The sequence below is a fragment of the Camelus ferus genome, chromosome 13, assembly GCF_009834535.1.
Source record: "Camelus ferus isolate YT-003-E chromosome 13, BCGSAC_Cfer_1.0, whole genome shotgun sequence".
Taxonomy (NCBI): Eukaryota; Metazoa; Chordata; class Mammalia; order Artiodactyla; family Camelidae; genus Camelus; species Camelus ferus.
Window position 1 is genome coordinate 61,636,343 of NC_045708.1, and position 72,089 is coordinate 61,708,431.

The 72,089-nt window shown below is 36.9% G+C and overlaps 1 long non-coding RNA gene and 1 pseudogene across 1 annotated transcript; one reads left to right on the forward strand and one right to left on the reverse strand.

The window, feature by feature from the left end:
• Positions 1-2,923: 2,923 nt before the first annotated feature.
• On the forward strand, positions 2,924-10,960 carry LOC102516687 (annotated as a pseudogene).
• On the reverse strand, positions 3,716-28,258 carry LOC116668114. Its single transcript, XR_004325186.1, has 4 exons — positions 28,234-28,258; positions 19,226-19,229; positions 14,178-14,189; positions 3,716-3,818 (listed from the first exon to the last, which is right to left on the reverse strand). It is a non-coding gene; the product is annotated as an uncharacterized LOC116668114 (long non-coding RNA).
• Between the last annotated feature and the right edge of the window lie 43,831 nt (positions 28,259-72,089).

The following is a 72,089-nucleotide window of genomic DNA, read 5'->3' on the forward strand; positions in this document are numbered from 1 at the left end:
ATATGGAATAACCGAGTTGTAAGATGGTAAAATATGCAAAGGACTGAAAATAGAAAGACATATGGCCGTGATCAGAGCTTGGGGACTGATAGTGATGAGCCAGAAGGAAGAACATCTTATGTGTAAAGCTTCTTGGTAAGTAGGTTAGAATTTCTTAGTGGTCCCTGGGAAAGGAATGTGGACACAAAGAGATGGAGTCAGCTTCTTTGTTTGAGCTTGTGGGCTAGGGAAGCTATTACTGCACATTCCTGATGGTCACAATGTCTAGATTTTCTTTGGGGTTGTGTGACCTTCATAGACGACAGTTTTCAGGTCATTTTCATCAACTTGGAGGTGCTAACCAAAAATATTTATTTCTTTGAGAAGAAGCAAAACAAGTAAAAACTTACAGATCTTTCTCTTCTACTCTTGCTTAATGATCTTCTAATCTGATGACAGTACTGACTGAAATTGTCAATATCTTTGAAATAAGCAACTTTTACCGTTTGTCAAACTACTGTTAGAGAGAAGGCTAATAATTACTCCTATCCATCTCAGGAAAACAGGGGGAAAGCTACATTCAAAGTGTTTTTAGAGAAACTAAACATATAATCCTAGAAACTGGCATTTGAGCATTCAACAGACAGAATACACTTCTATATATGTCCTTCAAAATTTTTTAAGTCCTCAGAAATATGTTGGTAGCATACTTCAAAAAATTTAGACCATTTTAGTCAATGGACCAAACTTTCACTGATGAACTGAAGAGGTTTTATGCCTGTAGTAAAAATACAGCACTTTGCACTTCTGATAATCTTTTTATCTGAGGAGCTCAAGGCACATTAAAGGAAAAATAGAAATAGAGGGAATGGAAGTAATAATAGCACAGTTAAAGCAAGAGTAGATATATTCTGTATAGATCAAGGTCAAGAATTTCCAAAGTGGTGACAATAATGTTACTGCATAGTTACTGATCTCATACACAAATGTAGCAGCCCCTACACACTGCAACAGAAAACCAAGTGTAGACATTGAAACTACAAACATGTTCCCCCAGAGAACTTCTGACTTGCCACAGCCCTTTAGGGCAGAATGTTATATCTTTGAACTCTAGTACAATATCTTGTCTATTCACTACTGAAGCTTTGGAAATTACTGTCCAAACAGTAACAAGAAAAAGCCTGCACCAAGTTGACATGATTTAACACCAAAGCCTCTATGAGGACAAACCAGAAATGCTGACAAAATTCATCGACAAAGAATAGAGATGATTTCTCAAAGTGCTCTATGAGCTCCTGTAAAATTATAATGGTCACTATAACTAGGATTGTATGTGGCCAAATACTTAGGAAAGACCGTCCACTGTTAAGTTAAGTTCCGCAAGTTCCCCTTATGGAAAATCAAGATATGTTTACTTAAGCTTTAATACCTCCCGCAACCCCAAACACTTAATAACATCTTTTGGGATACCGTGTTTTTTAAGAACATTGTTTAGGAAAAGTGTTGTGGTGGAACTAAAGTTTCTCCAGAGATTAAAAATTCTGGTCTTGATGTCAACCACTAGATATATTTCTATAGATAAAAAATTTAAGTTTTTTAAACCTCAGTTTATTTCCCAATAAAGTGAGGATTTTGTAATAGATAACACAGTCTTTAGTTCTTTTTGACAATAAAATTCAGCGATGCTATTTGCAGCATTCAGTTAGAGCTTAACATCTGGGAATATATAAGATGGACCTTATGCTAAAGTCACACGAATTTATCAGAGAGTTTAATTCATAAGGGTAAAAAAAAGTTTTAGTATAATGATTCAGACTTACCTCACTCTTCTTCAGGTGAAATTCCTTACTTTTGCAAAGGAAGAGTTCATCAGTTTCTTTGTTTCCTCATGAACACCTTATTTAATGTAATTTTTCTAGCAATATAATTATGTAAAAGTTTGGTGAAATGCAATGTCTAGATGATGGTACTTTTCATGGGAGGCCAACACGTTCCAAGAAGTGTCTCCAGCAGTTAGCACTCTCTATTTAATTTCTAGGCACCAGCAGCAAAGCCATTAGCTAATTTATCGGTTTATCAGAGCACACAGTGTTGTCTTTGTTGGAAAAGCTGCCGTAGAGTATGGTAATACTACAAGGTCCCAAATGCCTTCCTTGTCGCTTCGGCTCCCTCAGTCATCCACGGTTAGAAAACATGCTGAGAGTTATAAGATTAAGAAGAAAATTCACTCAAGTGATCTTTTGGAGCCTAAAGAGAAAGCTGTAACAGAAATTTCCAAAAGCATTACTTGGGACATTTTGCTTTTATGAAATAAGGACTCATGGCTGTTAAAAGGTTAAATAGTTAGAAAATTAAACATATTACTTGAAAATTAAAAATATAACAGTGGACATAAAAAAATGGTTTGAAAGCTAAAGCTGAGAAAATCTTCCCTCAAAAAAACAGAAGGAATAATGGGGATGAATTTAGAAAGGCAAAATTAAAAAATAATAATAAAAGGCCAGTTTAGAAAGAGAAAATAAAGAAAACAGGGAAGATAATCATCAAATAAATAATTTTAAAATGTTTCCCAGGACTGATGGACATTTGTTCAGGTTAAGGTGTTCTACTGAGTACCAAGTACTGTGAGTAAAATGAGAGATGTGCTATGATAATTGTCATGCAACCTTAGAACACTGGTGAAGAAAAGGCTATTCAGCAGTCTTCTAAAAGCAAGATTTCGTAATAATGATCCAAAAATAGGAGTGGAATTGAAAATCTCAACATCATCAATAGAATCTTAAAGACAGTAGATATGTTGTCAAAATTTTAAGGGAAGTAAGTTTCAAACAAGGGTTCTATGCCAAATAAATGTGAAGAGAATAATTGTGCTAAGACACAAATAAAAATATTTACCTCTCTTTTTCACAACGGGTTTGCTGCCAGGACACAGGTTTTATGAAAACCTCTGCTAAATGTAAGCCAAAATGGGAAAGGAGAAGACTCACATCAACATCATGGTCATTGGACACATAGATTCGGGCAAGTCTACCACCACCGGCCATCTGATCTACAGATGTTGTGGCATTGACAAGAGAACCATCGAAAAGTTTGAGAAGGAGGCTGCCGAGATGGGAAAGGGCTCCTTCAAGTATGCCTGGGTCTTGGACAAACTGAAGGCAGAACATGAGCGCGGTATCACCGTTGATATCTCCCTGTGGAAATTTGAGCCCAGCAAGTACTACGTGACCATCTTTGATGCCCCCAGGACATAGAGACTTTATCAAAAACATGATTGCAGGCACATCTCAGGCTGACTGTGCTGTCCTGATTGTTGCTGCTGGTGTTGGTCAATTTGAAGCAGGTATCTCCAAGAATGGGCAGACCCATGAGCATGCCCTTCTGGCTTACACTCTGGGTGTGAAACAGCTAATCGTTGGCATTAACAAAATGGATTCCACTGAGCCACCCTACAGCCAGAAGAGAGATGAGGAAATTGTTAAGGAAGTCAGCACCTACATTAAGAAAACTGGCTACAACCGCGACACCATAGCATTTGTGCCAATTTCTGGCTGGAATGGTGACAACATGCTGGAGCCAATCTAACATGCCTTGGTTCAAGGGATGGAAAGTCACCCATAAAGATGGCAATGCCAGTGGAACCACGCTGCTCGAGGCTCTGGATTGCATCCTACTACCAACTCAGCCAACTGACAAGCCCTTGCGTCTGCCCCTCTAGGATGTCTACACGATTGGTGGTACGGGTAGTGTTCCTGTGGGTCGAGTGGAGACTGGTGTTCTCAAACCTGGCATGGTGGTCACCTTTGCTCCAGTCAGCGTTACAACTGAAGTCAAGTCTGCTGAGATGAACCATGAAGCTGTGAGTGAGGCCCTCCCTCGGGACAACGTGGGCTTCAACATCAAGACCGTGTTTGTCCAGGATGTTTGTCGCGGCAATGTGGCCAATGACAGCAAAAATGATCCACCAATGGAATCACAGCTCAGGTGATTATCTTGAATTACCCAGGCCAGATCAGTGCTGAATATGCACCTGTGCTGGATTGTCACACAGCTCACATTGCTTGCAAGTTTGCTGAACTGAGGGAGAAGATTGACCGATGTTCTGGGAAAAAGCTGGAAGATGGCCCCAAGTTCTTGAAATCTGGTGATGCTGCCATTGTTGACATGGTTCCTGGCAAGCCCATGTGTGTTGAGAGATTCTCTGACTATCCTCCTCTGGGCCGTTTTGCTGTCTGTGACACGAGACAGATGGTTGCTTTGGGTGTCATCAAGGCAGTGGACAAGAAGGCAGCTGGAGCTGGCAAGGTCACCAAGTCTGCCCAGAAACCTCAGAAGGCTAAATGAATATTATTCCCAATACCTGCCACCCCAGTCTTAATCAGTGGTAGAAGAATGGTCTCAGAACTGTTCATCTCAATTGGCCATTTAAGTTTAATAGTAAAAGACTGGTTAATGATAACAGTGCATCGTAAAACTTTCAGAAGGAAAGGAGAATGTTTTGTGGACCATTTGTTTTGTGTGTGTGTGTATGTAGCAGTTTTATGTTATTAGTTTTTAAAATCAGTACTTTTTAATGGAAACAACTTGACCAAAAATCTGTCACAGAATTTTGAGACCCATTAAAACAAAGTTTAATGAGAAAAAAAAAAAAAAGAATATTTGCCTCTCAAGCTTACTTTCTTAGAAAGTTACTGAAGTATCAAGTCCAGGAAAATGAATGGATAAAGAAGAAAGAGGAAGACAAGGGGTTCAGTGAACATGGGATTCAACCAAAGAGATGAGGAAGGAGAATCCCTCAAGGAAAGAGACCCTACAATGAGAGCTGTTCTGTACATGAGTCCTTACTGTGAAAAGATGAAGTAGGTAGAACACCAAATGTGGTTTTATTCATAAAAGCAGATTAAGTGATTGACAGAGAGTTTGGATCTAAACTAGTGATAATTACCAAAAAAATTAAGCAAGCTATAAACAAGATAATTATTGACTTCAGGAAAAAAGTTATGCAGGAAATAAGATGATATCATGTATCATATGATTCAGAGGTGAAATGCTTTGCATGATTAAAATAAATATTGGATGTGAATCTACACAAGTTATGATATGTCTATCTTAAAGTGATGGAGTATGGAAACCATAAATACAACGTGATCCAGGGGAGAGGGAGATTAACAGAAAGTAAGATTCTCATGTTCCATAGCTAGAAGTCAGAGGCTAATGCTTAGGTTTGAAATTAAGCAGTAAAGTGGATATCTCTGTGAGCAAGAAGAAAGGATGGTGATGGGGAAGAGGGGAAACTGATCTTTTTCAAAACAAGCCTTGTGGAAACATTTGACACTTAAAAATATGTGATGTGTTAATTTGATAAGAAATCATATTAAATAGAGTCTGTTTTCAAATATTGTATCATTTCCAGCCTGGATACCATTGTGATTTAGAGATCTAGTGACACACTTTGGTATTTGTTATTGATACACATCTACAGAAATGCTATAAATCAGTGTAGTGTTAATGTTTACATTAGCATTTCTATGTAGGAAATTACAGGAAAGAGGCTGTGGATTTCTTAATTCTTCTACTGCAAAATGATTTCACAGATAAAGTAATATGTTTCTGTTTGGTATTGCCAAATATGCAACTCTATTCTTTTAGAGGAAGCGTTTCAAGAAAAACATAGCTTTCACAATGAGGGATCAGTTTCCAAGGATAGTTGGCAAACCATCTTTAGGTCAGTTTTCTTTAAAAGAAGATTCTGTGAGTGCATCTAAGCATGAAAAGTAAAATGTTGACGGCATGGGATAGCTCTTACTAGTAAGAGGAAAAGCACATATATCTTGTTTTATGTGCTGACAATTCTAAAGATCTCATTGAGATTCGGGAAACTGTCCAATAAGACCAACTTTGCAAGCTGTTTAAATTTTTTTTTAAGTGTCCCATTGGATTTTCACACCTTTTCTTCCCACATTCCAGTTACGCAGCAATAGTACTTCTAGACCTTGTAGAAACAGAGTACTAAAGCTTTGTTTCAGGGTTTCCAGACACTAGAATTCTTATTATACCACAGTTTGGTTTTATCAGTTCTAAGACCACAGTCTCTCTTCATTTCCACAGATATTGGGGTCCTTTGAGGGTTGTTGGGAGGGCATCACCATCAATCTTGGTTTCCAAAGCTAGCCCATCTCTGTAGGGTCACTCATTCCATTCTTCTTCCCCTAAACTGCTACCTTTTCCATTTTGACTCTCCAACTTCATCCTATCTTTCAAGGCCAAGCTCAATACTCTTTTCCTTCATAATTATCATTAGTCTTTCCAGACATAAACATCTTACTTCTTGTATTACTTTATAAATTATTTTAAGATTGTTTTGAGACTTCTCATATCATAGCATTAGATGTTAATTACTATTTAATGTAGTATTTAGTTTTCATTTCTATTTACATTTATCTTCTAAGGCAGAAGGTAAGATCTTTGAGGGTAAAGGCTATCTCTGACATATTTTTATATGAACCTATGGTGCTTGCACACAATCAACACTGAATAACTTCTTATTTATTTAGCTTCATCATTTATTAGTCAATGTGCCAGCCACAATCTGGGAACATAGCTATGAATAAAAGAGACATCATAATTACTCTAGTGGATATTGAAATATATTGGGGAAAATAAACATGTATAAAATAATAAAACAAGTACAATTACATGTAATCCAGATGAGGGGTACACAATGGTTTATGAGCATTTAGTATCAGGGGTCAGGGGAAGCTTTCTTAGGCTTGTCCCATTCTGTTAACCAAAGCTAAGCTGTTTCTGGGGTTGGGGAATTTTTCACAAGGCTATGTCATGTGAAAAACTATGAAGCATTCAAGACAATGAGACAAGGCCAGTGTGTCTAGGGTACAGTGAGGCAAAGGTAAGAGAAAAGGATAGAGGGGAATAAATCAAAGATGAATCTGGAAAGATAGAAGAAGACATGACTGTGCAGTGCCTTATAAGTATGTCAAGATGTTAACTTTTTAGGCTAAATACAAGGGGAAACCCATCAAATATTGGGAATATATGATTAGTTTTCCATTTTGAAAAGGTCAGTCTAGTTGCAGTATGGATAATAGATTGGACTGTCTAGAAATGAACTTGGGGGAAGAAAAAGTTAATAGATTATTGCAGTCATGCAGACCAGAGGTAATGTTATCTTAGACTTGGGAGACCAGAGGAGGGAAAGAAGAGAAAGAAGTGGAGGCAATTCAGAGATATATAAGAGAGAATCGACAAGGTGATTCTAGATGTAAGGATGTGATGGAATAGGAAGTGTCAACAGAGGTTCTTAGTATTCTCAATTACACAACTGAAAATACACTCTTAACATTCATTGAGATAGGAAACACAAGATAAGGATCAGGATTTAGAGGACACTGGGGAAGAGGAGGGCTTTGCAGAATACAAGTGAAATGCCATGATTGGGTATGTGCTGTGGAACACAGAGGACAGGTATGTGTGGAAACATTAACCTGTGTGTTATCTCCATATTTGATGGTAGTCAAAGCTAACAAAGGAAATGAATTTAGAAGAGGACTTACTGCAAAGCTGGGAGACCCTCCAACAGTGGGGAGGAAAATGTGGTGCCAAAGAAGCTGAGGGAGGAGACTATTCTCAAAAGAATTGAGGGGTCAACAGTATCACTGCTGTGGAGAGATCAAGTTTGATGAAGATTTTGAATTAATTATTACATTTAGTGGTATAGGAGAGCCACTGGGAACTTAGCAAATGCCAAGATGAGGCCAGACAAGAGTGATGAAATAAAGGAAGCAAACATTGAAAACTTTTTGAAAAATTGGTCTTTAAAGTAGAGGAGAGATAATAAGAATATATCTGGAGGGGAATGTAGAATCAATTAAGGGACTTTATATATATAATAAATAATATTTTGTATGTTAAATATATATGAGTAATATGTAGATTATATATAATAAAACTTTAAATATGTAGTATGTAAGGTAATTCCTAAATCATAAGATGTTCTATCTCAATTGAATTTATAATAAGATTACTAAAGCATTGTTTGAAAAATACAGACGAGTCCAGAAATTCTGTGATTTGCTAAATGGAGAAGATTCTCAAGGGAGGAAGTCTTGGTACATTGTAAGTGGAGATTCAGACAAAAGACATATGTACTCTCATATCTATCATAGACATAATAATTTTATATTTATATAAAGATTTGGTGTCCTTGAATTGGTGTTTAGTCAGTTATTCTGCAAAAAAATATGTATCTACTGAATGCCAATTATTTGATGCACTAGGAAATTAGATGAGCAGGACAGAGCCAGTCCTTATCTTTTTATTATTAAAAAGTAATAATTGGCATGATGTTTTTATGGGTCAACTTAACTGGGCCACGGGGTACCCAGACATTAAATCAAACATTTTCCTGGGTGTGTCTGTGAGTGTGTTTTTGGATGGCATTAGCATTTGGACCCACCAAAAAAGCAAATAGTCAAAGCAATACTGAGAAAGAAAATTAAAACCAGAAGCATCACAATTTCTGATTTCAAACTATACTACAAGTTTATAATAATCACAACAGTATCATACTAGCATAAAAATAGACACAGAGATGAATGGAATAGAGTCAGGAGCCCAGAAATAAGCCCTTGCATATATTGTCAACTAATATTTGACAAGGGAGCATGGATGGATACGAAGTGGAGAAGATATTCTCTTAAACAGAAGAATTAAAACCATAAAACTCCTGGAAGAAAATATAGGGGGAAAGCCCCTTGATGTTGGTCTTGGCAATAATTTTTTGGATATGATACCAAAAGCCCAAGTAACAAAAGCAAAAATAAAGTGAGACCACAACAAACTGAAATGTTTCTGCGTAGCAAAAGAAACAATCAACAAAATGAAAAGAGAGCCTACAGAATGGGAGAAGATATTTACAAACCACATATCTGATAAGGCATAGCCAAAACTTACAAGGAACTTATACAACTCAACTGCAAAAAACAATTTGATTGAAAAATAGACAGAGAACCTGAATAGGTATTTTCTTGAGGAAGATATGCAAATGGACAACAGGCACATGAAAATATGCTCAGCATTACTAATCATCAGGAAACTGCAAAACTAAACTACAATGAGATGTCACCTCATGCTTATTAGAATGACTGTTCTCAAAAGGACAAGAAATAACCAGTGTTGATGAGGGTGTGGAGAAAAGGAAACACTTTCGCACTGTTGGTAAGATTGTAAATTGGTGCAGCCACCATGGAAGACAAATGGAGTTTCCTTAAAAAATTAAAAATAGAATAATCATATGTTCCAGCAGTCCCACTACTGGGTATATACTCAGAGGAAATAAAATCAGGGTCTTGAAGAGCTATCTGAAATCTCATGTTTATTGCAGCATTATTCACAATTGCCAAGATATGGAAATAACCTAGGTGTCCATCAGTGAATGAATGGATGAAAGAAGATGTGAGATATATCTACCTCTATACCTGAACCTGTAACTATATATACATATATATACATATAAGCAGTCACTTTCCTAGGTGAAATAAGTCAAACAGAGCAAGACAAATGTTGTATGATATCACCACATGTGGAATCTAAAAAAAAAAAAAACAAAAAAAAAACCTCACAGAAACAAATAGTAGGATGGTTGTTGCCAGGTGCTGGGGAGAGAGTGAAATGGGAATATGCTAGTCAACATGTACAAATTTCCAGTTAGAAGATGAGTAAGTTATGAGTATCTAATGTATAGCATGGTAACTAGTTAAATGATACTTCGTCATACACTTAAAGATTGCTGAGAGTAGATCTTAAAAGTTCTCACCACACACACAGAATGGTAATTATGTGCAGTCATGGAGGTGTTAATAATACTATTCTGGTAATCATTTTGCAATATATAAATGTATCAAATCATCATGCTGCGTATCTTAAAGTTACACAGTGTTGTATGTCAGTTATATCACAACAATGCTAGAAACAAATAAGGGAACAGATACCCTGTTTTGTGCATACTGGTCAGCCTCTTTCCCTAGCCACCTCTGTCATTGCCAATAGACTCATAAACAAAGTGGCCATACTAAAGGAATGGAGGGCATGCAGTGGCTCGGCACCACTGACTTCCACTCCCCAAGGCTTACCCGGTGATGGCCACTGCTAAGTACTAAATACGATATCATCAGAGACCAACACTGAGTCTTCAGTATGGTATCATTTCTCAGGGTGTCCAGCCTGCTTCCTGGTGGAAGGTTGATTATACTGGACTGCTTCCATGAACAAGGCAGCATCTTGTTCTTACCGTCCGAATTTATCATCTGTGGACCTCATAAGGCATTATCCCCCATCATGATATTCCACACAGCATTGTTTCTGATTAGGGAACTTCACAACAAATTAAGTGCAACAGTGGACCCATGCTCATAGGATTTATAGTTTTACCTTATTCCTCACCATCCTAAAGCAACTGGCTCAACAGAATAATGGAATGGCTTTTGAAGACTCAGTTACAGTGACAGCAAGGTGGCAGTACAGAAGGATGCAGCAAGGTTATCTGTAAGCCTGCATAGGCTGTGAAATAGTGTTCAATATGTTGTGCTGTTTGTTCCATGGCCACGATTCATGGATCCAGAAATCAATGGGTGGAAATGGCAGTAGCACCACTCACTATTACCCCTAATGACCAAGACCACTAGCAAGATTTTTCTTCCTGTTCCTGCAACTGTATGTTATGCTGACCTGGAAGTGTTAGTTCCAAAGGGAAGGTGCTTCCACCAGGAAACAGAACAAAGATTTCACTGAACTAGAAGTTAAGAGTGCCACCCAGCCACTTTGGATTCCTCATGCTTCTGAATCAATAGCCAAAGAAGGGAGTTACTACACTGGCCGAGGTAATTTATCCTGACTACCAAGGGGAAACTGGACTATTACTATACCATGGAGGTAAGGAAGAGTATGTCTGGAGTACAGGCAATCCTTACAGTGTGTTGGTGTACTCCCATGCTCTGTGATTAAGGTCAGTGGAAGACTACAACAAGCCAATCCAGAAGGGACTGCTAATGGCCCAGACCCTTCAAGAATGAAGTTTGGGTCACCATGCCCAGTAAAGAATCAGAACCACCCGAGGGGCTTGCTGAAGGCAAAGGAAATATAGACTGGGTAGTGTGAGAAGGGACATATAAAATCCGACTATGACCAGACAGCCAGGTATGGAAATGAGAACTGTAATTGTCATGAGTATTTTCTGCTTTTTTTGTTACGAATATGTTTGTGTGTGTGATTAGCAATTATCTTTGTTTTCTTTCCTCTCTTATTCCTTTATCATGTATCGTAAGATGCAGTGACTTTATATCATAGTATTTAAGTATTATTAATTCTACATAGTAGTACTTAAGTTATGAGATATCAAGGAGAAGGGCAAACATCCCTCAAGGACTTTACCTCCTGGTTAGTGCATTTTTGGTTACACACAGATATGTTAGTGAAATTCTGACCTTGTTAATGGAGATTGAGTATCGTTTAAGGGCAATATGTATGGATGCCAAGTTGAAAAGAGGTGATCTTTTGATGGTTAACTTTAGGATGAGATTGACATTTGACTCCTAGACTGAGTAAAGCAGTATGCTCTCTCTAATGTGAGTGGTCCTGATTTCAGTCTGAATTAAGTTGAAGGCCTGAGTAGAACAAAACGTCTCACTGCCCCATGAGTAAGAGGGAATTAATTCCTCTTGCCTGACTGCCTTGAGCTGGGACATTGTTTTTTTCTTGCTTTTGGACTCACACTGAAACATGGGTCATTTTGGGTCTTGAGCATGTGGACTCTTAGACTGATACTTACACCATGGGCTTGCCTGCTTCTCCGCTTGTTAGTTCTGGACTCAGACTGGAAGTACACCATCAGCTGTCCCGCATCTCCAGCATGCCGACTGTAATTCTTGGTACCTCTCTGCCTCCATGGCCGTGTGAGCTAGTTTCTTATAATAAATCTCCTACACACACACACACACACACACACACACACACACAGGTTCTTTTCTCTAGAGAATCCTGACTAATACACATAGTTATCAAATAATAGGTATCATTTCTTGTTAAGGCTGAGAAACTATTAGATTGTTAATTGAAATTGTGGTCATCTATCACAATATTTTTTAAAAATAGAACTAAAATAGATTTATTGGAAGAACAAAATTATTTATATGATTTTTTCTAGTTGGTCCTATAAAATTGCCACATTCCTAATCATCATCTTGCCCTTAACTAGAATTTAAGTTCTCTGGGAGCAGAAGTCATGATGCATAGATCTCAGCAGGTGGTAAATAATTACTTTTGGCTAATTAATTAATTGTGCCATTTCAGAGCTTATGTCTAAAGAAAATATGACTTGGGTAACAAATTTATGAAGAATATTTCTCGAGCTGAATTTAAGCAGTATTGGCATAAGTAGGTATATTTGGCACCATAGAAATGCCTGTTTGACATTGTACAACTTAGTGTTCAATGCACCAGGAATTCTTCCCTCAAAGATTTTGTCTGACCACAAAAATAGTTTCTTCAGATTCATCCAAGAAGGAAAAGTCCAATTTTAAAATGCCAAACAGAAATGGTTCTGTAGCTCTTTTGGTTTTTCCATGAGTGGTATGATCTGGTTCCCCCATAGAGGTGGTCAGGCTGTGAAACCTGACTTCCTTCCACTCGCTAGCTTTAGCTGCACTTCCTAAGCTTAAGCGCTAACACCTGCAGAGAGAGACTGGAAAACCTAAATAATGCACCAAGATGTCTGTAGGGAGCCGCACACTCTATGAAGGCCAAGAGAGCTCTCATTTCTCAGAAACTAGTTTCCCCTAACTTCTGTAATCAAAGATGAATGCTTAAAGATTTGCACAGCAGTAGAATGAAATGCAGAACCTACTTTTTGATGCCTTCAGTACGCAAAGGAAAAAGTTTCAGGAGCAGGAGTCTACGGGGTCTGAATCTGCAGCATTCAGAACTTGTGAGACTGTGTCTTTAAATATGTTTCAATTTCTGTTTGGATTGTCTCGCTTTAAGAAAATATATACAACAGTTTTCCTTTCTTGAGGGGTAAATTCAGAATCTGGTGAATGTGGAAAGTAGTGACTGTGTGTCTTTTGTGTCTATATGATGAGGATGTCCAGGCAAAAGAAAGTAGCATTAATGTGCATGGCTGGTTGTGTGGACAATGAGTAGTCATGTAAGTTCTCACTGAGGTCCCCGATTGCTTTTCACATAATTTAGAAAGTGAATCTCTCAGGAGACAGACAAGCAGACATGGAGCAGTGAAAGTCTGAGTGCTGGGCTTTTCCTGTGGGGAAACTGTAAGGAACATTCTACCTTCTTGTGGCCTTGGCATTTACCACTGTTTTATGTTTATTGAGGACTTTTTAAAAAGAATCTACCTCAGTAAGCATATACGTTTAAGAATCGACAGTATAGAATTGAAACATTTTAATCACTGTGGTATGCTCTTAGTAAGTAAACCATGCCATTACAATGCTAATAGCTATAAAGTCATGCACAGTCTTAGTAGTTCCTTTTATTTAGTTTTCAATGGATTTTTCAATTGATATGAATGAATCTACATCCCTGCAGTATTTTTGTAGACTTTGCTTATGAAAATTCAAGATGTTTTGGAAGTGGTTTAGTAATAGAAGTGAATAAAAAAGTTATAAATAATTTGTATTTAATTAAAGCAATTATCAAGTAAAATCTGCAACTAAGCTAATTTTCCTAAGGAGCATTTTTCTCCCCCAACCTTGTGGTTACTTAGTTCTTCTGCCCTAAGTTCTCTCTATCCACATGTCCTAAATGCAAGCCAATAGGGCCTTTACTCAGGGTCAGCTTTGCATGCATGTGGCAGCCTCTTACACTTTTAGTGTCTGTGGGGATATCCAACAACTAGACTGTTTCAGAGAAGATCAATCCTTAGTACTTGGTAGGAATTACAAAACCCTAGAAGCAGCCATCATTGACATGTGCTGGAAATGTTGGAAACTAAGAATGATCCGTACAGCATCATATATTAGTATATACGCTGGACTTTCAGCTTTTATTTCACTTGTGTCCCTGGACCTAGCACACTAGGCCTGGTATAAAGTAAATGCTTAATAAATGTTTTCACAGAAGTATTAAATTTGTATTAAGTCCTTAGAAAATAATTGTAGAAAAAATAGGACAAAGATTGGAAGCTATCCATCAAAGGGGAGGAAATTCATATGTAAAATTTTAGAGTATACTCAGAAACTTGGGAAGTAAACCTCACCATAGAAGTTTCTCAGTGCAAGGGATAATTAAAACAAATGTGGAATCCTAAATAAATAAAATTATAAAAGGAATATTTATGATTTTGTTTTAGCACATTTTTAAAACCAGTTTTCTCCACACAACTCCTAGTACAATGTTATTTTTACCTTTGGTCTCAGCATCCATTACATTACACTAAGGTTAATTATGGGATCTGTGATGTAGTTATTAAACATTTATAGGAAGCATGAAGCCAATCACAGGCAACCTTCACTAAGAGGCATGAGCAATACCACTTTCTATCTCTCTCTCTGGTTATTTGGATGATGAGAAGAGTGAATTAATAATGATCTAATGATAAGATAATTTAAAGTATTAATAATAAATGTAAGATTTGACCCCTTTACTCTCTTGTTCTAGCAGTTTCGAGTAAAAAAATATTTAATAGGAATTTTAAGAATTTGCAAATAAAAGAATGGTTCAAGCATTAGAATCAAGTGACTTCTGAAGATAAATGAAAATAGTTGACTTTTATTTACTTGAATCAGAAGAATGTGAATACTACCATAACTTATTTAAAGTCCAGGTAAATATCATATGGAAATCAAGGATAAGTTTGTAGTTTTCTTAGAGTAACAACAAAGTGATTTAACTAAATAGAAAAATAGGGTTTTGTATTAAGTAGAAAAAGCAAACATCTCTCCATACCCACCAAAACTGGCCAGTGAATTAATTACATATATCTTTAAAACCAAACACCCAATACTCTTTTTGCCTAAATTTAAAGATTTGATTTATTTAAGATTTTATTTTACCTTGAATTGATTGTTTGGGTAAATTAACCAAATAAAACTATTATCCTTTGAATCTTTAAATCAATCCAAGACTTAAATTCTCAACTGAATTTCCCTGAGAGACCTTTAATTTTAATTATTGATGTAATGCTTGAAAAAAATAATTAAGGGATTCAATAGGATGTGCTTTATTTTAGAAAGATGAATTTACAGCCATCCAAAATGATTTAAAAGTCATTCCAGTAAACAGAAAATAACGTATAGAATTTTCTACCAAGCGTATAATTTCTGCAGTCTGAATGTTCTAGATCTTTTTTCTTTATATCAAGATCTCGGAATATACTTTCACTCCCTCCAATACCTGCTACCTTCTCTGTCAATTATGTTCTTATGAGGTAAGCTGCTCAAGTTTTCTATGTGCTTTTGCAATTCCAATATAAAAGTTCATATTGTTAATGGCCTTAGCAATGAAATATAGTAACACATTAATCCAATTATAGGCAAAGCTAGAACCCACGCACCAGTGTGTTTTAATCCAGAATACTTCCCATATGGCTAGGCCATTTTTTGGGTATAGTTACTAATGAAAATAATTTGTCCTGATTAAAATTGGGCAATGAAGGTCATTTTACTTAATGAAGATAGACGGCATTAGTAAATATTTATAAAATGAGATACTTAAGTCTCTCAATGGGAATCAAAGGCAATTAATATCAAGGAATGTCGTTTATTGTTTACTGTGTGATATTTGGCATTTTATGTATGTGATGTGATTGTATTTTTTTCTCCCTTCCACTGCTTTTCCCACTATTCCTTCCAGCCTCTTCTCTATCTCACCCCATTCTCTTTCCCTGCACCATCATGGATACAAACAATCTGATACTAAATTCACAGAGTAGAGACTTAGAAGCTAAGGTTAGAAAAAAGACAAGCACTCCTTTGCCTTGTTAAGAAATAGCTTTTGGAATCTATTAAGTGTTTATTACTTCTCAAAATCTATTTATTGATTATGAAATTGAGAATAAATTATTACCATTTAACAGATGGAGAAATTGAGACTATAAAAGAAAAATATCAGATTTTTCCTCCTTCTGTGTAGGGAAAACCCAGTGATTCTCTCCCATGAGTCTCCTTTAACTTCTCACATAGAACAGTTTACTTCTGACATTTTTGATCACCAAATATGTGGCAATTTTTCCTCACAATAAGTGATTCTCTGTAACACCAGCTGGTGTCCTATAATTTAACTCAATTCTAATACTGTCTACATGGAGATAGTTTCAGATCCCACAGGTTGAAGGTTTAGTCCTACCAGACTGCACCCCTCTGCTGCTTAGCAGCTTCAGATGCTGGTTAAAAGCCCATGTTACGCATAACATCTGTCCAATTTGGCTACAAATCAGAGGTTCCCACGAATGACTCCTCAGGTTCGATTACTTTGCTAAAGCAGCTCACAAGAACTCAGGGAAAATTTACATTTAGCAGTTTATAAACGGATATGATAAAGGATACAGATGAACATCAGGTGGAAGAGATGTACAGGGCTAGGTATGTGGAAAAGGAAGCTTCCATGCTCTCTCTGGGTGCAGCACTCCATGAGTTGACCTCCATAAGTACTTTCATGAGTTTATCAACCCTGAAGCTCTCTAAACCCTCTACTGGTGGGATTTTATGGAGGTTTCTTCACAGGGGATAATCAATTATTAATTTCATTTCCAGCCCCCTCTCCTTTCTCTGGAGAAGTGGGAGGGAGGGCAGGGCTGAAAATTCCAAGCTTCTAATCATGCCTTGATCTTTCTGGTGACCAGCCTCCATTCAGGAGCCATCTGGAACTCCCCCGGAGTCATGTCATCAGAATAAAGGTGCTCCTAGTGCTCTTATTACTTAGGAATTTACAGAGGTTTTAGGAGCTTTTTCAGGGACCCGGTCAAAGACAAATATTAGAGCAAGAGCTGCTTCTAGTGTTCCTATCACTTAGGAAGTTACAAGAGTTTTAGAAACTCTGTGCCAGAAACTGGAGGCAAAGACCAGTAAGTACTTTTTATTATCTCACAGAGTACAAGGTGGTTAATAAGTAGCCCAAATTTATAAAGCTCAAATTTACATACCATTCTATTGTGGGATGAAAGAAATAATGATGGAGATGGACTAAAAGTTTCAAGCTTTGAATTATAATACAAAACCTCTTTCTTTGTTAGCTTTGAGGTGTTGAGACTTCAGAAGGGGTCAGGAAGAGATAAGACAAAGAGGCTATTTTAGAAAGTCCCTGCCTCATTTAACCTTAAACTACCAGTAAAATGTCAGTAATGTTATTTGACAGATAGATGGGTATTCCAGGACTTATAGAAAGTAAATTGTTTCTCCAAGGTCACATACCACAGAAATGGAATTACAGAGATTTGAACCCAGGTTTATGTAATGCTCATACATTTAGCGATGATCTAGTAAAAATTATTTGCAAAAATACAGTCAAAAACTTGGAAGTGGGTGGGAGATATTCCAGGAAGTCCTTTCAGTGGAGTGGTAGGCATTCTCCAGCTGTATTTTCAGTTACTTTATGTAATATCAAGATTACTGCACATCTGAAATAAGACTTGTGCCATCCAATGCCTAAATCAATGCTGGCCATTTATATGATGGTGAAATCCTCAGAGGTCGTTTTAGCAGGAAGTGGGACTTTTGCATTATATTAACCTGATGGCCTTTGAGATCTTAAAAAGTGAAATAGAGTGTTAGATTTTCAGTTGCCCTCCATAATGCTTATGACAAATTCACAAAACCTTGATAAATGACTACCAAATTTACTTAGTTATAAACCTATAATCTGAGTTTTCAAGTTCTTTTTTTCTGATTCTACTGGTGAAATTGGTATAGTATACAATATATAACATATTATCACCAAATCTCAATATCCTATCTAGTATTATCCTCTGCCTTATAAATTATCTTTCATGTAACATATTTGTCTTATAACTCAATTGTTTTATGTAAGCAGAAATTTCTTTCTAGCTCAGATTATATTTTGCCATATATTTTTAATATTGTTTGCATTATGTTGAAGTCAAGGGTGAAATGAAATAGCTTTCCTGAAAACTATCCAAGAATTGAAAATCATAGAAGACAAAAAATTTAGACAGGTTGTAAGTATTTGTTCAGATTCTCAAGAATGTATCCATAAGGGGGCCAAGTAAATAAATATTTATCTAAGAAAAAATAAACACTATCTTAATATCAAAACACCACTGGTGAGAGAAGCTAGTAAAAAATATTAAATGTTATTTTTGCCAAGGTTGGACAGTACATTCTTGAAAAATGCAAAATCCTACTGTAGGGCACACATTCATTTGTATTTTGGGACAGGAGTACTGACATTCAGCACTGAGAGATTTCCTAATTTATGTAGAGAAGAATGTTTCTTATCCTATGGACAACATTAAGAAAATTCTGCATGAGAGATAAGGAAGGAGGAATAGTGAGGGAGATTGGTTGAGGGAGACATGAACTTCTAAGTATTTTATTAATAGTGAATCTCACGTTGAACATTTCCTCCACTTAGAGTCTTTTAACTTACATGTTGAGATCAAATATTGTGACCAAAGAATTAAAATCAAAGAGCGAAGCCCAAAAATCTCAGATAGTGCTGCTTTGCCTTGGAATATAAAACAAGGTATATGAAAGCGGTTTTCTGAAACTATTTGAAATGTAGCATTTAATTATAAAATGTCCTTTGTTCCAGATGAATGGCTAAAACTAAAATAGTGCAGAGCAGACTAACAAAACAATCAAGGAAAAGAATGGATTGATAATGGTGCCCCAAATTAAAAATACATAACATATTAATTGAAATTACATTACAGTCATAGTTTCTGTTTTAAAGGATTCATTTCTTTACTAAATTGCAATTGCGTAATATATAATGAGAAAGTACAAAAATTTTTAAAATTATAGAGAAGAGGTTAATTTTTATTTCTAGGACTGTGGTTAGCATTTGTTTGGAATATTTAGAATGATTTACAACTGCTTAATTATTCTTCTAATATCCCGTGGAGTACTGGGATTGTAGGTTGAAACTGAGAAAGGGAAATTTAAGGCACTTCCTGACATAGGAAAATATTGAGTTACAAGAATAGTCCTGCAGGAAAAGTGAGTGATAGAAGCTTAATCAGCAGGGACATACAAAAGTCAACAGCACTAAAATATTAGAAGGTTTATCTTTGGAAGCAGTTTTCCCCTGCTGGGGTGTGTATGTGGGCTGGGTTGCTTACCTGATCTTTCCTCATCTCTGTTGTCCATTTTCTTGCCTAAATTTGAGTACAAGGAGCAACATCCTTAACATCTGAGATTATGTTACTGATCTGATGCTGCCTCCCTCTGGCATCTGTCCACCACCCAAAAAATACAAAAACACTTTTAATGCTGCTCTCTTGATAGCTTCCTAGTTACCATCATTTACCTGAAGCTTACAACCCCTTAACATTACAAAATAATTTACAATAATCTGTGACCAAACACAGAAAATCTTTATATGGAACATGATTTACTTTAGTGAATGACTCTACATTGGGAACTTTTCAGATACTGTGTGAGTTCATTAAGGCAATTATGTCTTAAACTCGAAAGGCACGACTGGCTTGGTCGTGGTTAGTGTTAGTGATTTCCTGTGGTGTGGTGTTTATGATAGTAGCATAAGCCCAGCTTGAAGTTACGTTTGCCTGGGGGCAGTTGTAACTTAAGTGCTTGCTGTTTTGACATTTGTTCATATTCTTCAGAAAGAAAATTTATTTTTGTTGGTTTGTTTGACCAATCTTTACTTTTAAAAAAAGGCAGTAGAAGCTATGTGGCTTAGAAATATATGTTACAAATGTGCTTGCCAGGGGAGTTAGACTCCTGCTGTCTTTGGACAAAGCAGCCTAATATTTTGTACAAAATGCTCCAAATGCTGAGATGATTTAGATTCTCTTTTCCCTTAAGGAGTGGTATTCTCTAAATTGCTGTTTCTCTTCCTTAAGTCAAGAAATCATGACAAAAATACTGCTTTACGATTAAAAAAAAATAGATAAAGGTCTGCTTATTGCTACAGAATAAGAACTTTTCAATGTCCATCTCCCTGTGAGCCGTTAAGCAGAGATGGCACTTCTTGCTTTTAGTTATGTCTATTTGAGTTACAATTTTTGCAATTTTTTCAGCAAGAAGAAGTCATAGCTCTTGCTTTCTCTTCTTTGTATAAAAAATTTGGATCTTAAAATGAAAACTTCACCATTTATACTGACATCTCTGTCAAAGATATAATTTGTATACTAACAGCAGTGCATATAGGATGGAGGAATCTCCTCAGTAAGACCAAATGAGAACTGCTGTTGGCTCTGCCTTTGACAGTCTGTACAGTTGGAACAGATAGGGGCTTTAGGAACTGCTCACTCTACTTTTGTTCAGTTACAGTTGGTTTGAGGGTTGTCTAAATCCTTATAGGTCTGCTTTTCTCATATATCACAAAATACTGTCAATTTATGTAAATACACATCTTTTTAGGACAGTAATATTGTTACACTGATGTCTAGAATAAACACTCCATTAGCTCCAGGTTTAGTATTCAGAAGTCTAGAGCTGAAAAACAAGGCTGTTTTCTCTTTCTTTTTTTGTCCCTCTGAAAATGATTTTATACAGTTTGTTTGGACATTTCTGAGTTCCAAATACCAAGCATAGTAAAGGAGACATTTGGTGATATCAGATGTCATTCTTTATTTACGTGTATTGTCTAATCTCAAGTTGGATAAGAATACATCAATTTTTGTGGATCTTTTCATTGGCAAAGTTAAATGTACTAAACGGAACAGTGAAGCTTTAAACAAGCCCTGTGACATGCTTACAATCTCTGTGCTTAAAAGATTATGCATTGTAAATCTTTTGATAGGGGCCAAAATTAAATAACCATGAATTATTCAGTGACAAGCTGAAGGCTTCCAGTGTAGCTTGGTTCAGGGTACTATTTGTTAAAGCTAAGCAAATAAGAAGGGTTTGGCAGTGTGCCTTCTCCCTCTTTTTGGGGGTTGTGACTTTTCAAGCTCTGAACCAGGCTCTTCCCCTCTGCTGACATCAGTAGTGAGTTGTGAAGTGGCTCAGTGAGAAAAGCAACGTAGTCTTGGAAACTTTGGGCCTTTGGACCGGACCCAGGGAAATCCCTGGGAAATAACAAAGCGGCACTGTTTGTATCTGAGAAAGAGACATATTTATAACAGATTTAAAGCACTTAATCTATTTTGCAAAGCATAATTAAGTAAAATCAACACCAAGCTGTTAAATGGAATAATAAGTAAACAAAAAACAGATTCAGGATTAGCCAACTAGTATGCTTGTAACCTACCTTGGGGTAAACTTAATATTACCAGATATTTATTAAATAAGGCACAGCCTGTGGAGTTAGACAGACTTGGGTTGAGTCCTATTTGGCAGCTTCCTTGGTGTGTGGCCCTGGGTAATTTGCTTAACTTCTTTGAATCTGAGAGTACTCAGGTGCTATTTTTGTTAATGAAAAAAATGATGCTCGCAGCAGTTCTCCAAGTTGATACTACTGCTTTCCTCCCAGACAGCTGATCAGAGAAGCCCCCTGTCCTTTTATCCTTTTCCTTTATGGTGACTCTAGTGCCACTGTCCTCCTTCCAGAGCTACTTAAGGCAGTGGTGTACCTGTGCCGTCTCCCTTGTCCCCATAATCTCTCTTCTTTGATTTTTCTCCTTTCTTCTTTGACTTCCACTGATAAAGTCCACTATCCACAGTACTTCCTGGAGCAGATTTCTGAAACAAATACCTACTTTTAAGTTCTTCCTGTCATACACCTGAGTCTGAGGCTTTTCTAACCCATTCATGCATTTACTGACGAATTCAATTAATAGTTTATTGAAGGCTTACTCTGTACAGAATGGTGTACAACACGTTATAAGAGCTATAAATAGGCATAAGCCATGGTGTCTACTTCAAAGAGTGTGTAGTAAAATAAGGGTTAAAAAGCATATGAAAAATATGACTACAAAGTAGGAGTTAATAAAATTTACATTAGTGTTTAATATAATAGTAATAATAATAATGATAGCCAGTGTCTAGTGCTGGACCACTACCTGCCTGTACTTTTCTAAATGCTTTACATGTATTAGCTCATTTAATTCTACTTGTAATTTGATGAAATTGGTACCATTGTAACATTCATTTTACAGATTAAAAACTGAGGCATGAAGAGGTTAAACAGATTTTCTCAAGGTTGGAACAAACTGTTCGGTGGCAGAGAAATCCCTTAGGAGGCAGTACTGGGTGTCCTGGTTCCAGTCAGGGTCTTGAGCCTCCCATTGTCCACCCACTGGACCCCTGTTCAGTGCTGCCACCCGAGGAGAACCACTCCAACGTGGTGGGCTCCATATCATGAGTTTTTTTATGTAGCTACTTCAGTGAGAGAAAAGGACTCCTAATTACAGCTAGGTTTTCTGGTATTATTTCCTGGGGAAGGTAACTTCTGAAACATTACTGAAAGGGCTGATGGAAATTTTTTTAGGTAGTATTCAATTTTCCTGGTGATAAAAGTAATGTAAGCACACTGTAGAAATTTTAGAATATACTTAAAAGCACATGGCAGAAGATACAAATCACTCATAGTATCTGCACTCAGAGTTAATAATCATTAACATTTTGGTATATATCCCTTGTGTGGGAGTATGGATAATTTCTCTTCTTTTTTGTGCTATGATACATCTCTCAAATATCTCCAAAGCAAAGAATTGTGTTTATAAGAAGAAAAAAGACAAAATAGCACAATACTTTAAAAATATATTTTTATCCATTAATTCCACTTTTAGAAAGATTTCTTTAAGGAGAAATCGGGAATGAATACATATATGTATATACAATCTACCTGTCTGACTCTTTCAAATATATATATTCTCTTTATCTCTTTTTTTTTTTTTTACTAAAGTGGGATTGTAATACCATTTTATAAATTTGATGGTATAATAAATATTTTCCCATGTTACTACATATTTTTCTATGACAATATTAATAGATTTGTTATAATATTTTTAATCAGTAGCATGTTTTTAGGCATTTAAACAGAATGGCGGAGAAGCTGTCTACCAAGGCTGCACTCCCCACCCATGATGTTGAGTTGTTGCTGGACAGAGTGGCTGCTCAGCCTGGGAGTCCATTTCCCAGCATTCCTCTGCATCTTGGTGGGGCCATGTGACTGTTTTGTGTTAAAGTAGAATTGGGCAGAAACAATATGCACACTTACAGAGCTGATCTTTAATGGACTCCTTTCTCTTTTCTTCTCTTCACTCTCTGTCTTCCCCTATTCTCTGTCTGTAGAGAGCAAAGGACTTTAAGACATAAAGAATGACAGTGACACAGGATGGAAAGGGCGGGATCAGTTTCACCGTGTGGAAGGGTACCCACCAAACGTCCCCAGTGAACCTGAGCAAGTAGTAACTTCTGTAATAATTCACAAGGATTTGGGAGTTCATGTGTTAAACAGCTAGTCGTACCTTAACTACTACAGATAGTTTCCAAATTTTTCTTCTCCTAAATAAAATTTTTGAAATTACTTCATTGCCTTTTTTTCTTCTTTCGAACTGCAAGAACAATACATCAGTTTTGAAAAATACCTGGTAACAGAGATGTGCTAAGAAACAACCAAGAGTTTTTAATTTCCCCTGTTTTTCTCTTTTCCCCAACCAAATTATCCTCTCTACATTCTCTAAGTGTCCTATGATCAATATTTGGTGTATACCTTCCCATACTCTTCTTTATGCTCATTTTGAATGTAAATGAGCATAAATATTTACTACATTTATTTATATTTTTTCCCAATTTTTAAAACATAAGGATAAATTAAAAATAGGCTGCAGGAAAAAAAAATAGGCAACAGAGTATTAGTATAGTATGGATCCATTTTTGCAAAAAAGGAAAAATATTTTAGCATTTTAAATGAACATCCTTGTTAAAGAAATCATTTTATATGTCTCTGAAGAGTATTGTATTATGATAAAAGATCAGAAGTGGAATCTCAAATCAAAACTACAATGAGGAATCACCTCACATCAGTCAGAATGGCCATCATTAAAAAGTCTGCAAATCTGGAGAAGGTGTGGAGAAAAAAGAACCCTCCTACACTGTTAGTGGGAATGTAAATTGGTGCAAACACTATGGAGAACAGTATGGAGGTTCCTTAAAAAAACAAAAATAGAGCTACCATGTGATCCTACAATCCCACTCCTGGGCACATACCTGGAGAAAACCCTAATTCAAAAAGACACATGCACCCCAATGTTCATAGCAGCACTATTCACAATTGCCAAGACATGGAAGCAACCTAAATGTCCATTGATAGATGAATAGAGAAAGAAGATGTGGTGGATAGATAGATATAGATATAATGGAATATTACTCAGCCATAAAAAGAATAAAACAATGCCTTTTGCAGCAATATGAATGAACTTAAGAGATTATCATATTAAGTGAAGTAAGTCAGACAGAGAAAGACAAATATCATATGATATCCCTTATATGTAGAATCTAAAAAATTATAGAAGGAACTTATTTACAAAACAGTAATAGATTCACATATACATATTACTATGTATAAAATAGAGAAAACAATGAGGACCTACTGTATAGCACAGGGAACTATATTCAATATCTTGTAAAATAATCTGTAATGGAAAATAATCTGAAAAAGAATATATATTTATACACATAACATGTACAAGTATAACTGAATCACTTTGCTGTACAACTGAAACACACAACATTGCAAACTAACTTTACTTCAGTTGAAAAAAAAGAAAGGGAATCAGAGTAAAAGGATATTCAAAATTTCAAGTGTGTTGATCCACATGGCAAGTCCACAGAAAATCCAGACTTATTTTACATTTCTTCAGAAATGTCAGAGCTGCTTTTGTTGCTTGTAGTGTACTGTATTTAAATTAATATCACCATGGAATGGTTAGTTTCCTTATATCAGTTCTTTAATTCATTTTTCCTTCTCATTTCAGTGTGTTGTCTTGTAATTATCTTTCTTTTTTTTTATTTCAGAGAATCTTTGTTTTTACCATTTTATTGAGAACAAAGTTGAGTTTCAATTACATAGCAACAATTTTTAACTATACAAGCCTGCCTTCTTGTTCTTTTTAACGTGGAATATTCTTTTCACTATCCCTAAAGTTTTTTGATTTTATTTATTTATTTCTTGGTTGGCTGATTGATTAGTTTTGTTTTTGAGAATCCTGTGAACTCCCCGGGTGATGTCTTAGGCTTCTCTCAGAATTCAAGCACTCCAGTGGTTGTGTAAGTTTACAAGATCAGATCACGATGCCTGAGAAGTGTGAGGAGTGTATATGGACATGTGCAGAGTGTGTTTTCTAGTGTCAGAGTTTCTTCTCTGCTTTTGAAGAAATTAGGGGCATAAACAAAGTTATCCAAGTAGTACAGCACATGTCATGTTTGACCATAAGTCCAGGATATCAAGGGGAATACTAAGAGATAAAATGAATTTGAAGCCAGAGGCAGAAAGCCTTGAAGATGACAGAAAAATAAAAACTTTGATTTGCGTTTCTCTGATAACTAGTGATATTGAGTATTTTTTCATGTGCCTTTTGATCATTTGTATGTCTTCCTTGGAGAATTGCTTGTTTAGGTCTTCTGCCCATTTTTGGATTGGGTTGTTTATTTTTTTCTTACACTGAGTCGTATGAGCTGCTTATATATTCTGGAGATCAAGCCTTTGTCAGTTTCATTTGCAAAAATTTTCTCCCATTCCGTAGGTTGTCTTTTTGTTTTACTTCTGGTTTCCTTTGCTGTGCAGAAGCTTGTAAGTTTCATTAGGTCCCATTTGTTTATTCTTGCTTTTATTTCTTCTGGGAGAAAATTTTTGAGATGTATGTCAGATAATGTTTTGCCTATGTTTTCCTCTAGGAGGTTTATTGTATCTTGTCTTATGTTTAAGTCTTTGATCCATTTTGAGTTGATTTTTGTATATGGTGTAGACTACAATGAGGTATCACCTCACACCAGTCAGAATGGCCGTCATTCAAAAATCCACAAATGACAAATGCTGGAGAGGCTGTGGAGAAAGGGGAACCCTCCTACACTGCTGGTGGGAATGCAGTTTGGTGTAGCCACTATGGAAAACAGTGTGGAGATTCCTCAAAAGACTAGGAACAGACTTACCGTATGACCCAGGAATCCCACTCCTGGGCTTATATCCAGAAGGAACCCTACTTCAGGATGACACCTGCACCCCAATGTTCATAGCAGCACTATTTAAAATAGCCAAAACATGGAAACAGCCTAAATGTCCATCAACAGGTGATTGGATAAAGAAGAGGTGGTATATTTATACAATGGAATACTACTCAGCCATAAAAACTGACAACATAATACCATTTGCAGCAACATGGATGCTCCTGGAGAATGTCATTCTAAGTGAAGTAAGCCAGAAAGAGAAAGAAAAATACCATATGAGATCGCTCATATGTGGAATCTAAAAAACAAAAACAAACAAACAAACAAACAAAACAGTGTAAATACAGGACAGAAGTAGACTCATAGACATAGAATACAGACTTGTGGTTGCCAGGAGGGCGGAGGGTGGGAAGGGATAGACTGGGGTTTCAAAATTGTAGAATAGATAGACGAGATGATACTGTATAGCACAGGGAAATATACACAAAATCTTATGGTAGCTCACAGAGAAAAAAATGTGACGAGTGTGCATATGTCCATGTGTGACTGAAAAATTGTGCTGAACACTGGAATTTGACACAACAATGTAAAATGATTATAAATCAATAAAAAATGTTATTAAAAAATAAAAATAAAGAGTATAGGAAGCACCAAAAAAAAAAAAAAAGAAAAAGAAAAACTAACATTTGTATTCTGCTTTACAGTTTTTAAAATGCTATAATATGCACTATTCATTTATGCTTATAACAGCTCTGAGAAATAGACCTTTAGTTTTCAAAGGAGCCTCAGAAAGTTTATGTTCTGTGCCCAGTTTGTTCAACTAGTAGGTAGAAATACCAGGATTTAATCCTGAGCCTTTCTGGTTCCAAAGCCCGTGTTTACTCTGCTACACTCTGCCATGTCAAAGAGAATTATACTCAAAAATTCACTTTGACAAAGCATAATCCATTGATAATGCACATGATGGACAATCGAGAGAGATACCAAAGAAGGCTCTTCCTTTTTAGAATCAAGCTGTTGCAAATATCTGCCATAATATAGCAATGTGTTTAGGGGTGTGGGCTCTGGAGCCAGAATGCTTAGGTTCACATGCTCATCCATCACTTCCAAGCTAACTGTGGGCAAGTTACTTAATATGTTTTGTGCATCAGTTTCCTCATATTTAAAGTGTTTACCTTATATAATTATTTTTAAGTTTAATAAGTAACTGTACGTAAAGTGATTAGGGTGATACCTAGAACATAGCAAACTGTCCGTAAGTTGTAGCTGTTATTGTTTTACAGCCAACTATAAGCCAGCCCTTTATGGGACAATTTGCATACATCATATCTAGCCTCATGAAGTAGTTATTTCCTGTTTTAGAATGAAAGAAAAAATATTTGAGAGGAGGATTTTTGAACTTACTGTCTTAATTTTTAAAATTAGATATGCTGTAGTCTCAATTAGGAACAGGCACTGGAGGGACGGATAGTTCATTTTTGCCCCCCACCTGCCCACCATGCCTGGTTCTGTTGCTCTGTGTCTAGAAGATAAAAAGTGATTGTTTATCGATGATAGAGATGATGAAAATGGTGTTGGTAACATAATAGTTCAGGCAGCAGAGGGACAAAAACTGTTTGTGGCAGAAGAAAATACCTTACTGACTTCTAGTTGGGAAAAATTTTCACCACCTTAATCCTCCAAAGAAAGCTCTGCCATGAAGTTTTCCAGAATCTACCTTGAAGTAGTCTACCACAAGTTCTTCATTACTTTCCTTATTGTTGTTCTATGCTCTATAGAACTCACTTTTTTTTTTTCTGGACTAGAGAAATTACTCTGAGAAGCTGAGTCAGAATTTTGACCATGCTATGAAAATACAATGAGACTAGCATTTGTTTTTACTCACTATTGCTGACCCAACAATGTTTGGAAAAGAGATTACACTAGAAAGAAAAGGACATTTATCCCATTTCATTGTTTATGTTGCCTTTTTCACTACGTCTGAAAGTAACAGTGAATCTGAAACAAATGTTTAGGGAAGACATCACTTATTTCTGAAGGCAGCTAAACTCCCAAGCAAAGTAAAACTTTTGATATAGCACTTATGATTTTCTAGACTTCCTAGGGCCCTAAGGGTCAAGGTACGTTCACAGGGAGAGTTTTAGATGTTTCTAGAACAGCAAGCTTCTTAATGACTCCTGTGTCTAGTTGTGTGTCTCAGTATTCGGCATGAGGGCTTGATGACAAGGAGTGCTCAAAAAATATATATATACATAGATTAATAACAGCGACACACTCGCTGAACAATGTCATTCAGTGACTATTGCCCATATTCTACTTTTAAAAACATCTATGTCACCAGAAGAGTTTAAATTTTTAGAGCTATGTCTATCCTTTTTATTATCTACTGAAAGCTGTAGGTCACTGTGTTTGCACTATAACAATTTTCACGTTCCTTAGTTGGTGTCAAAACCACTGTAATCATAACATTTCTCAGGTACACTATGCTAGAGGAATAAATGAGCAGGTCAAATTTTAGGTTCTGAAAGAATGTGAATATCTTCAGTAATGGAAAATTCATTCAGATTCCACTAAGACAGTGGGATGGCCAAGGAACACCTCATCTTGTGGGTGACTTTTGAGTAAAGCCTGTAGGAGGTGAAGAAGAAAGCCATGTGGTTATCTGGGGAAAAGTACCACAGAATGGGAGGACGGGAAAGGCAAGAGCAAAGACCCTGAGGCAGGAGATGCCCATTATGTTTCTGGAGCAGTGAGGAGACCAGTATGAGTGAGAGCAGCCCGTGAGGGAGAAGCACTGGGAGATGAAGTCAGAGAGGTAGCGGAGGGAATGGAAAGAGGAAAACGAGATGATGTAGATTTTGTAGGCCCATGCAAAGACTTTGATTCATATTCAAGTGTTGTGGGAATCTATCAGGTAGTTTTAAACAAAGTCATGATGTGATTGCACTTATTTTTAAAAATAAACTTTTAATAATAGAATAGTTTTAGATTTACAGAAATATTGTGAAGATAGTACAGAGAGTTTGCATACACCCACACCCAGTTTTCCGTACTGTTAACATCTTACATTTTGTTACAACGAATGAACTAGTATTGATTCATTATTATCAAATAATGTTCACACTTTTTAATATTTCCTTTATTAATATTTTCCTAATTTTAGTTCCTAATATTAATATTAGTTCTTAAACTAATATCTTTTTCTATTCAAAGGTCCCATTCAGATTATCATACTATATTTTAAATTTTTTTCTCATAAGTGGAGGGTGGCATTCATAAAAAGTCTTTTTTTTCTTTTTTCTTCCTACAGTGAAAGACTTTCTTATAATAGGTATTCTATAATCATAAAAATAATAAAGCTGTCCAACAAGAGCAAAATACAAACTTTTTACTTATTCTCGTCTCATGCTCTCTTAATCTCCAGCCCAAAGGAGATCCAACAACAACAAACCACCAAGAGGTAAATGACACAAAATGATCTACTGAGATCATTCACCTCACCTTTAAGTCATCATTTTCCCCAAGTTTTATTGAGAAGTAATTGACATATACAACTGTGTAAGTTTAAGATGTACATCATGATGGTTTGATTTACCTATATTGTGAAATGGTTACCACAGTAGGATCAGCTAACATCCTTCTTTTCATATAGATACAATTTTTTTAAAAAGAAATAAAAAAAAAAAAAAAAAGAAAAAAAAGGAAAAAAAATCCCCTTGGTGAGAACTCTTAGGATTTACTTTATTAACAATTTTCCTCTATATTCTACTGCAGAGTTAGCTGTAGTCATCATGCTGTACATTATATCCCTAGTACTTTTTTTATCTTATAACTGGAAGCTTGTACCTTTTGACTACCTTTCTCCAATTTCCCCCTCCCCTCCCCTTTGCCTCTGGTAAACCTCAAGTCTGATACCTTTTCCTATGAGTTATTTTTTTTGCTTGCTTTTTAGATTCCACAGATAAGTGATATCATACTGAGTATGGGGGTATATACTCAGCCACAAAAAATGAGAAAATCCTGCCATTTGCAACAATATGCAGGGACTTTGAAGGTATTATGCTGTGTGTATAGCTCATGTCTTAACAAGATCACTCTCGCTGTTGTGTTGCCAGTTGACTGCGGAAGCAGGGAAACCAGTGGAGGAGATTTTTATCAGAAAAGAGATGATAAGGACTTGAAGCAGGGACTGTTATAAAATATAGTTATTAATTCCATTCATTACTGATGATTCTAGTGTCTGTCTAAATAGACTCTTCTATACTTTTGCAAACTATCCCTGTCACCAAATACATAAACATTTACTTGAAGCAAACTTAGTATTAGGCAAGGAAGATACACAGTCATGTGTAAGACTTTTTTTTTTTTTTAGTTTTTTTTATTGAGTGATAGTCATTTTACAATGTTGTGTCAAATTCTAGTGTAGAGCACAATTTGTCAGTTATACACGAACATATATATATTCATTGTCACAATTTTTTTTCTGCTATGAGCTACCACAAGATCTTGTATACATTTCCCTGTGCTGTACAATATAATCTTGTTTATCTGTTCTGCATTTTAAAATCCCAGTCTGTCTCTTCCCACCCCCTGCCCCCTTGGCAACCACAAGTTTGTATTCTATGTCTATGAGTCTACTTCTGTTTTGTTTTATTTTTTATTTTTTTTAGATTCCTCGTATGAACAATCTCTTATGGTATTTTTCCTTCTCTTTCTGGCTTACTTCACTTAGAATGACATTCTCCAGGAACATCCATGTTGCTGCAGATGGCGTTATGTTGTCGGTTTTTGTGGCTGAGTAGTATTCCATTGTATAAATATACCACTTCTTCTTTACTCAGTCATCTGTTGATGGACATTTAGACTGTTGCCATGTCTTGGCTATTGTAAATAGTGCCACTATGAACATTGGGGTGCAGGTGTCATTTTGAAGTAGGGTTCCTTCTGGATATATGGCCAGGAGCAGGATTCCTGGGTCATATGGTAAGTATTCCTAGTCTTTTGAGGAATCTCCATACTGTTTTCCACAGTGGCTTTCGTTGCTTCCCTCTCCCACTCTTAATGATTTAGATGTCTTCTTTTACAATTTTGTGTTTATTCTTTTTGTAATTCATGGCAGTTATTTCCTTTCTAGTTATGAGTTTCTCATTTTTGTAGCATCCTGCTCCTTTTCTATTTAGAGTATTTCTTTTAGCATGGGTTTAGTGTTGTCTAAACTCTTTTGGTTTTTGCTTATCTGTGAAGTTCTTTATCTCTCCTATTCTAAAGGATAGTCTTGCTGGATAGAGTATCCTAGGCTGCATCTTTTTTTCATTCGGGACTTTGAATATATCTTGCCACTCCCTTCTGGCCTGTAGTGTTTGTGTAGAGAAATCAGCTGAGAGCCTTATGGGGGTTCCCTTGTAACTCACTCTTTGTTTTTCTCTTGCTGCCTTTAGGATCATTTTTTCATCCTTGACTCTGGCCATCTTGATTATGATATGTCTTGGTGTGGGTCTGTTTGGGTTCTTCCTGTTTGGGACCCTCTGAGCCTCCTGTACTTGGATATCTGATTCCTTCTTTAGGTTTGGGAAATTTTCAGTCATCATTTCTTCCAATACCTTTTCAATCCCCTTTGTTCTTTCTTCCCCTTCTAGAACCCCTATTATGCGTAGATTGGCATGCTTTACATTATCCCATAGGTCCCTTATATTGTTTTCATTGTTTTTTATTTCTTTTTCTCTCAGCTGTTCTGATTGTGTGCTTTCTGTTGTCCTGTCTTCTAGGTCACTTATTCGTTCGTCTGCATTGTCTAGCCTGCTTTGTACAGCCTTTAGTTCAGCTCTCATCTCAGCCAATGAGTTTACTAATTCTACTTGGTTCTTCTTTATGGCTTCTATTTCATTTTTGACATCTTATATCTTTAAACACTATTTCTTGTAGTTCCTTCAGTACTTTGATCACTCTTTCTGTGAAATCTTGATCTAGTAGGCCTTCAATGTCTATTTCCTTGATCGTGCTTTCAGGGGATTTCTCTTGATCTTTTAGTTGGTAGTGGTTCCTCTGCTTCTTCATATTGCTCATGTCTCTCTGGCACTGTGGCTTGAGGAATATCAGTTATCTAGTTCTCCTGGAGACAGTGTGCTCTTAATGATTTTATTGAGAGGTCTTTGTGTCTTTGCCCCGTTTTGCGAACTCAGCTTGCTGTTTCAAGGCCCTCTGTTGGCGCCCTCATCTGTGTTGCTCCCAGTGGCTGTTGGCTAGTAGATCGTGCCCCCTCCCAACACTGGGTCAGGTGCTGAGCTCTTACCCCGTGGGTGGGCGGGTCACCCCCACTCCCAATGCCACAGTCAGATGCTGCGCTCAGGCGAGGCAGGTGGGCGGATCGTGCTCCCTCCCAGCACCGTGGTCAGGTGCTGTGTTCCTGCCAGGAAGGTGGTTGGCCGCCTGGCCTCTCCCAGCGTTGGTAGCTCCGCTGCTCTGTGCAGCTTCCCGCTCCGCCTCGGGTTGGCGCTCCAAAGGCGGGCTCGGGGAAGACTGCAGAACAGCCCCGCCTCTGCTCCATGCCAAATCTCAGCTCCTTGTTTGTCTTGGCGGCGTAAGTTCTCTGAGGTGCCAGGGCAGAAAGATCCTATCTACCTCAGGCTGTAAACAAGTCTCAGTCCTGCCTAGGAGGTTGCGGAGCCCCTGAGTGAGGATTCAGGTCTTGGCCCCTCCCTGGCCCAGGCACTTCCCACAGGAGGAGGTGGCGGCTGTGGCTGCACCCCGCCTCTCTTCTCCTGAGAAGCAACAGTAATGGCGGTGCGGGTCTGAGGAGACAAAGGCTATGGTGCCCCTCCCCCCAGGGCACACCAGCCTTGTTGCTTTGTTTTTTTCACAATTTATGGGGGACCGAGGTTGTTCTGCTCCGTATCCCCTCCCAGCCACAGCGCGCAGCACCCTGCATTCCCCCGGGGCTGCCTCAGTGCAGCCGCCCCAGTCCTCCGCCCAGTTTGGGCAGCCTATCCCGGACCCAGCTGCTGGCTCGCGTATTGGGCTGGGTATCACGGGACCCTTTGTGCCTGTTTAACTCAGTTCTGTCAGTCAAGGGGTGCTCAGGGCAGATCTGAGCCTCGGAGGCTCCCCCCATCCCACTGGCCTCTCCGTTGGAGAGGGGGAGACCCAGAGAACGAGCGCCAGTCCTCCTTTGCTGCACCCTCCCTGAAGCATCGGTCTGGCACTGTTTTGCTTTTTCTTCTTTCTTTTTTCCTTTTCTCCTACCAATTTTTGGCGTCTTTGTCTTTCAAAGAGGGCGGTGTTCTGTGGGAGTTCGGCAGGTGCTCTGGTTGGCTGAGTGGATCCATAGATGTGAGTTTTGGTGTATTTCTGGGAGAGGGTGAGCTACAAGCGTCCTTCTACTCCTCCATCTTGCTTCTGCCAGCCATGTGTAAGACTTGATACTTTTATATTTAAACCCATACAATGCCTGTTTATTGACATTACTGGTATTGTTGAAAACAATGATGTCAGTGATGTAGGTAGATGTGGGAAAAACTAGGCTTGGGGTGCTAAGAGTAGCCACAAAAACAGAAGGATACATATGAGAAGCAACTAGATCAGGAATCAATAAAACTGGTATTTAACTAGGTATTGGGAAGTGAAGAAAGAGGTTAATCAAAGATGAGCTCAAACTTTGTAGACTATCCTGAAGATAGTGATATTCAAAAAAGCAATGAATTTCAGAGTTGTAATTTATTGGAGGGGAGGTTAATGAGTGCCATTTTAAATAAGTGAGGTTTGTGGCAACATGGAAGGTTTTAAGTGTGTTTAAGTGGAAATACTCAGTTGTCTTTTTAAAAAGAATGAAATTTCATTTGTAGACTATTCAAGAATTCAGTAATTTGAAATTTGCACCTCTCAGGGAGTGATGGAAGCATTAGCTATCTTGATTGTGGTAGTGGTTTCATTGGTGTATGTATCTATCAAAATTCATCAAATTGCACATCTGAAATATGTGTAGCTTACTGTATAGGAATCATACCACAATAAAGGTGTTAAAAATGTATGTGGTTTAAAACTTCTGAACCATAAATATTAAAAAATCTGATACCACTCTTATATAAACATTTTTCACCCATTTACTATGTACATGTATGATAAGAGCATAAAGACTTCATATTTTCAAGGCTCATCTTGACAGGTAATAATCATTGCTGAATATTGTTGATACTAGCACTCACTGAGAGTGACCAAGCATTTAATAATTTTGTCCCTTATCTCCATAGAACTGAAAGAAAACAGAAGGATTGTAAATGCCTGGTCTGTTCTGGTCAAATTTTATAATTCATTTATTATGAAAAATAGATTGAGACAATGGAGTTGTCATGTGTTACCATGTTAGTCTCAGAGATCCAGTTAGCGTTTAATAATGTTTACATACCTGACATGAAAGGCCATGGATTAACTTGATAATGTCTAATGGCTGCTAAGATCTGGTACTTTTGTAATGCTTCAAAGGAAGTGGATCAAAGAGGAATTCTTTAATAGAATACTTCACACATTAATATCCTTTGGAGAAGCTAGTTCAATTGACTACACTGTGTAGAAAAATCCTCAAATTCATCTAAGAAACTGATGTAACCCCTACTGTTGTTCAAATGTAACAAGGATCTAAATGAGATCAAGAATGTGTATACTTTGCCAATTGTACATGTGAGTGTATTAATATTCTTAATTCTTGGGGCTCTAAGACTTGTTTATGTACAGTGATATTAGATAAAAAATTTAAAATATTACACTTATGGAGACTTCTGCAACTAAAAAGTTTTTTTGGGGGGGCATACATTACCTCATTTAGTCCTTACAGTAGCCTTATATTATTGGAAAAGTAAATAATATTATTTCTGATAATAAAGACTATTTGTAACATAAGAAAACAAGTAATTTATCTCAAATCTGAAAGCTAATAAATGAAAGGCCAAGACTAGAACCCAACCAACTCTGCAGACTTTCAGGCCAATGTATTCACCAGTAAACTGTACTATTAGAATTGAAAACAAATGAGAGGATGTCATAGTAAATGACCTTGAACTTCAATTTTTCCATCTGTAAAATGAGGATAAGATTAACTTTCCTTCACAAATGATTAAATATGAGATAAATCCCAAACTGTTTGGATTACTGTCTCACAAAACAGTTTATGGATTATTTGATTTTTTGAAGGCTCCTTTTTCTCTACTTAGGTCCATCTGCATCCAAGTGAGTTATGTACAATTTTGAAATTTGACCAAGGAGGAATAGTTTCCATCCTCAGTTCTATATACAATAAATAAAACTATATAAAGCCCCTTCCGTTTGTTACTGAACGAAACTCGGGTGCTCTTGCCTAATGCACAGCAAAGCCAATCTATTGACACCAGGTTGTGGTGAAGGAAAGTACAGCATTATTACAGGGCAGCAAGCAAAGAGAATGGGCAGCTAGGGCACAAGAGACCTGAACTCCCCAAAGGCTTTCAGGGAAGGGTTTTTATTTATTTATTTATCTTTAATTCTTATTTTTTATTGAAGTGTAGTTGACTTGCAGTATTAGTTTCATGTGTATAACAAAGCAATTAGTTATATGTATACATACATATATGTTTTTTCAGATTCTTTTCCATTACAGCTCATTACAAGAAATTGAATATAGTTCCCTGTGCTATATAGTAGGTCTTAGCTGTTTGTCTGAGGGAAGGGTTTTTAAAGGCAGCATTAGGGGTGAGGGTCGCAGGGTGCACAATCAGCTCCTGGAATTTCTTCCGATTGGTTAGTGGTGAGGTAACAGTGATGTTTCCGGAATCTTAATCATCAACCTTCTGGTTCTAACTAGTTTGGGATCTACATGCTTGTGGCCAGCACGCAGTCACCATCCTCCTCCTGGTGGGGGTCTTAGTTTCTGCAGAACCACTCAAAGATATGATTCAGATTATTATAGCTCTTCAGGAGGAACTGAGAGAAACTATGCTTTATTTCTGCATTTTCCACTTCTCTAATCACTAACTGTTTGAATCTGCTCTTTGGAACTGGGGGAAAGCCTAAGAGATTAAAGCTTTTTCTACAAACAAGAAGGAGAACATGGTAGGGCTTGTACCCAGGAGGGCACTGCAGAGTCCTAGTTGGTTTCAGTCCTGTCTTTTCCTTGATATCCCTCAATTCTGAGGGGAATAGGGGCAGGGCTAGAAAGGGAGTGAAGTTTTGGATAGAGAGTTAATCATAAACTCAGCAGGGAGCTCAGTTTCACATTTAGAGTTTACCTCTCACGGTGAGGACTCCACATAAAAGGGGAAAGAGTCAGAAGGTGTTAGCTTGGCCAAGGATAATGGCTGATAAGTTAGGGAAGGGGATTTCCTGTGTAGCAAGGTGTGTTCTATGTGGGAAACCTTCTCTACTTCCCATTCCAGGCTACTTTGCTAGTCTTGGCAAGAATAGATAACAAGAATATCTTTTAATTCTTTCTCCCTGGAGATCTGGACAGTTTTACTTTAAAAACTCAAATTCCATCATTTGGTATAAGCCTAAAACTTTCTAAGATTTCTTCAAACTCTTGAAAAATCATTGCTCTGGCTCCTGGGACTATACCAATTTCATCCTGTGTCAAGCTTAATACAGAACTTTACTGCTTTTAAAATAAATCCAATTAGTCAAGGCTTTTAGGAAATTTCACTAGAATTAGCAAATTGAATAGAAGACTTGGGGGTTACTGAGAGAATACGTATAATACTGCACAGTCTTCCCTCAGTCTCTTCCTATTCCTTCTCTTCCTTCTTTCATGCTCCAGTTTCCTCCTTTTTGTTTTTCATTCCTTTCTGGTCTAAGCATCTTTTGTTGTTTGAGTGCCCTTGAGGTATCATCTCCACCCTTAAGGCTCTATGGAAACTTACAAAAATGTTTCTTTTGACCAATCAATCACAAGGTTGTCGATGAGAAATTCAGATGAATTGTTTTCCCTTCAGTGTATGACTTAGTCATATCACTAAAATCTCATTTAAGACATTGAGAGCATAAAGCAGCCCAAACCCTTTCTATCAAATGGAAAAGAGCAAAATGGAGCACAAACTTGGGTACAGGACACTTCCCATCCCTCAGAGAAGTGATGTTATCAGCACAGAGCTGAGCTATTACCAGCAGCAGCAGCAGCAGCAGGGGACAGCCACAGTGGTCTAATCTAGACCAGCTCATCCAAGTGTGACAACAGAAAATCAAGGCGTTTGTGTCCAGCAGGAAGGTAAGAGGACAACAGCTTCCTCTCCTGGGCATTGGGCCCTAATTCTGATATCAGGAACAGAAGGAGAATCACTGTATTTGCCTTGGCACAGGGTGAGAACTGTTATCTGATCTGGTGATTCAGAGTTACAGTGCTAGGAGTGGGGAAGAAGAAGACTGTTATATATCCAATGGGAAGATCACATCCAGTAGTAAACATGAAATATTCCCTGGGGAATTCCTGCATCAGTCAGAAGGAATTTGACCGTGAGCTGGTGTTTGCACAATGTTGTGGATGAGTGCCAAGCCTGAAAAGTGCCATTGTGCCACTGCTTGTGTGTGATGCTACCCCACTCCTCAGTTTGATGTAGAGCGAACAAACATGCATTACACTTGTGTTACCCCTAGGTAACAATTAGCCAAAGACCCCCTGCTCATTTCAAAACACCTGTGCTTCCTTTCAGGCATTGCAGGTGAATTTGAACAACAGTGCCACCTTTCTCCTGGAAGAGTTCAAACTCTACTTGACAGCAATACTCTTTTTTATAGTCTCAGAGCACTGGTACCTTCACTTAATGGTCTCAACTGGAAGTAACATTGAAAATAATGGAGAAAGACAAAGGAGTATGAAACATTTGGGAAAATTTAGTTCTATTTCCATTTCCACTATCTCCTTTGTCACTACCTATATATTTATTGAGGAGTAACATTTTAAAATTGGCACCAGGAACTTTGTAATTATAGTGAAACTAATGGCTGGGGACTAATTATTCAGTTTATGCACTGCTTACCTAGCCCCCTGACCTGCCTCAGTAATTCTCTTTCCAATTTGTTGGTATTTGTTTTCGCTTTCGTTATCGAACGTATGACATTCACTAAATATCTAATTGGAATTCTTATAGCTGACACTTTTGGATATTTATCAGGTTCTAGATGATTTACATACTTTATACCTTTTAATCATTAGAGGAATTCTTAAGGTAGTTATAGCTTATCCTACTTTGTAGTTTGGACCTAAAAAAGTTCTTTAATCTCCCATAGGTAGTAAGTGCCAGTGCGAAGATTTCAAGTGCAGGTTTGTCTGGTACCAAAAACTTTACTATTAATAACTATCCTATATTGCTTGTTCAGTTTCATAATAGGAAATAGGAGTGCAATTGTGGAGAAATGGTCAAAGAAATTGTTTTTCATATCAACAACTGTAGTGGTTTTGTAATTTATCCACTTGATTAGCAGGAACTACAATCCCAGAATCCCTTTCCTATGGGGTTGGCCAAAAGAGACAAGTACTATTTGGAAGGTGGAAGCAAAGGAGTAGCCACAGTTCTCTGAAGGTCACTGTGGGAGACAGATGCAGCGGTGCTGGCAGGTCTAGCCTGCCCTCATTGTCTCCTTCCTGTGTCTAGCCATGCTTCCTGACTACTTGGCATTTTCTAGGAGCAACAAGGACTGGACTGGAAAGAGTCACTGCAGCCATGTGAGTAAGGGGACAGTGAGTAGAGATTTAGACAGTGACACACAAGGAGACCATTTTATAGGACTCTGCAAGGATTTTGGCTTTTACTAAAAATAAAAATGAGAAGCCATGGGTTATGGTGGGGCTTGGTGGAGCTTTGTGGACCACTAATGTGATCTTGATCACCTTTTAAAGGGATCACTCTGATTCTTGTGATGAACAAAGTCAGGATCACCAGTAAGGTTGGAGGGACCACTTAATAGTGGGAACAGTCAGCATAGAGGTGGTATTTAAAGTCAATGGACAAGATATGATCACTGAAGGAGTAAGTATCAGTAAAGATGTGAGGAGGTGGGAAGGTAGAGGCCTGGGGCACTTCAGTTGTTATGCAGTAAAGAAGACAAGGAAGAACCAGCAGAGGAGACAGAGGGAACATTCTATGAAGCAGAAGAACCAAGGGAATATTACGGATGCCAAGTAGAAAGTATTATATGAAAGAGAGAGTAATCAACATTGCTAAATGATGCCAATAAATTAAGCTAGACGATAAGAATTACTGAAAATTAATCAGTTGCTTTATTTAAAAAAAGAACCTAAATTGCCAATGAAAGAAGAATGAGACAAGGTGTAACAAATAGTATTATTACTTCTTAGAAAGCCCCCTTTCCTCCTCTCTATTGAAACTGCTGTTCATCTGGAGATACCAGTTCAGAGAGGGTATGTCTACAAAGTCTTTCCAACTCATGTTGGTGAAACAGTCACATTGATCTCTATGTTCTCCCAATATTTTCTTCATACTTCTATTGTGACATTTGCCACAGTGAATTACAATAAACTTTTAAAATATTTTTTTCTCCTTTTGCAAAATTTGATCTTCTAAGAAGCATGGACTATATCTTATCTTTGGATTCTCAGAGTCTGGCACATAAAAGGGTGGTTAGATGAATAAATGTATTTACATGTGAAGGAAAAGCTTAAATGAAAATAACATTTATTATGCAACTAATATATGCCAGACATCTTACAAGGAGGTTGACATTTCCACAGCAAGTTATTCTATATGATTAGTATTACTCATCTAATCAATTACTTTAACTCACATTTTACAAATTAGGAAGATCTGATTCATAGTGTTAAAGCATGCGCGCGCGTGCGCGCGCACACACACACACACACACACACACACACACACACACAGTAACACGTGTACTCATGGTAGAGCTGGGATTTGGACAAAGTCCGACCTCAAGACTCATGATATTTCCCCTCAATTACGCAGCATAAAAAAAATAAATGACCAAAGGAATTAATATGCAGTACTTTCCCTTCTTGAATGAATGGCTACCTTTCCTAAGGATGCTACACAGCAGCTCAAACCCTCGATAGACATGAAGATTATCACCTTGGTCATCCTCAACATCTGCAGCAGCAGCAGCATTTTCCTCCTTCTCCTTAAAATTCTAACCATCATATTTGTTTATGCTAAATGCTTTACATTGGATATTATTTATACTCACATAGAAATAGTCTAGATGTCATGCATTTTCATTTCCCTCTACTTTGGATGCTGTGATGAGCTACCAAGTTTCCTCTTCAGGAATAAAGACTGATGCAGATGGAAGCCCTCATATGGAAGTCTCTTACAGGGACTGTCTAAGGTACAGAAATCTGCCTTGGCCAAGGTCATACCCCCTTCCCAGAGTTTCTTGTATCCAGTGATTGATTGACTGATGGGTAGATGTGAAGGCAACACCCTCTAGTTTGAACACCAGACAACCCTGAATGGCCATCACATCTTTAGAACTTTGCGAAGGATGGAGATGTGTTGAGACTGCATTATAGTTTACTTTCTCCTTCTGTTGGATCCTGCTCACTTCCTTTCCCTTCTGCAAAGCAGTCCCTAATAGGTCTTCTGCTTGCTAATCTCTGTCATGAAGCCTGATTCCCAGGGAACTCAACCTGCAACACCCTCTGAGTTTAAATGCTTTCACTACGCTATGATGTCTTCAGTCTCAGTTTGGGTGAAGTAGTGAAGTCAGAGTACGTGGGCTGAAACTCCACGTCTGCTGTCCACTAGCTGTGAGATACTGAGTGGGTCACGTAACATCTCTAAGCCTCAGCTTCACCAAGAAAATGGCATTAGTAATTACAAAATTAACAAGAAAATAAAGGTAAAGCATTTAGCATGGTAACTGGCACATACAGAGTTCTCAATGTATGAAAAATACCTGAATTATTAAGTGAGACATCATACAACCTCTAAAATATTGAACAAAAGGGTCAGTGGAGATGATCTAATTTGACTTGATTTCGCAGTTGAAGGAGTAAGTAATGTGGTCAAGATGCATGGTTAGATGGGGCAGAATTGAAACTACAGTGCAGGTCTCTTGACTCCACTGCACCATGCTGACTTTATCTTTTGATCAAACATCTTGGGAGTGGAAAAATGTGGTACTACATGCAATAGCTGTATTTCACACCTTTATGCTTGAGAACAGTCAGGTTTCAGAAGAAGTGACTATAATTATCCTTAGGTTTAATTATAAAAGACTAGAATTCAAGAAAATTCAAAGGAAATTTTGGAAGTGGTTGTATTTTTTAGTTGTCTCTGCTTCTGATCCCAATTACACAGAAATGAAAGGCTGGAGACTTTGGCCAAAATGTCTTCTATATTCTGAAGCATCTTCAGAATATGATTAGATGCACCAAGAACATACAGTTCTACTGACCATCCTGTTGTCGTAAGATAAGGGAAGTCTTTCTGCTCCCCAGAGGTAAATTACACTTTTTTTTTCTCTAAAAAATTAAGGCCAAGAAAAATCAGTTTTAAGGAGAAACTTACCAAAAACAGGTCAAAATTATCTCATATTATGTGGATTTTAAATTACATAATAGGTGACCATAATACTCAATCCAAGGACTATTTGAATCACAGTTATGACATTATAAAGTCCACACTCTTTTCTTTGCTTCCTTTAGTCAATACTTAACCAATCAACAAGCATTTACCAAGCACCTGCTATAAACTCAGCAATATCTACCCTTCTTTATTTCCCAGAGGACTAAAACCAACCAGTTCGTTTAAAACTTGAACTCTCACTTTCATATATTTACACGAGACACTTAAAGTGTAAGTTCCATAAGCAGTCGTCACAGCACTTGCTTTGTATAAACCTGAAGAACCTCCAGCTCATCAACACCCTCATCCCTGAATTAACATTCACTCAAATAGCCTATCCTGATGTATAACGATAATTAAAGGTGTAATTGACAAGTCACTAGCTGAGCGTCAGCAAGCATTTAATCATCTCCTTAAGACTTACGTTATGTATTGTACAGCATATATTCTTCCAAATATGTTCAAGTTTTATAATTCAATTAGTAAACATGATTCACATCAAAATAGTGTCACAGGTGAGTGGCATTTTGATGCTCTCGTTTCCTGAACACAGAACAAGAAATACTGACCCTACTACAAAGAATAAATATCAATAAAACAGCAGGTCTCTGATAAACAGATATAATTACCAGAAGGATCTGCCTATTTACACATCAGGACTGCTGTCTTCATATATCTTATCCGGTTACATAATTATCAAATAGAACAGTAATTCCAGAATAAGTAAGAGCAATCACACAGAGTACTGCATAGTTAAATATTTTTATCTTGGTTGGAAGACATTAGTCTATAACACCTGGCAAAGAATTACTCTGAATTTCTGTAAACAGTGAACTAATACCAAACTGGCGTTTAAAAAACCAATCAGCAGCCGGTGAGAGGACATTTCTTTCAAGATTCTTACATGTTTTTTCACTTAAGTGGAAAAACCCAGAACTGTCAGTTTTAAGACATAGTGCTTTTTCATCTTATCTTTTAGTTTGGAGAGGTTTCCTTTTGTAAAATCAGAAGTCCTTAAAGGAATAAATTCCACACTGCAACAAGAGGTCCTTTTGCTTTTCAGGCAAGTATCTCAGTATTCTTTTTCTTCCAGTGCTGTGATGGGTACACTAAGAACGGTTTCTTGCTGAGCTGTGCAGCTCCTACAGATGAGGACAGCAGGAGACCAGGCAGATAGCCAAGGCAAAGAGTGAGAGATCACAGCCGAGGCTGCAGAAGGCGATCTGCTACATAAAAGCAGAAACAGGAGAGATCTGCTCTGATCCCTGAGGCTCTCCTTAAAGCCTGCTCGTTTGAGCACTTGCCCACCCTCAGTTGACATGGGCTTCTAAAGAGCAGGAAGGAGCTGTATTGAGATGCCTGGTTTTGAATCACAACTTTGCATCATAATAGGTTTGCAAGTGTCCTTGGTGGAAATAGTGTGCAGGTGTGTGGAGACTGTTGGATTGATTGATAGGCCTCTTCCGAGCTGCCATTCAGAAGATGCTTCCAGTTCCCTGATTGGATGAGGTTTTGGCCAATTTCTAGCCATTTCCTTCTCTTAAAACTGTTTTTTTTTGTTTTTTTTTTTTTTTTTTTTTTGTCCTCTAGGATTAGTGCCACTGTCCTTCAGGCTGAGCAAGACGGAGCATGTCAGGGTCACTCACCAGTCAGTCAAACTGTGACAAAAGGCAGTCCCTTCCTGCCAGGATCTGGAGGAGGAGAGGAGGGGGCTCTCAGCAGGGGCTCACTTTGCAGCACTTAATGCTTTTGGTCCTGGAAGGAAAGAGTGGGAAGGAGCAGGAAATGAGACTTAAGTCACCTCCAAATCAGTGCAGAGTTCAGTCCTAGTTGGTGTTTGTTTATAAAATAGCTCTCTAAGTAATTCACACTCTGTTTCCCATTTAACCTCTTGGACACATGGCATTCAGCCTACCAAGGAGATTTTCTGGAGTTGTTCATAAAAGTGCTAAGTTTGACACCAACAGAAAGGAATTTGGGGTCAGAATTACTATTTTAAACTTAGGCCTTTGGGATTTATGAAAGATGTTTCCGATATGCTAAAGCAGCTGTAAGAGACTTTGAGATCTGTCATGTAAGCGAGGGTTTCCTTAATTTGTATTACAGGTGAGGAAAACCAGGGCCCGGGAGGCTGGCTGACTTTCTTCTGTGCCTTCAGAACTTGTGATACCATCTTGCAGTCCCTACGACACAGAACTACGGAAGGGGAGGGCAAACCCCTGCCGGCTCCCAGACCACTCCCAAGCTGAAGCTGCACTCGGTGGGGGTATCCCCCGTCTCTCCCAGTCCCAGCTGTGGGTATTTCAGTCTTCCCCAGATAAAAAGAGACATTCAAGGTCATTAGCCCATTTTTCCTCTGTGAGGGTGGAGCTGGGGTTGGCCACTGAGCAATTCTGATGACCTAGAAATTACATGAATTCATTTCTTTCTTTTTAGATAAAAGCATTTCTATTCCAGTTTTTCTATGGCTCTTTTTCAAGAGAAGAGGGGGAATAAAGTCCAACATCTTTGCTAGCAGACTCTCCTTTTCTACGGGTAGTCTTTTATAATCTATCTTGATTCTCAGCCAATACCTTACCTTTTTTGTACTTTGTGTCTTTTAATCACCTAAGGAATCTGACTCAGTGTCTGTCCCTCTGGATCGCAGGCTACTCCTCCTTCATCTGTGTCTCCCAGGAGGAGAGGGAGGGGCTAGAAACCTTTATTCCTCAGTTGGCTCCTGCCCTGACAATATAACTTCCTTCTCTCCCAGAGCTCTTTTGGGAGGTTATTCATTCCTGAGTTTGATTTTTTAAAAATTAATTTTATGTAACAGGAAAATCTCTTGAGTAGTTATCCATTATAAAAACAGACAGCAATTGCCTACTATACATGTGTAAGCAAATGCACAGAAATATGTGTCTAAACATATTACATACATAAATGTATATCATATAAGATCATATAAAACCTTTTTTTAGGTTTGTTTTTATTACTTTTTTTAGTGCAGTAAATACAAGCCAAAAGGAAAAAAAAAGGAAGTAAATTCAATAGCTCCTTTTTAATAGTTTTTCTTCATAGAGGGACAGACAAGTATACGATTAAATATTTTCTACTTGGATCATATCATAATGAATGCTCTCTTTATGACTACCCTTTTCAGATCTTGGTGTAATAAAGGTAAAATAGAGAAAGTAATAAAGAAAAAGGAAACAGCAATGTGCTAATGCATGCCAGAAGTAATTCACATGTGAAAAATGTCAATGGAAAGACAAGGACCAAACCTGTCCTATTTTAGTCTTTGATTATGGTTTTGACTACACGCCTGACAATTGTGGGTAGATTTCTTTGGGGACAGAAACTTCCTCTGCTGCCCAAGTTCTAACTTTTTTCCTTTAAAAACTACTTTTCTGTTTTCAACTCCAGACTCACATACATTCAGTTTTGCCAAATATCTGAAGGTTTATATAAAACAATGAACCTAACAAACCATAGTCTCCTTTAAGTTGGCATTTGCAACTTCTCTGACAGTGCCAGCTATTGAGTTATATTTGGAAGGTTATGCTGTTTTTTAGTTTTCTACAAAAATACGTAAGTGATAAGAAATGCACAGTTTGAAACAGCCATCACAATACAAATATCACTTCCTTCTCACATTAGCTGCTTATTCTTTTGATTTATACATTTATTTGTGAATCTTGGTATATGAAATTTCAGAAGTAGATATTAAAATTACAACCCTAACTTCTACTCATTTCAAAGTATCAGCATCTATCCTAATTCTGCAAATGCTTGTGTTAATACTTTCTTGTTCCCCTCTTAGCATGTCTTAAGCATTTATGGCATCAATAGTGAGAAAATAAAGGGAGATAGATTCTGAAAAAGACCAAAGAAACTAAGAGTGAAAGAAAAGATGCAGTACTCTCACATTGCATCATATAAGAGAGTAAGAAACACATTGCTACAACGGACTTTATTATACACAAATTTCGATATTAGAGACACAGACAATATATCTGAATCTATATAAATTCTCAGGTCATTTTTACATATAACATGTATATCATATTATGTATATATAACATAAACATAGAATTGCAGAGGTTTTCATGTTCTAAGATTGTACCCATCAAACTCCATCAGATTCCCATGTAACATTTCTGCCTTTAGCAACATTTAATTCATTCATTCATTTATATTGTAACTCACTAATGATTGCAGATTATGTATTAGGACTATACTATGTGCTAGAGATTTGTTTCAGAGGTCCTGCCCTTAAGGAGCTTACAGAGTAGTAGAAGAGATGTATATTAATCAAATAGCTACATGTCAAATTACAGCCTGACAAAATGCTCTGGTGGAAAGGAGCATGGCTGTTGTGTGCCTAATAGCATGAAAACAATGAGGTGATGGGATGACAAAGGATTTTTTGAAGAAATCAGAGTTGAGGTGTAATATATAGAATAGTAAAGTTAACTAGGCAATGAGAGAGAGACTAGCTGTCTAGAAAGAGAGAATAATGTGGGCAGTGGCCCTTTGGTGAGAGGAAACATGGCACATACATGGAACTTATGAATGCTGGTGATGCTGGGACACCTAGACAGAGGGAGTTGATGCAGGTGGAGTTTGAGAGTTAAGCAAGAATCTTGCTTGTTAATGAAATCACTCATAGTGTAGGGCATGAACAGAGAAGGGCAAAACTACTGTGGAACTAGGGTAGTGGTAGTAGAGATTGAGAAGGACCAGATGAAGGATATGTAGAAGGCAAAATTGGCTAAAGCTGGTGGTTGGGGGTAAGGGGACAACCATAGAAAACTCTCAGGTTCCAGGTATGAGTGATTCAGATGCTCATAAGATGGTAAAATATGGATTACATATGAGAAAGACAATTCTGAAGCTTACAGTGATGAGTTCTGCTCTGGAAATGTGTTAAAGATGGTTAGCAGGCTTAATGATAATGAATCTAAACATCTGGAGAGACTGCTGCAAATATACATTTGAGAGTTTTAACATATAAGTAGTATTTGAAAGTTTAAAGGATGGATGAGATTTTCCAGTGAAAGTATGTTTAATAAAAATAGTAATGAGCCAAGGACAGAATCCTGAGGAATACCAACGTGTAAGGAACCGGTGGGGAAACAGAAGCCTTGGAGGACACCTGAACAAACAGTCTGATTTGTAAGAAGGTACCTAGTAAAGGAGAGTGGTGATGAAAGTTGTGCCTGTGAGGAAACAACAGGGTCACATGCAGCAGAAGGATCCTTCAAGATCAGGGATTAGGGGATTTGGCAGTCAGCAGATCATTAGTGTCCAGAATGAAAGAAGTAGAGTGATAAAGGCAGAAGTCAGATTACACTGGATGGGGAAGTGAATGGGAGATGAGAAGGCAGAGAATAATGGAGACGTGAAGTGTGTTGGATGCAGGATCACGGGAGAGTGCTGTTGTTAGTGATGGGAGTTTTGTATGCATGCTTTAGAAAGGATCCAGTGGAAACAGAAAGGTTGGAGTTACAGTAGAGAAGGGAGATAACTGAAGAAGCAAGGGTCTAGAAAACAACTGAGGGGGTTGGGTCAAGGACCCTAGGGATGGTTTGATCATGAGTAGGAATAAGGGTATTTATTCTTCGGGAGCAGAGGAAAGAAGTTAAATACACAAAGATCGTTGATGGTTGGTTACATCTTTTCCCTGGGAGTTCCTCCCACCAGGCAGGATTTTCTGCTTAGAGAGGACATGTAGATTCAGTATTTTATATTACAACAGATTACAAGGAGGAAGGCATGGCAATGTGATGTCATTGGAAGAGCAATCTTAGGGTACATAGTTCAATTCCAAGATCTCATATTTCCTATCTTTGTTTTTAAAAAAATTTTTTAATTGAAATAGTCAGTTTACAATGTGTCAATTTCTCATGTACAGCATAATGTTTCAGTCATACATGTACATACATGTATTCCTTTTCATATTCTTTTTTATTATAGGTTACTACAAGATATTGAATATAGTTCCCTGTGCTATACAGCATAAACTTGTTTATCTGTTTTATATATAGTAGTTAGTATCTGCACATCTCAAACTCCCAATTTATCCTTTCCTACCCTCTTTAGTCCTTGGTAATGATGTTTGATTTCTACGTCTATGAGCCTGTTTCTGTTTTGTAAATAAATTCATTGTTTCATTTTTTTAGATTCCACACATGAGTGATATCATATGGTATTTTTCTTTCTCTTTCTGGCTTACTTCACTTAGTATGATGATCTCCAGGTCCATCCATGTTGTTGTAAATGGTATTATTTTATTCCCTTTTATGGTTCAGTAGTATTCCATTGTGTGTGTGTACAGCTTCTTTATCCAGTCATCTGTCAATGGACATTTAGGTTGTTTCTATGTCTTGGTTATTGTAAATAGTGCTGCTATGAACATTGGGGTGCATGTATCTTTTTGAATCAGATCTTCCTCCAGATACATGCTCAGGAGTGGGATTTCTGGATGCATATAGTAGGTCTCTTTTTAGTTTTTTGAGGAATCTCCATACTGTTTTCCATAATGACTTCACTAGACTACATTCCCACCAACAGTGTAGGAAAGTTCTCTTTTCTCCACACCTTCTCCAGCATTTATCATTTGTGGACTTTTTAACAATGGCCATTATGAATGGTGTGAGGTTACACCTTATTATAGTTTTGATTTGCATTTCTCTGATAATTAGCCATGTTGAGCATTTTTTCATGTGCCTGTTGGCCATTTGTATGTCTTCACTGGAGAAATGCTTGTTTAGATATTCTGCCCATTTTTGGATTGAGTTGTTTGCTTTTTTGTTATTAGGTTGTATGAACTGTTTGTGTACTCTGGAAATTAAGCCCTTGTCAGTCACATCATTTGCAAATATTTTTTCCCATTCCGTAGGTGGTTGTTTTGTTTTGCTTATGGTTTCCTTTGCTGTACAAAAGCTTATAAGTTTAATTAGGTCCCATTTGTTTATTTTTGCTTTTATTTCTGTTGCCTGTGTAGACTGCCCTGGGAAAACATGGCTTTTAACATTGCTAAGATTTATGTCAGATCATGTTTTGCCTATGTTTTCTTCTAGGAGGTTTATAATGTCTTGTCTTGTGTTTAAGTCTTTAAGCCATTTTGAGTTTATTTTTGTGTATGGTGTGAGGGAGTGTTCTAAACTCAGTGATTTACATGTGGCTGTCCAGCTTTTCCACCACCACTTGCTGAAGAGACTGTCTTTACTCCATTGTATATTCTTGCTTCCTTTGTCAAAGACTAATTGACCGTAGGTGTGTGGGTTTACATCTGGGCTCTCTATTCTGTTTCATTGATCCATATGTCTGTTTTTGTGCCAATACCATGCTGTTTTGATTGCTGTAGCTCCGTGGTATTCTCTGGAGTCTGGGAAGGATATTCCTCCAGCTTTTTCTTTTTATTCAGTATTGCTTTGGCAATTCTAGGTCTTTTGTGATTCCATCATTTCCTATCTTTGTGACCATGAACACATATACACACTCATATACATGCATACAGATATACACACATACCCATGTTCATCTTTAACTCCATGAGATCTTTGCATCCTGTTATTATTCTGTGGGATTATGATACCTTCCTCACAATTTTGTAGCTTGGGTTAATCAAAATAGTACATATGTTCTTATATCAGCCAATATCCAATGAGGAAAACAGAAACCACTGGGGGTATTTCAAACAGAAAGAAACTGAAATGGGAAATTGGTTACACAGGTGCTGGTATAGCTGAGAGGCTAATAAAGGAATGGTGAGGCAACTTAGAGATTAGACATAGAAGGTAGCCACAACCACCTTTATTCCTGAAAGAAGAGAAGGACCAAGTGGCTTTGCTGGAGCTTGCGGTCAGGGATAACTCGGCAAAAGGTGAAACCAGGCAGGGGCTGCTCAGTAGAAACTGAACTCTGAGGGAGAGGCTGGCTCATGAAAGCTGTAATCTCTCTGGAGGCTCAGATGCTGCCAGAAATGCCAATAAAAGGACACTAGCCTTTTAGCAATGCCTCCCAGTGACCAAACCTACATGGAAACAGAGGAATAGGAAGTCCTGGAAATGTAGCTCCATGTGAAACAGGGCACAGCAGCAGAAAGGCAGAGAAAGGATCTGAGAGCAAAACAGAAAAATGGCAAATCACGGGCCTGCTGAATACCTAACACATCTAGCACAGAGCAAGCACTTAATAAATGTGGCGTCCCTTCGTTCTATCAGTCTGTTTTAACAATCAGAGATGGCAGCAGTTAGTGGAAAGGCAAAGTAAGTGAGAAGTCCCAGAGTTACTTCACAGAAGCTGCTCATAACAGTTGAGTGGACGTTTGTTCCTGCTTATACCGCATAGCTGAGAGAGCTTCTGGTTACGGACATATTTGTAAGACTCATTCCTCCACGAAGTGGCAAATAAATTTGAGGGAAAACTTTCTGATGACTTGAGGGAATTTTAATCATCTCTTCAATTTCACAAAAACCACTGGCACTGCCCCACTCCTCACGTCTATGGCTAGGAAGTAGATGCCTTCTATTCCACTCTTTAGCTCCTGTACCTCATGGCTATTAATATAATATCATCACTACCAGTGCAACAGAATGTACTACTCAGAGGATCTTGTCTTTGAAGTGAAATGAAACCCTAAAGCTTTCATTGGCCTAATGAAAACCTCAGCCAGAAAGTTTCCTCATTTCTGATCACATATGGAGTCTTCTAAGCTTGCTCTGGCTTGGGACACCAGATGCTGATCTGCACGTGGCATTCACATCCAAATTTGGAGCAGGTGCCAATTATCAGAACAGGAAATAGATAGTCAATCCAAAGAAAATTCCCCCCTTGGTTATATGGGGAGGGCAGTTCGGTGCTAGGTTATAAATGGATCCATATTAGCTTACTGCCTTAAGTAGTAATTATCTTACTGCCTTAAGTATCTATGTAGGTTTTTTCATCTTCTCTTTGGCCTGTGACTTCTTGGGAACCTGGGCATAAACTTTGAGATCTCACATAAGCAGGCTTTATATAAATATGAATGTGATTACCCCTAAATCTAAAGGTGGATTTCATTAAAAAGCAACATTAGACCCACTGTAATGGCCAGCATAGTATGAGGAAAAATATTCCAAGCAGATCTGAGGAAATGGGTACCGACACAGATGTTTCTGTGTGGGAGCCTCTGCCCTTCCTTTTCCAAATATACAGCACTGAGTGGTAGCTGTCAGGGTCAGGAGAGGAGGAAGTTCTCAGATGCCAGTGCAAAGCAATAATCTTCAAGTGGATGCCAGGCCGACAGGGATACGGTGTTAGTTACAAGGAAGTCAGGAGGCCAGGGCTGAGAGTCAAGGAAAGTTAAAAACAAAATCAGTATGAGGGGAAGGGTCATGGAGAGAAGCAGAGATGAGAGTCAGAAGAAAAACATCTGTAGGCATTGCAAGAGCTAACAGGGAGGGGAGGAGGGACCAGCATTTTTTTTTTTTCACTTTCTGTTGCACATGGCATGGTTTTGATATTCTCCCATTTTTCTTACAATATTCACAGCTCAAGACTACTAACGTGTGGATGTGAGTTACTCTCTCTAAATTGAGGGTCACTAACCAAATGTTAACACTCACCCACTCCTTCTGTGCTACATCCTTGCTGCTTTTACAAGACACCCCACCTCCCATCAACAAGTTGAGCTGCTGTTTGGGCCTCATGTGCTTGGAATATTAGATAGGGAGCCATGTCTTGCTGCATTATCTTAAGATGAATAGGAAATTATTTCCTATTATTTTACTCAATAGAATTTGTGTTTGCTTGTTTTTGAGAGACATTTGAAGAAGTGAATAAAAGGAGTGTTTTGTTGTTTTTTTAATCTTTTTTTTTGTCCTCGGAAGTAGAGAAATGAGTTACTTACACTCTTCATTTCATAACATGTTATCAACATAATCCCTCTTTTTTATTTGATTTCCATTATTCTGTTTTCCCCCCTCCATCCTCTATCCCTACTTTCATCATTCTCCCTTCCCAAAGGCGCCCACACTAATGTATTTGGTTTCAGTCTTTTGACATGAATGTATCCTTACAAAATAGGTAGTAGTATTAGGGTGTTTTTAAATATGAATCATGTTGTGCTGTAAATTTCTTTCTGCTTCTTTTTTTCTACTTCATACTACATTTAGAAGTTCTGTGAATTTTGCTATATGAATTTATGCATTTATTTTCAACTGTGACATCATAATCTATAGTATTTATCTGCCACATTTTAGTTATCCATTCCTGTATCCATTCTCATATTCCTAGGTTGCCTCACAGTCTTCTCTTCTGTGAAAACTGCCATGATGAACAATCTCACTTATGTTCCCTTAGGGATCAATGTGAGAAATCCTCTGGGATAAATACCCAGGATAAGGATGGCTGGGATGTTGGCTACACACACATACACACACTATTTCTCTCACTACTACCATATTGTAAAGCAAATATTTTATAGTTCTTCTGGCCCATCTGGTTTCCATTTGACCTACAAACTATACACAAATTCCAAATCAATACTCCTTAGCCTCATCTCTCATTGTTCCAAAATTTCCTGTGTAAATTTGTTTCTTTCCACTTGTCATCTTTCATAGAACCACATTGTGGCCTGCAGACACTCTGCTGTGTCAAAAATAAGTCTGGGCTCACTTTTGAAATGTTTGAGTTACCTTTATTAGCATTGATATGAATTGAGATACCACTGAAATCTTGCCTGGATTCTTACAACATGAACAGTCACAACTTCTTAAGAAGATCAGACAATGTTGCTTAACTAGCATAACAAAGGAACAAAAGCTATGAACTAGGATTCTTTCATAAATGGTTTTGGTAAGACATCTTATGAAACTTCTGAAATACTTTCCCTGAATACTCATCAATTGTTGACATTGTTTGATGGCAAGAATACATCTTCACTTACCTAAGTAGAAGGGCTCTGAAACACAGGGATGCTGTCCCTCATGGTTTTCCTCCAACTCATTGACTGATCTTCTCAGCTATCTTTACTGCCTCCACCAGTTGTCCTCCTGGGCCCTTCTCGTTTACTTTGCCCTTTCCTTGAGCTTAATATGATATCCTTAGAGAGACCTTCCCTCCTCCACCAATATGAAGTAGTCACATAGGCCCTTTCTCTTTGTCTCCCTCTCCTCTCCCCCTTCTCTGCAGAGGTATATGTATATATTATCATATTTCATAAAAGCAAGATCTTCTCCTGCCTTGTCAACATGTGTTTCTCCTATGCCTAGAACATTTGTTGGCTGAGAGAAGTAATGATATGGGGAATTTTAATGGTGTGTGCCATAAATCAAAACAAGGTTTTGATACTGTAATTATGGAAATGGTAGTACCTGAATCCCACACAAGACCATAACCATTTCTTCTCAACAATGCACTCAGGAGCAGAGTCCATGACAGCAACAATGGCACAGGAACCTCAATCATATTATTGTCATCTGGGCTTTTGCCCAAACCCCAATGCAAAGTTTTACCCTCTGGTTCTTAAGACACTCTGTTACATTCTAACCTAAATTTTATAGTGTTTTTGTATTCTGGTTGGCATTGTGGAAAATCTCAGGAGAATAAAAAGAGAGTCAATATTTAAGATGCAAGGGAGAAACGGGCAGGTTGGCTAGGACTACTCTCTTATGTTTAGACTTTATAAGGCCAGGAGGCAGAAGAGCATGTCACATTCTTATGTGGCCTTTCAATGAATGACAAGCTCTCTCATGATTAGCGATAGCCATACATGTCCTGGAATCAGACCAATTGGGTTATTTTTATCTTTCTTGAAGAGATGCAAGAATGGGAGTACAGAGTAAGTGATGAAAGGGGCCTCCTTCTCAGATGCTTTTACTTAATCTCCATCTTTTATCCACTTCTGGTCATTGCCTGCTCACCAGTTGTCACACTGAACTTCTGAGGTGAAAAGGGGAGAGACAGTTTTTAAAGCACTCTATAGTAGTCAAAGCACTTTTATCACAAAAATGGTCTCTTTAGAGTTTTACTACAACATTGTGAGGTAGACAAAGCAAATACTAACATGCCCATCTTAAGGGTTAAGAAACCCTCGGTCCGAAGCTCAGGAAGTTTCACCATAGCCATTGGCCTCCTGCAGTAAATTTCTATCTCCTTTCTTTCTTTAAAATCACATCTCACATATGTCAAGTGGCTAGGTTACTGGACTTTGTGGGAAAATAAAAAAGAGGTCTTAAATTTGATGTACCAGTTTTTGCAGTTGATCTTATTAATTACTTGACATTAGGTTATTTTAGTTTATAAAGACAGATCTTCTGAAATACCCAAAAGCACGTTCTATGCATTTCTCCTACCTTTCTGGGGGATCAGTGATGAGAGACAGTTGAGAAGGTTCAGACAAAAGTTAAAAGCAAAATACATATCTTTGCTAGAGAATAAAAGAAAATGTGTGGGAGCTTATAGTCTATGTAGTCATGGCCGGAAATTTTAAATTTTATATTTTCTTACCTGCATGCAGAAAAGATAAAAGCTCATTCAGAAATCTTATCTACAATTTTCTCAGAAAAATCTCAACTTCCTTAAAGTAACAAAAGCAACTCTCTTCTGTGAGATGGAAGTTCAGTGCTTACAAGTCTACAGATACAGGTCCTTAAAACATAGAAATCTTGTCTTCTTAGCATGTATGTCAAATAGCTTTTAGTTAGATGTGCATTAAGTGCTTAATTTTAGTTGAGCTATGAGTCGTTCTAGTCTATGCCGTGTTTTTTCGCTCAAGTCAAAGCTAAGGCCACAGGGAATGTGCTTTATCCTTGGAGGATATTACTGTGTAAGACACCCTATAAAAGTTAAATTTATTTAATACTTGGAGCAAGTCGACACTTTTATGATTAATATGAGTACTGACCACAGACTTTTTATGTACTCTTTCAAGTTTGTGTTTGAAGATCTCAATAAATCATCTAATTTCACTGAGTTTGGGGCCCTTCCTAAGAAACTTTGGACCAGTTTATTGAGCCACACATAACAGATTTGCCATAAATAATACTGTTTTATTTATGGCTTTTCCCACTCTACTTAATAAAACATAAAAACAAATGATAAAGTAAACTTGGAAGAATAATAGTAAAACTGAGTAATTTCTTACTGTCCTAAATACATTTTTATACTTGCTGATTGGGGTGTGGGGAGGATGTGTGCACACATGTTTGATGTATGGTGCATGGTGCTTGTTTTATCTGACACACAGCAGTTCAATCTTTTTATATATGGATAGATCGCATGTATTGCTAATTGTTTACCTCCCAAGGTTTCTCTTGCTTATTGATCTGATTAATTTGTGATTCTTGTTGAAATCAACTAAGCAAATAAAAATTTGAAGGATACTTCACTTAATGGTTCCATCAGAGACTACTGTTACTGATCTACCTTTAACCAAGGATACTTCTCTCTGTGTAATTAGCATCCTTTTTGGCTATGCATTAAACTTAGAGAAGAACATAAAACACTGCATGGAATGGAGAAGCAGATGAAAGCAATTAGACTTTTTCTATCCTTTGATTTACTATTACAACATGAGAAAGTTGCACATCAGAAAGTAAAGTCTTGGAAATTAAGAATCCCAAAGGCTAACTCTATTCTAAGGAAAGGATATGAAAACTTTTTTTACCTGATTGTTTTGTTTGGTGCAAAAAAAAAAAAAAATCAACATAGACTAGCTTATCAGGAAAATTCTGTGTCTAATAATTGTCTCTTGATTTTGAATTGCAATACCTTAAATAAACAAGTATCATCTTTAGATGTGTCTAGCACAAGACTGATAGATGAAAAATTCAACAAATATTTATTGACTGTGAATGTGTGTATTATTTCAAATCAACTTTTAGCCATCAGGTTCCCAAACAGCAGCTCATCACCCACGCTGTAAACTTGAAGAAGTATGGATGAACTCACTGCAACAGTACATCTTTATCTTATTCTGGTATTTTTCCTCCCAAGTACCCTAGAAGATGGGCTTTGCACTTTATTACACAAAGTTAAGTCTTCAGTTTGTTCATATCGCTGTTACTCAGAGAGAGGCCTTTAGTCTGGGCATCTCTTCTGTGTAGATCTCCCATCTCTTCAGAGTCACTGCAGGCACTTTCTATTCATGCACACAATGTGTACTGTTCAAAGAATATCTGCCCACCACAGGACTCAGTGTGAGAATTCTGTTCCACAGGAGCACATCTCTTACCAGAAGCAAAGCCAAGACTTAAGTTTGCACATAGTACTTCCTGATCACCTTCTAGAATTAAAAAGGTGGGGAAGGAAATAAAAACCAAAATTGATTCATTAAAATTTCCCTCAGGTATATGAGGTAGAAAGGATAGATGTTATTATCCTCATTTCACAGGTAAAGAAACTGAGGTTAAAAAATTCATTGATTGTCCAAAATCACTACATAGACAATTTATCAGTTAGGCCCCTGGCAAGATAGAGATGGCACACATGCAAACTGGGTAACTGGAGAGAGTTTAGTAAAGGGCTGTTTACAAAGTTGTAGGCAAGATATAAGAAAAGTAACATGGAATTGTGCTGGATATTGGGGCAGATAATGGTTGGGAACCATTTCCATCCCTTGGCCTGAAAGGACAAAGGGAAGAGAGCAATTTCTGGAACCTAAGATGTGCCACAGTAGGCCAAGTGTCCTTAAGTAAAAAGCCACAGCCAAACCACAGTTACCTGAAGAGGAGTAAAGCAAAGGAATGAATACTCTGGCCTGACTCTTCCTGATTCCTGTTGGCTGAAGTCAGAAGGAAAAAGTGTCTAAGGATGCAACCCATGGAGTTCAGCCTTCTGGGACACAGAGCAGTTGCTAGGGGCAGAGTTGAATTTGAGCTATCTCTATTACGTGCTGTTGTCTTAATATATGGCAGTATAGTCTCCGTTGACTGGTCACAGTTTCTGTTTCTCTTGTGGTGGGCAGACAAATCTAGGCACATTTGTTTCTACCTTAAACAAGTTATGACCAACTGATTTACAAATGGCAATAGCAATGAACATGAAGGCTGATTTTAGTGTTTCTGAAGACAACAAAAATAACCTTGTTTCTGGAAGGACAAAAATTATCATTCCTTTCTTTTCCCCGTATAAAGCATATGCCCAAAACTGCTTGTTTAACGATTTATTTAGAAGTTATTGACAAGGCAACTATTAGAGCCCTACACTGCTTTAGATCTTGCAGGGAATATAAAAGACTACAGTGTATAGTCTTAGCCCTTAAGAAGCTCACAAATCTAGTTAAAATGCTATATAGTATTGTCACGAAAGGTGTAAAACCTGTGTTCTACTTGGTTTGGATCTACAATTGTCTGAATAGTAGTATCAGGGAGCATTTAATAAGTCTTGTGTTAAATTGTGTTAAATTGTTTAGGGTCTCATAGGTTTGGAGAAAATGGTAGAGAAACATTAAAGTTTATTGGCTACAGACATTTTCAGAGCCTTAATTGTGCTAGTATGCTTTGCAAATCTTCAAAAGTATGGAATCTTTCCTGAACTGATATCTCAGAACACATTTTTCCCCATATATGAAGTCTTTGAAGACTAGGTCCCCCCCATACACAAAAAATATTTTGGAAAACTATGACCACATGATCTCATCATTTCAAATTATAAGTAGATCTTCTATCCATCATGTCTTCTAATATTAGCTTTAGGTTAGTGTCTTCAAGACTATCTATCAGATCACTTTTGAAAAAAACACAAATGTTAAAATTCAGAAAGAAAATTGCTATTTAAAGGGATGGTTTAATTTCTAAAAATCTTTCCTCAATAGAAATAATTATCCTTTGACTTATGGTTTGTAAGTTTAAATTTTGTTTATCAAATTTCTTAAAAATTGGGATATGTCTGCATTTAACTTTAAGGATTTAAGGGATCATGTCACCTATCTTGTGATTAAGTTACTTTATAAAACCTAGGCGATTAGTAGGAGTAACTGTGGTAGTTATGTGGCCATAAACATATGACTATAGACGCACACACATGAATATATACACACACATATAATTTTTAGGATGCAGACTGTTAATATTTTTCACCAGAACGTGTAATTTTTATCGCTTTTTCTTCTTTTCTGACCTTCCCTAGCTCTAATCTGTAGTTCCCTGGGGCTGACATAGAGCTGAACACAGGGTTCTAACTGCACATATATTGCCCTGCAAGTACAAAGTCACATGGCCATCTTTACTAAAGCTAATGGAAGAGGAGTTAGGATCTGTGGCTGTGAGGCACTGGCCATTCATCAATTGAAAGTAACTTTGCAAAATATTTTTAAAGATAGATGCATGTGGAATGGTGTGAGGTGCTCAAATGATTCTGGACTTGGAAATAAAGACATGGGATATGATCTCCGATCTGCCCCAGATTAGCTGTACAGCTTTAATGAAGTTGTTCTGCAGGGCTGGATGCAGACATGAGCATGAAGGCATGCTGGATGGCACCTTAAAATCAACTCTCTGGAAGTCTCTGTTCTCTGTTTGTTTAGAGGAGCAACTGAGCTCTGTTCAGGGTAACTGAGGAGAAAGAGGATCACTGGTAGCCTGGCCCAGGTTACAGATTTGCAATTCTTTTCTGCAGTAAAGAGACTCTTCTCCAGAGCAGAGGAGGTCCAATGTAGTTACTAATGCCACTTGGTGGTTTTAACCTTCTTGTCTCATCACTAACTAAACACTACAGGAAACTTACTACTAAAATATTTCTTCTTTACACCAGAAAGGCTTTCATTTAATTTATTTCATTTTTTAACATTTTAAGTGAGATTGTCATACCCATATAATGTCTTAGTATTTGTTACAGGTTAGCATTTCCAGATAATTGAGTGGTTGGCTAGATGTTACTCAGTTTTTCCAGTTAAAGCCAGTTTTCTTATCTTCTGTATAACATAGTTGTATGAGCTCAGTGGTTACCAAACCTGAAAATCAGAATCATCTAAGGAGATTAAAAAAAAAAACAAACAAACAGATTCTCTTCTCTCACCCTAGACCAACTGAATCTGAAAATTCCATAAGTGAGGACCCAATACATATATTTGCCTGAAACCTCCTTGGATAATGTGGATGCAGCGGGTCCGCTGGCTGGTGTATGATACAACATGACTGAGTGATTTGTGATGGCTTTCTGATCCTAAAAACTGTGACTTGGAAATAAAAGAGATTAGACTATACACTGGTTAAATACACTATTATGTCCCACCAGGGTGTTTTATACCTCAGTGATATGTCATTACCACTTCAAGGAATCTGTGGCAGTCATTACTACCTTTCTTTTACACAGGAGGACTCAGAAGACCAGAAAGGGTAAGGGGCTTGCATAAAGTCATAAACATTGGAAGAGGATGCCAAGCTCCTAATTTCTAATGCAATCATCTTTAAATTACAGCAGTTCTAATATGTGAAACAATACTGAAGAAGGGGGCTTTAAATGTCAGTATCAACTCATTAATGCCTTCCCTCTTCTCATTTCTAGGCCAGAGTTAAAAAAAATCACTTCTGGGTATGCTGTGGTTTTCCTGTTTAAATGAGCCCATTAAAACTGTCCTCTCCTCTTCCTGCCTAACTAGTCTCTCTTGGTTCTCAGTGGATGAAATAATGTGTACTACTTAAGATTCATATTTTCTTTCTAACTATGCCTTGAAGGAGTGGGATTAACTTTCTCAGCTTCTTCCCCAGCAGTAAACTCTAATTGGATGACAGCTTGCTCAGACAAACACACAGCCCCTGAGGGCGTTATGGTAAAAGAAAAGAAAACATGGTCACAGATCCACCATTTCTAAATTCGTTTCTCCCACAAGCTACGAAAATAGGATGCATCAAGAAGGCTGAAATAAAGATGTTAGATATTGGCCAATAAAATTTGAAAATGACCCAATATCCTTCCTTCTTCCAGAAATGTGCTTTCTGTTGTCCCATGTGAGAAAATATTCTCAACCTTTTAAATTCCATTCACATATGACCATGTACACAATGCCTTATTGAATCACTCCAGCCAGAAAGCTTGACACGATCTCATATCTGACCACTCATACACTGCCTATGTGTTTGTCTTTATCTGTGTCTGTGTCTACTGGAGACATTGCTGATTTTTTTCCTTGACTTCCATTATATTTCTTTTGACCTGCATAGCAGCAATGGGTTTTGAGAAGGATTGACTTTATACGCCAAAGTAGCCTCCTGTCCACAAACACTGATTGATTCAAGTAACTCAGGCCTAAACAACCATTGCATGACTTTCCATGGTCCCGACGAGCAATAAAGACCTAAAAGCATGGTTCAGTCAGCTCAAAGTCCAAGGCTGTCTCCAGGAATGTTGGCCCTGGGACACTTTTCCTTTCTGGATGATGTTGCTGCAGAAGCCTAAGCTGTTGCAGCCATTTTGCTATCATGAGGGAAGTTATCCTGTAGATGAAGCTGACACAATGGAGAGGGCAGAAGTGAGAGAATTATACAAAAATAGTACCAGAGCCTTTTTAAAACTAGTTTCTACAGTGATAACATGTATTAAAAATATCATTCAGAACTAGGATATGTTATTTCTACTCTCCATTAAGCCAGCTTTATAAAAGGGTTTGAAAAGGATTACTAAGAAGATAGATGTAGATGTCATAGACTTCAGAAAAGCTTTTGTCAAAGTCCTTCAAGAAACTTATAAATCCCTTGGAAAAACATAGTTTAGGTGACTAATCAGTCAAACGGCAGGGTCTCCAGTGCCATGTCACAAGGCACTAGGATGTTCAACATTCATACAACCAAATGGAGTGAGGGAATAGAAAATTTACTTAGCAAATTTTTAGATTTGGGCCCAAAAGATATTAAATTTGATGATTAAATCACAATTTAAAATTATTTCTATGGTCTAGAATGAATAAAATAGATAAATTCAAACACACACACACACACACACACATATATATATATATATTTAATTAAATAATGTTTAAATAAGGATGAATGGGTGGAGAGAAACAGTAAGTCAGTGAAAAAGTCTTGGGAGTTGAGTTGGCTACAAACTTCATAGAAACGCATAAAGTGACATGCTATTTAAAAAGCTAAGGCAGTTTTCAAGCTGTGATCAACAGAAGTGTAATGTCTACACCAAGAAAATAAAGATCAGTTCTGCTTTTTTTGTGGTTAGATAATATACAAAGCTGCATGTTCAGTTTTGGTATTTTAGCAGTTAGTAGGTTACACTTGAGAAATACTTAAAAATTGGTGTTTCCAGAGGTGTGAAGTGTCATATAAAAACTGCTCAGAAGAACTGAGGTTTTTTAGTCTGGAAAAGTGAAAATTGATGGAAGCTAAAATAGCAGTCTCTCTCTCTGTCTATTTTTTTTTCAGTTGAAGTACCTTTGACTTAACAATATTGTGTTACTTTCAGGTGTACAACAAAGTGATTCAGATATATATATATGTAATTTTTTAAGATTCTTTTTCATTATAGGTTATTTTTATAAGATAGTGAGTATAGTTCCTGTGCTAAACAGTAAATCTTTGTTGCTTATCTATTTTATATATAGTAGTGTGTATTTGTTAAACCCATACTCTTAATTTATAGCCCACCTCCTTTTATCCTTTGGTAGCCATAAGTTTGTTTTCTATGTCTGTGAGTCTGTTTCTGTTTGTAAATATATTCATTTGCATTATTTTTTAGATTCCACATGTAAGTGATATATAATATTTGTCTTTCTCTGTCTGACTTATTTCCCTTAGTATGATATTCTCTAGGTCTATCCATGTTTCTACAAATGACAATATTTCATTCTTTTTTATGACTAAATAGTATTCCCTTGTGTGTGTGTGTATGTGTGTATATATATATATCTATATCACATCTTCTTATCCAATCATCTGTTGATGGACGCTTAGGTTGCTTCCATGTCTTGACTATTGTACATAGTGCTGCATGAACACTGGAGGGCATGTATCTTATTGAATTAGAGTTTTCATCTTGTCCGGATATATGCTTAGGAGTGGGATGGCCAGATGATGTATTAGCTCTATTTTTAACTGTTTAAAGAAACCTCCATACTGTTTTCCAGAGTGACTGTACCAATTTACATTCCCACTTACAGTGTAGGAAGGTTCCCTTTTCTCTACATCCTCTCCAGCATTTATTATTTATAGATTTTTTGATGATAGCCATTCTGACCAGTGTGAGGTAATGCCTCATTGTGGTTTGGATGTGCATTTTTCTAATAACTAGGGATGTTGAACATTTTTTCATGTACCTATTAGCCATCTTTATGTCTTCTTTGGAGAAATGTCCATTTAGGTCTTCTGCCATTTTTTTTTATTGGATTCTTTGTTTTTTGATATTGAGTTGTATGAGCTGTGTGTATATTTTGGAAATTAACCCTTTGTTGGGTTGCACAGTTTGCAAATATTTTCTCCCATTCCGTAGGTTGTGTTTTCATTTTGTTTATGGTTTCCTTTGTTGTGCAAAGGCTTTTAGGTTTGATTAGGTCCCATTTGTTTATTTTTGCTCTTATTTCTTTTGCCTTAAGAGACTCACCTAAGGAAACATTGCTACAGTTTATGTTGGATAATATTTTTCTTATGTTCGCTTCTAGGAGTTTTACAATTCATGTCATACAAAATAGCAATCTTTACATATTTATTCATTTATTTGTTAACCAAAATGTATTCAACACATACTAAATGACAGGAAATGTGAGAGATTCTGGAGTTACAATCATGGACAAGACCTGAAGACAGAGTTTAGTGAAAATGACAGGAAATGTGAGAGATTCTGGAGTTACAATCATGGACAAGACCTGAAGACACAAAGACAAGTATAAGAAATTACAATATGGTGAGATTAGTATAAAGAGAAGATGGATATACTGCTATCAAGACACTAGCAGTGGAGCCAATAAACTAGCTTTGATAGAGGCATTGGCCTTTAAGTTGAGTCTAGAAGGAAGAATGTGAGGTTCCCTAGGCAGAGGAAAAATGTCCTAAGGAGGTATATAGCAAATGCAAGGCAAAGAGACATGAACCCTAAGGAGCCCTGTATGGCTAGACCATAGAAAACACTTCAGTGGGAAAGAGGAGAAGCTTGAGAGAAAAGTAGAGATTAGATTATATAAATAAGTTAATATGGCTGAAATGTAAAGAATGGATTAGAATCCTAAAGGGATTTATTAGGATGAATAAAAACGGTTAAGAATAACCAATTCAACTTTGAAAATAAGAAAAATAAGGGACCTAAGTCCATTAATTGAAAAAAAAAAGTATTTAACATTAACAGAAGAGAAAGAAACTCCAGAAGCATATTCAAGTATATGTAAAAAGTTGGAATATGAAGAAAAAGGTATTTCAAATCTGAAAAAAAAAAAAAAGAAAGAAAGAAAAAGGAGTTGTTCAATAGATGAACAAAAGTTTCTGAGATAATTGGTTAAATGTTTGGGGAAAATTAAGTTAGAAGTCTGTCATATATCTAAATAAATTCCACGTAATGCAACAATTTAAATACAATAGCATGAAATCTTAAAAAACCTAAAAATATACATAATTACTTCAGAGTGAGGAAGGTTTTTCTGAGCATACATTCAAAAGAATTTTAAAAACATAAAGGAAACAATTGATACCTTTTGTTTACCAAAAAAGAAGAAGGAAAAGATGAAGAGGGAAATAAAAGAAAATCAATGAGACCTGTGCCCTAGTCCGCACTCAAATGCATCCATCGGCAGTCAGATCTCTTCTCCCTGGGTCTCATTTCAGGAAGTTGAATTCCTGAGTATTCAGATCAAACCCTAGGAAGTCACCCTTGACTCTTTCCTTTTCCCTAATTTTCCATGTCTAATCTGTCTGCAAGTATTGTCTGCTTTACCGATCAAAATAGATTTCGAATTCACTCACTTCTCTGTTTCTCCTGCCATCACCCTGACCCCAGAGACCATGGCCCAGATACCTGTAACTGCTTCCTAAGTGGTTTCCCTGCTACTAACCTTGGTTCTTGAAGATCCATCCTCTAATGGCAGCCAGGGTGTTTAAAATGCTACAATGACTCACTCACCTGTTATTTCATCATTCACTTACCTGGTATTTATTGAGGACCTACCATGTTCCAGGACTGTTCTGAGAGTTGAGGCTAAAGCAGTAAGCAAAACAATCAGATTATCTGCCCTGGTAGAACTGGCATTCTAGTGAGGGTAGAGAGTGTGGGGAGACAGCAAAAAAATTAGTCGTGTAATATTACAGACGATAAATACCACGGAAAAATATAAACCAGGGAAGGGACATAGGAACTTCCTGGAAAGTCATCTTCTGCACTTGTATGCTTTGTGCACTGCATAGAAACTTGCCAGAGGGGACAAAAGGGATTGAAATCCTAAGGGTTAATTTTCTAATTCTTCTGCCCAGATGGTGCTCATTTTTCAAATATATATGCCCATGGTGAGTATCTTGTTTCTAATTTATTCAAAGGCACAGTTCATGGGCCATAGAGATAGCTCTGTTTTAGGAGGATCACTGAATGATCTGTTAAGAACACAGTGCAAGTGTGAAAGCAGGGATACAAATTAAGAGAGCATTATAAAATTCCAGATGAAAAGTTATAGTGGCTTGAACAGGACTATAGTGATAGAAGCTCTGAGAAGTGATCATATTCTGGAGAAAGGAAAAAAAAAATTGCTGTTGGATTTCATGTGAGAACTTCCAAATCTAACCTCTTATTTAAATCTAACAGCCCTATTTAATTTGAGATGTCCAACCTCTTGGACATCATCTCCATCCATTCTCTCTGCTCACAAAACCACAAATGCATTGCCTTTCTTTCTTACTTGTAGAGTTTTAGTTCATTCTCAACCCAGGGACTTGGCTTTTGCCATGCTTCACCATGAAACTCTCCTCCCCCAGAACTTTGCATGGCTTACTCATTCTCATCAGTCAGCGAGCTCAACTGTCACCTTACAGAGAAGCCATCCCTGACCATATTATATAGAATACCACCCCCAAGAACTCATTCCCTGTCCTGATTTACTCCCTATACAACGTTTATTACTATAACCAGTAGGTAACTGTTTATTTATTTACTGCCATTCTTACTAGACTGTAAGATCCATACTGTCAGGAACATTATCTTGACCTAAAACAGTGCCCAAGAAATACTAGCTATTTGAGAAACATTTGTGTTTCTCAAACTGGATTTACCCCAGAGCATTCAGACTTTTTCTTAGTATTTCCATTATAATTCATACTTTTGACTACTGCCTGGAAATCAAAATTATCCTAACCTTTTTGAAAGAAATTTAATGCTAGTGAGGTGGTCTTACATTGCGCAAAAAGGGTGAAAAGTTTCTCATTTACATCATCCTATTTCCTCCGGAAGTGCCTGAGACATACTAGGGTGGATGATGGTATCTACTCATTTTAAATTTCCAAATGCTGTACTTTCTCACATTTACTTTGGAAATTATTTTATATTGATAGCACCCAGTTATGCCAGAGATTATAAAAAATTAAGAAAATAAGGAAAAAGCAAGCTTACATTAATCAGAAGCAGTCATTTAGAATGAATATGTTAGGTTTATGTTGATAATACAATACTTTGTTATCACATACAGAACATCAGTTATGTACATGAAGGGTACATAATTGTCTGTTTATAAGCCCTGCCTGGGGGTAGTTTAATTCTATTGCCAAGCTGCTAGAAATTCAGTTGATGCAGTGCAAATTAATGGTCAATGCTAAAAAATACAAAGTTTATGAGATTTAGATCCAAAACACAGGCTGTTGCAAATAAGATTTCAATTACTAGTTCTTCTGATGGTCTTTAATAAAAGAAGATGATGTAGTTACCACTCTAATGCCCTGGTTAGATTCAAATTTTCCTAATGTGCCTATATTAAAGACATTGCACAGATTTGTAGTGAATTTTTTAAATGTAAATATCTCAGTTATTTCAAATTCTTTTGCTATTTACTTGATATATAGGAGACAATTTCAAATGATGAACCATTCTTTAGATAACCACAGTAAAATACAGTTTGGGTTTATTTATTTCTGCTTTGCTCCCAAAACAACAAAGTCACATTGAAAATACCAGGATGTTTACCTTGGAAAACAACTCCTGAGCTGGCAGACGCTGAATATGACGTGCTCAGACTCCTTTTGGTGCACTCAGAAAAAAAAAAAAAACACTCAAAAATATAGTCAAGGTGAACCTTGATAGATTTCATTTGAATCCTATAAATACTTAGCAAAGTTTGTGTGAGTGAGCGAGGAAATAAGGAAAGATGCAAACATGGGAAACTGTGACAGCATGAGTTAAATGTATCTTGTGATTACGTAAATGTGCTCTCATTTCCTGGGTGCTGTGCTCCCACTAGCTCAGTTTCTAACCCATATTTTAACCACAACAGTCTTCTAACTGGTCTGTCTGCTTTTAGCATTACTTTCTTAGAATCATTCTCTTTCCTGATATCAAAATAGTTTATTATGTTGAATCATATAAAATTGCCATCCAGACACTATATTCTCAAAAACCCCTCTAAAGCCCGGGTTTGACCATATGTGTCCTGGACTTCCTTCTGTACTCATTTTCTACTGGAATTAAGTAATTAGATGTCCACTGCTCTCACTAGAATCTAAGTTCCTCAGAGTAGAACTTGTCCCCTTCATTTATTCTTCATGCCTAGCAGAATGCCTGGCATGGAATAGATACTCAAAGATACAAGTTAAACTAGACTGAAAGGATGAAAGTTTTAATTTTGTGAATTTACTACTTCTGTATTGGTTTTCAACAATTTTTCAAAAATGAAAGTAGACAGGGAGCTTAGGATGTATATGTTCTCCAAATTTATATACACGTCTGTAAGGATGTTTTTGGTATTCAGGTCTTCTTGACATGGGGTGGTGTAGTTCTGCAAACTTTATTAAAAATAAATATATTATTTTTTATATTAAAAGATTTTTAATTCAAAATTTAAAACCACCATCATTTGTTCTATCTCATTAAAAAGTATCTTCAGTGCAAGTTATTTGTTTCATTTCATTTCTAATATTAGTAGAGAAAAAGGACTGTTTTGTTATAAAGCTCATGAGAATCAAAAATACATACTCTAGAGGGTCTTTTATTCTTGGAATTTTATTGTTTAATTACAAAATCTAAAGATGACTGATAGTCTTAAAAGATATGCTCCAGTACTTATCTAACATCACTAAGATAATTTTGTGATTAAGGCCAAGGCAGGATGGACAAGGTCTTGAAAAGCAGGATCTCCTTAATTATTTTGCATAAACTACCATCCACCTCTATTCTGTGTGACTTCTCTCCTATCACGTATCTTCAGTACCCTTCAGTAATACTGAGTCTGATATAATATCAGTGCTACTTCACATGGAGCACTCTGTGATTTTTCTGAGTCCCTACAGTCAGCCATCGACTTACAAGTCCTCACAAAGCAGTACAAAGCATCAGCTACTCTTGAACAAAAAGCATTGTACATCTAGTGTCCCTGGAGAATGACTGTATAAACAAACCTCTCCTGGAGATCAGCATACCATTGAAATACAATTTGCACCTGGTGGCAAAAATTGCAAAAAGTCAATACTTGATGAGGGAGAACTTTTAAAATCCTTGAAACAGCAGGTTGGCTCAAAGCTATTGGTTGTAGTTGCAGTAAAAGTGTAATCCAGTGTAATGTGCAGGTAGTTCAGTGATGCTGCTGAACAACATCCCCTTTTCCCACCAAATGAGCTGTTAAGAGAATGAACAAAGCTGGTAAAGGATTAATAGGAACTTAAAAAAAAATATCTTCAGAAAAGGTTATACATCAGAGTTACTCTAGATGCTGTAGCAGTTACAGAAGTCTTGGTGATTCTACAGTGTACAGTTCAGATACTTAAGTCTAGGTTTTGGAGATGCCTGAAGAGGAGAAGCTGTTTGTGTGCTGAAGGAAACTTTGGTGGGGAAACATTAAACTATACAAAACTTATTTATTTAAAAAAATTGGAAACAAGCATGTTTGCTAGAAATACTGCATTTTGTGTTTTTATAAACCTTATGTTACTACCATCTGTAACATTCTACTTTTCTGGAATCTAGCTGGTTCAATTTCCAGTTGATGTTAGTTCACTATAGACTTTTTTTTTTTTCACGTAACACTCCCGTATCTGTAGTTATGTTGAGTTTCTGGAAAATATTTCCTTATTTCATGCAAATGATAGAAAAGATATGTTGTCCCTTAAAATATCCAGAGCTCTCAGAAGTAGGGTATATTCAATGAGGGTCTGAAAGGATTAGAAATAATTAAATAATCTAAAAAGATAGGGGAAACTTAAAATTTTGAATTTATTTTTCTTTAATTTAGTGAAGGGACAGTGATTAAATGAAAATTTAAAAATATTCTAATTCCTCTGGTATGTATAATTTGTTTCTAACTGAAACCTTAAGGCATTGAAGATACCCTTTGTTTCTATCACTGAGAATATGCGGAAGAAACTTTTTAAGCATTTAAGTTGGAACTTATTTTTGTCTTAGCTAATTGACCACTGGTTAAGCTTTTTCCTTCAAATTTGGCTACTTTTATTGAATTGTGTAATATTTATTGAAATAAAAATTGAATACAGGAGCTCTGGAAATAAATTTTTTGATAGGAAGTATAAAGTCAAAGAAAGCTCAAGGTGCAGAATCCTGATAATTTGGACATAGTTTCTCTGGCAAAGGCAGAATAGTTGGAAAGTAGAGTTGGTTTGGATGGAATAATAACCTCAACAAGGGCATATTGGGTTTGAGATTTGGGTGGGGTTTTCAAGTTTAAATATCTCAAAGGCATTTGAAATATAAACCTAGAAATGAGTATAGGAAACAGAATGGCAGTCCAGGGTTGCTGTTGGTTAGTATAGACATGAAAGCCAGAATCCTGAGGAAAACGGAATTCTCTGTGTTGGATAGGGATGTATATTTATGCTTTAAAGTTATAGAGAATATACACAATTAAAGGATATAAAGAGGAAAGGGGAAAATAAGAAATATTAGAGAAAAGCAGACTTCTGCTGTAAAAGCCATTCACAAGAAAAGTTTTAAGGAAAGGATAGCCACTATGAGAGTTCAAAGGTGAGATTAGTGGAATGAAGGAAGAAATAAGTTAGAATAAATAATGAGTTGTTTATAATCTTCAAGAACCTTTCAGAAAAATGGTGGGCATTTCTCTCAAACACAAACTGCTAATTAAAAGTTATGGATTTGTTGAGAGAAGATGTCTTCTGTAGAATGGATACAGAGAGCTGTCACTTTTTATGATTTTGCCTTGTCTTGTTAAAGGGAACATACTTTTTAACATTTATTGGTAAATCATTTGTAATGGGAGGTAAGTTCTATATTTACTGAATTGACTACTTTAACAAATAAGCATAACTACCTGATTCAAATGTTATTGAAAACTAAGCTACAACTTTCTAAGCTTTTTTTATTTAAAAAATTGGAAGTTAATGATCAAATTGGTATCACTAGTACATAGACATGATTTTATGCATTGAATTTACCCAGTCTTTCAAAGGAGTAATTTAATTTAAGATTTTACTCAAAAAATAAAGAATAAGTTGTTGGATTTATATTAAAAGAATTCAGGAAGACATGGCTTCAGATAGTATGCCTAAATTTCTTAAAATGAGACCAAGTGATGACATTTTATAGATGATACATATTCTAAAATTTTCCATTATCCATCAGCTTATTTTCATTTCATATTGGCTTTTGTATCATTGTTCATTATTTTTAACTCATGAAAAAGTACCCGGTGCTAACATTTTTAACTACAATTTTACAAGGAAATAAGAAATTTTAACATTAGTTGTGGTTTCTTAAGACTGAAGGTAACAAGAGGAATGATTTTTTCCCACAATTCCCTTCTCTACATTTTTTCCAAAGAAGACATAAGTTCTCCTTATTTAAATTAGTGCTTTATACATGAAAAAAATGCTGAATATTGCTAATTATCAGAGAATTGCAAATCAAAACTACAATGAGGTATCAACTCACATGGATCAGAATGGTCATCATTAAAAAGTCTACAGCAATAAATGCTGGAGAGGGTGTGGAGAAAAGGGAACCCTCCTACACTGTTAGTGGGAATATAGTTTGGTGCAGCTATTATGGAAAACTGTATGGAGAGTCCTCAAAAAACTAAAAATAGACTTACCATATAATCCAGCAATCCCACTCCTTGGCATATATTTTGAGGGTACTCTAATTTGAAAAGATACATGCACCTCAGTGTTCATAGCAGCACTATATACAATAGCCAAGACATGGAAACACCTAAATGTCCATTGACAGATGACTGGATAAAGAAGTTGTGGTATATATATAAACAATGGAATATTAGTCAGCCATAAAAAAGAATGAAATAATGCCATGCACAGCAACATGGATGGGCCTGGAGGTCGTCATTCTAAGTGAAAGTTAAAGAAGCCAGAAAGAGAAAGAAAAATAACATATGATATCACTCATATGTGTAATCAAAAAAAAAAAAAAAAAGACACAAATGAATTTATTTACAAAACAGAAATAGACTCACAGACACAGAAAATAAACTATGGATACCAAGAATGAAAGAGGGTAGGAAGGGGTAAATTGGGAGTTCAAGATGTGTAGATACTAACTACTATTATATAAAAAAAAAAATAAACAAGGAAACTATATTCAATATCTTGCAGTAACCTATAGTGAAAAAGAATATGAAAAGGAATATATGCGTGCATGTTATAACTGAAACGATGTACATCAGAAATGGATGCGACATTGTAAACTGACTATACTTTAAATAAATAAATAAATAAATAGTCCTTTATAAAGATTAGTATGTATGTTCCACTCTAATATTTTGATTTTTAAACATTCTGAGGTTGTTCTTCGAATATAATATAATGCAAAAGCCTCAATAATTTTCAAAGAACTACTCAGAAATTGTATTTTCACGTTCGCTGATGAATACAGTAATCATTCAACTTGACCATCAGCCCCTTGAGAAGTGCTGTGTTTTTCATTTATATAAGCCCAAAGGCATACCCAGTACCTAGTTGATATACAATAGGTACTCAATATTTGCTAAACAAATCAATGGAATACTATTTATTGATATGTTACAGATATATATATATGTATATATGCATCTTAGTACGACAGTAGGATTTTGATAATTGTTTATTGAAATTAAACAATCTATTTTAAAAGTATCACATGAAGCCACTTTCCCTTTTCACCTCTCTAACCAAACTCCGCACTCCCACTCTACAGCACAATAAATGCATATTCCTAGTTTAATTCCCAACCATTATTTGGTTTATTAAGATGATATTCCACTTAATTTATTTAATTCATCGTATTTAGAGCAATTTATAGATACTGACTATAAATAACCTTTATCGAGCCCTGAAGTAAGCCAGCACCGAAGAGCACAGAGGCACCCATGCGGATTAGGTTGGGATCAGGCATCCTGTGGTTTCTGATCTGCTGAGGTGGATGTTTACCTCCTTAGTCCTCAGTCTTCCTGCCTGTACACATGAGGAGGTTGTAAGGGAACTTCTCAACTCTATTATTGTATCAATTTTTAAGAAATAGTAATAATAATAATTATTATAATTATAAAGAAGCAGTAGATTTTCAGTAGAAAGTTTACCCATAAAGCTGTAATAAAAACTGAATTTAGCTTTATCCTGCATTCCATACACCCAGTATGTTATTTTTGTTCACTGAGTGGAAAAGTGTTGGACATACTCTTTTCTGAAATGCTCTTGATGATTTATCCAGCATGTATTTGATAAATGACTTATGTTTCTAATACTAATTATGACCAGAGGCAACGTTTTAGATCTGCAAACAAATCAAGTAATACGTAATTTCCAAATAGGTTTATCTTTTCGAAAAGAATGAATTACTTTTTAAAGTTCTATCCTTTGCTTGTATTGGAATGTGTAGATTTATATTTGGTATTATCTCTCTAAATAGAGGTCTCATAATACAAGTTAGCATCGTGTTCAGAGAGAATTACAAATCTCATATAGCTGTCTAGCACTTCCAACTTTCGTAATATGCTTTCACACTTATTAACTCATTTCATTTTCTCAAAAAGACATGAGAAGTAAATAGAGCAAGTATTAATTTTCCTGTTTATAAAATGGGGAGAAAGGGGCAAAGTGCATGTGAATAACTGCTCTGAACAGAGGAGACGATGGAATTTCCCTTGACCTGCAGACTTCCAGTCCTGGGTCCTCAGCATTAATTCCAACTGAAGCCAAACTGGGTTTCTGGGGGTCTGATTTCTCAT